The sequence below is a fragment of the Euprymna scolopes genome, chromosome 15, assembly GCF_053919585.1.
Source record: "Euprymna scolopes isolate OS-2025 chromosome 15, ASM5391958v1, whole genome shotgun sequence".
In the NCBI taxonomy this organism is placed as follows: Eukaryota; Metazoa; Mollusca; class Cephalopoda; order Sepiida; family Sepiolidae; genus Euprymna; species Euprymna scolopes.
The window spans coordinates 105,863,056-105,935,144 of NC_136496.1; the positions used below are offsets into that span (position 1 = coordinate 105,863,056).

Consider the following 72,089-nt stretch of genomic DNA (forward strand, 5'->3'; position numbering starts at 1 on the left):
TGCCAAAATGGATCACGCTCAGTGCATTAAAAGGCGACGATCGGAGAATGGCAACCAGCAACCGCGCACGTATGTAAAAATACTTTTTTGTTTTGTTAGTTTTCTTGGTCGCTCACAGGCGAAAACGCATATGTAAAAAAGTGCGTGTTTGCATAAAAGATTATGTGCTTCCTTTTTTATAACTGTTGTATAGCAAAGGTTGAACATACCCAAAAACAAAAAATTGAATAAATCGTCCTGGTTAATGAACTTGGGCGCAATGAGAGAGGTTTTGTTCTGGCGAACACACCCGAACCAACCCAACAATAATAAAGCAGAATTATATTTTCATGAATTAAAATCAATGGTCGAAAGGTCATAGCGAACTAATAAAAAATGAGAGACTGTACAAAATGGCCAGTTGTTGTTTTGTGGCTGAGAAGGGTGACCGTATTCCAAGCACCGCCAGCAGACTGCCCACCATTCTTTTTCCACCACATGCAAACTATCACAATAAAACTGATTGATATTTTATTAATCAAGGCTTTGTCATATTTATTGAGTAAAGCACGTGTCACTTGACTTCAACCCAGACAGATTGATAAGTACAAGGACAACTTCTTCCAGTTCGTCACATAATCAAAAATGATTAACTATTCAGTTTAACACATATAAGTTGTCCGAATGAATGGCTTTAGTAAGCGATCATTCATTAGTACAAAAAAAAGATAATTTGTATAATTTCGATTATTCGGATGACAACCAGCAACCGCGCACGTATGTAAAAAGACTTTCTTTTGTTGATTTTTTTTTCTTGGTCGCACACAGGCGAAAACATATATGTACAAAAGTGCGTGCTTACGTAAAAGACTATGCGCTTCACCGTTCTTATATTTAGTGCTATTATTATAGTGTTTCAACTGATGTAATCTCCGACCTTCTCCAGGTGTAGCTTGTCGAACTCGGAAATCTTTCTGTTGAACTCGTGAATAGGTATGGAATTTCGAGCTGAACTGTTTATTTAATACACCAGGGTAGCGTGCGTGGAAATCTTAAGTAATTAGCAACGTTAGCAAATTAGCAACAGAAGAGTGTCAGTTTAGAACTGAATTTTACTTAATACTTTATCCGTTATGCCACGAGTCATTGCTGATTCCTGAGTTTGACACAATACATCTGAAGAAGGGCAGAGGTTGCATCGACCGAAACTTTGTGAGAATAAGACTAAAGATGAGGACAGTAGTTCGAATAATCCCAACAATGCATATTATCATTCATGTCAAAAATTCAGAAAAAAAAGCAGATATAGTAGAGGAGTGAGAGATACCAAATCTTCAATTGAATTTAAATAAATCCTTGGAAAATATTCACATAAAGAACTCTTTTTCTACCACAACGAAAAATGGCTTTCCTCGTTTATTTCTACGTCTACGTCATATTAGTTGAAATTTCAACGAACAGTGTTTCTTCGCAAAGGATGTCCTCCCGTTATAAATTTCATTTTTAAAAAAATCTGCAGTGCTTTTTCCATAAGCTTATTAATTTTCAGTAAGAGAGTGTCTGTTGTTTTTAGTCTTAGCAGTAGCAGTGGTGATATCATTAAAATAGATAGCAGTAGTTGATCACTTTATGTCATATTTGACAACTCAAGGAAGTTCTAAGTAAAAATTGTAGTAGTAGTAGTAGTAGTATCCTCAATATATCACACACATATTAACTCAAGGAAGCTTATTGCTAAATTTGGTTTAATTCTGCTGCGTAGTTTTTAATCCTATAACGTTTGTTATTTTATCGTCTTAGGTGTAATATTAGTGTTAGTAGCAAAATAGGTAGTAGTAGTAGTAGTAGTAGTAGTATTCCCTTCTCTGAGAATCTGGCAACTCAGAATCTTCACGCTAAATTTTGTGCCAATATGTCGAATATTCTGGAACGAAAATAAATAACAACCGTTCATTAGTTGCGATAAATGGGTGCACGAATAGGAAAGAATCTGATTGGCATACCAGCAAACTCAAGAACACGTGAATATACAAAAACGTGCGGTAATATAAAATCCATGCAACAGCCTTACGAATTATCACCAGAGTGTAACGCGGAAAATTATGTGCAGCTTAATTGCCATATACTATATTTAAATAGCTACAGACACTAGTTTTTCATCCTTTCAGGAATCATCAGTGCAGGGTGTCACGATTAACGCTGGTCGATAGATTCGAACCCGGCAACGAATTTATCTCTGACTCCATTAGCAAGGACCAAATCCATTCAGCCACCGTTAACCGCGAGAAATGCAGTTGAAATTTAAACATTTAACCGGGGTGCTTTAATCATTATATGATGATCGGCGCATATATATATGTGTGTGTGTGTGTGTGTGTGTGTGTGTGTGTGTGTGTGTGTGTGTGTGTGTGTGTGTGTGTGTGTGTGTGTGTGTAGTTAAATGAGATGCGATTGAAGGATGTTAGAGGTTGCATCAGCTGAAGCGTTATGAGAATAACATTCAAGATGCAAACAGTAGTCCGAATAATCCGAATAATCCGAACCATACAAGAGACGAAATCATTCTAATAAAACGTGAGGGGGGGAGCAAAGAAAACAAACGATATGATAGCAAGAAACTCTCGAGATTTAAAGTATTCACGTCAAAATTAGTACTTTTTTTAATACACGCATTAGCGCATATCACCAGGGCATTATTTTTATTATCTCAATAAGTGTAATTAGTTACAGCCATAGAGTTTTCGAATTTCCTTGATGTCGATTGTGCTGAGGCCGTAGCGTTGTCCGATTTTGACGTGACGATTACGCGGGATGATTGTTGGCTTGTGACGATCCTTTGCAAAACTGAAGGCTCCGTAGTGCATCACAGAGCCGTAGTCATAGGGAAATTTTTGGTTGTCGATTTTCGGCGGCAAAACCTTCCTGAAGTTCATTTCCTTCCCTGTAGAAAACAAATTATCGAAACGCATTTTAAATGCCTTTGCCAAGATTAGTCGTACCTGTGGAAATTCCACGGAGTTAAGTCAACATAAATTGCGAAGGTAAGTCATAAAATGCATTAAGACTAAAACATTATACTGGTGGTTTTCCAAAATGCTAAATATATAAAAAAATCATATTAATACACAGGACAAAATTAATGGTTTACGGATGTGAGTAGCCATAACGTTGATCAAGTGATAGAAATAGTTTGGACTTACCTTACAGCCGTCATAGAATGGCTTGTCTCTGCTTGGATCTTAGGAAAAACAAGTGGACGCTGGAAAGAGAGTATTTATGCGTATCGACCGCTTGTGACCGTCGTGATATGCCAGGTTTTAGGAGAGTAGAAAGTGGATCTTAGGTTTACTTTCGGTAATCTCATAACTATTGCTTCTCTGATATTGTCCTTCAGTCTTCACATTCCATGAGCGATGTTTCTGGCAAAGGGGGACGAATTGCTGTTTTCCATCTAACACTTATTGTTGGCTAGTATTTGACTGTGAAATACTATTTTTAGCTCGTTGCATTAAGTGGCTTATTGCCTTATCTAATGCGATTTCAATTTTTAAATTTCCATGAAAGACGAGATTAATTGAAGTTGTTGGAATAATAACTGAACTATAATGATCAGCTTTTAAAACTATATTATTGGCGAAAGGCATGTCTCATAACGAAGTACCAGTGGCGAACATGTTGTTTCAGGGATCAGTTTTGAAAACGGTGTTGTTGGAGAAGATAATACCTCGTAACGAATTCTAGTGGCGTGGACACTATTTTCAACATTAGTACTGAAAACGGTGTTGTTGAAGAATTGTCCACCACGTAATAAAGATCTAGTTGGAAACACGTTGTTGCATTGGATACGGTGTCACATTAGGAAAGGACATTGTTGAATAGTATTTTGGGCAACGCCGGAATTACTGCTGGTTGTGCACACACGCATATGGAGCTGGATGCACATGCGCAAATATTGTGGAAATCTTCAAACCAAGAAATGTCATCTAAAGTCATAACAATTGAAAGAAGAGTGCAGAAGCTTTGAAATCAACATTCTTCAATCGACAAGTTTTGAAAACAGTTATATTGAAATGTGGCATTGGACGAATTTAATAATGGCTAGTGGGATGCGACGTGGAAAATGAAATTCCTATCTAAAGTTTTTTGTAAAATGCCAGACATAAAAAGGAGTCAGAGAGAAGACGGGCACCGAGACGACCAGTTGTCATTTTGTGTCACCCACAAGACTCCACCACGACCCATCTCTCTCTCTCTCTCTCTCTCTCTCTCTCTCTCTCTCTCTCTCTCTCTCTCTCTCCCCATAGCACATTGAGAAAAAATTGAACAGAAAATAAATTGTTATTCCTTTTTATAAACTTGCGTCAAGTGTTTTTTTTTTTTTTTTGTGAAACAACTAATTGTCTTATATACATTCGTCAAGAACATGGAACTCTATTTAACAGATTAAATAGACGACGCGGTTAAAAACTTAAGGACTACAATATAACGTAACAATACCACGTAACAAAATTACACTGATGAGCACATTTGTCCATCAAACAGAAACCTTTCCCCTTCCTTTTTCCCTTGTTTTGTAAGCCCTTCAACTTCCGATCTTGAAATATATATCTGATTACAAATATCTATGTATTAAACACAATGTTTTGTTTGTTTGTATTTTACAAGGAAGTCATCACTTATCAAGGCCCGAATCCCATTCGAGGATAATGGTTAATGAATGTAAGGTGGTAGTGTGGTAATTGTTAATGGCGTAAGTTGGGTATAATTTGATTATTTGAGGAGACGGTTCAACAAGAACTTGTTTACATCGGATTTGAATGCTACCATACTGTAGTCGGTCGGGAAGCAAGACAGCGGAACAGTGTTCCACAGGCGGGCAGTTCTAGGAAAGAAGCTTTATTTGTGGAATCTGCATTAAGATTTAGGCACAGATAAAGAGTGGGAAAAATTGTTGATAGTGTTTGTAGTAAATTTTGTGAAAGTTTGGCAAAGGGAAACAATATAATAGGAAGCGTAGTCAGTGTTATATAATATGGATAGATAAATGTGTTGGTTCGGTACTGTTTTGTTTCTTAGAGACTCTCAGAGCAGTATTCTGTCGTTTTCGTCCATCTATGCGTAGCCGTAAATACTAGACGTTCACATTTATTAAATACAAATTTCCAAGTTTCTTTTATAGAGACACACATGCGCGAGCATGCAATAAAATCTTATCATTAGAACAACATGCCTTTTACGGTTCGCAAGTGTATAGGCGCTATACCTCTCTGGCCAGGATCTCGGCAACCCGTACTTTCTAATCAGCTGACAATAAAGAAGACTCCACTTTCCCTCCCCTCCGCTGGCTTTTAGGAGATAGGGGATGCCTTTGCTAGCCTCACATACGTTTCTGTATCAGACGTCTTCTGCTGAGAAAAGAGCCAACCATTATTTTTTCAATGCTCGTCATCACGTCATTCACGAGATCTCGCCTCTTTTCTAATTATAAAGCAATAGGTTGCAATGCAGTGAAAAATCCTATTAGTATATAGACAATATGTACATGATATATTCGACGGAGTTAAGGTATAAAAATAGGTAACGTAAGCAAATAGTAATGTGTGCAGGTAACTATTGACAATATATAAATGATCCTTTTTTTTTACAAGAGAATCACTACTTATCAATGCCCGAGGACCACTCAAGGATAAGGGTTAAATTGTGGTCACCGGGACAACAGTGTAGCACTCGTTAATGGTGGAATGGTGGGAATTGCGTAATATTTGATTATTTAAGGGGACGGTTCAACAAGAACTTATTTACATTAGACTTGAAGACGACTATGTTGTAGTACGCTGGCAAGTAGGCTAGTTGAACAGGGTTCTATAGGCGGGCAGTTCTAGGAATAAAGCTTTGTTCATGGAATTTGTATTTAGATTTAGGCACAGATAAGGAGTGGGAGAAATTGTTGATGTTGAATTTTAAATGCAATCACTTTAGGATTATAAATTATGGAGATTAGAAAGTGGATCATGAATTTACTCCTGGCAGACTCGTAATTTTCGTTTCCTTATTTTGTCTTCTATTCCTCATATTCCAGAAGTGTTATGCGGGTAGATTTCGATCCGGAAGAAAGTAATTATTCACCCGTTTGTCAGAAACATTCAATGAGATATGTTTCTGACACAGGGATGAATAATCACTGTCTTCTGGATAGAAGTTTATCCATATAAAACTTATCGTTGACTAAGTTTTGACCTTGAGGTGTCTTTAGTTTGTCATATCAAGTGGCTTCATGCCTTGTCTGGAGCGATTTTCATTTTTTAAAAAAGCACATGATCGAAACAGTTTACACTTTATTATGTATCTATTTTCCTTTGTTTATATTCGACAAATATAGCAAGCAATAAAATCATATTGCTACAATGAACTTCATCTATTGTCTCCTCTTGCAAAAAATACTCTGTCAATAAGTTTCCTAAAACAACTGTCAATAAGTTCCCTAAAACAACAACTGTTAATAAGTTCCCTAAACAAAAACTCTAATTGCAAATTTTATTTTCTATAACTGTACGTTGGTGGAGCACAAAACTGCAGGTCTGCTTCCCAGCTGACTATAACCTGGTCGTTTTCAAAACTAATGTAAATAAGTTCTTGTTGAGCTGTTCTATTAACTAAAAAACACTACCCAATTTCCACCATAACCGATTATCTGTAACGTGGCCATTACATTATAATCTTCTCGGACCCACACGTTGCCTGATGCCGTAGAAAAGGAACAAACAAATAAAACAGGGAAGAAATAAAATCATACCCGACATTTTTTAAGTACAACAAAAATGCATTTATTCATGGTTCTTCCAAAACAACGCATTTCATTATTTTTCAAAAGTCTTTCGGTAATGTCGCTAAATAGAGTTTGTGGGTGATATGAGAAAAATAAGACATTAAAAAGGTTTCTTATCTTAAGCTTTAGTTCATGAGGAGTCATTTTGTGTTAAAAGTTCATTTATTTTACCCATCGAAGCTCGAAAAATGCACGATTAAAATATGTAAACATTGCATGAGTAAAAACTCAACATGGCTGACACTTGCAATTTCGTAGACCAAGTAGCAGCCTTGACCTTGCGATCCAAAATCAAGATTGAGTCAAAACAGAACGAACCGACGGGACTTCGGCGAATCTGTTTAGTTCATATCTTTATAAATTTATGTAGAGAGAGCAAGAGGCACAAATAAATTCGGCGAAATACTTTGCTGCATCGTGTGTATTTATTCTACATAATTTTTTTTTATTTAAAATTAAAATTAAATTTTACTTAAAAATAAAAGTTATTTAAAAGTTGCTTAAATTATTTGTCATTCTAAAGTATACAAAAAATGTAGTTTTAAATAAAAATTGTTTTAAAATGGTTTAACATATTTTTCATGTTTTCTCATGCATTTATTCTATGTAAGTGAAAATAAAAGTCGTATTTAGCGACATTACCGTCTTTTCGCACGCATATGTACTTTTTTAAAGTTTCTGTCCCCACCACCTAACGCTGGCGCTAACCAGCACTTTTTCACCCCCGTATTTACAAGTCTATCTTTCCCTACACGCAACATGCTTCTCCTCTCGACCACGTGGTGTATTTTCTCTCCTTTCCTTGTGACGCAAGCTTGCGCACACTTGCAAGTTGCATACGTGCTTTAACGAATGCTGTTGCTAATATTTTCGCTAGCCAGATATCCTTCGACTGCTGCTGATTTTCTCACACGCGTCCATGCACGTTTTGTTACACATCAAGATGCTGTCTTACAGTCTACCCGACAATCATTAATCTTTATCCTTGAATAGCGTATGGGACGTTGAAAAGCGGTGACACTCTCATAATAAAAATGGCTGCGGTGTGTGCTGTTTGTGATTCGATGCGTCAGAAATGAGAACACATGGAATTAACAATTTCTCGTTAGTCGCATAGGCAGTTTTGATATGGGAGTATCTTAATATCTTACCTTTTTTAATGTTGCTGTATATAATTTGGATGTAGTTGTCTCGGTCCGGGCGGCTCTGTTCGTGAAAGAATCCGATAGTGTGAAGAATTTCGTGAATAATTGTTCCTTTGACAAAACACCCATTTCCGAGAGTGAGCTGTTGGTGGGTTCCTTTGAATCCAATCGGACTGTGGCAACTGGAAAATGGAGGCAAATAAAGATGTTGTTTGAACATATTTTTAGATGAGGGTCTGATTTTGTAAGTTTCGTTTATAGCAACGCACGTGTGTAGACCTGAAACAAAATCTTATCATTAGAACAACATACGTTTTACGGTTCGTAGGTTTATTAACGTTATATCTCTCTTACTTATAACTTATTGATTATTTAAGAGTACGGCTCAACAAGAACTAAAATACTTAAAAAAAAATACTTAAGTAGTAGTTAGAACGTAACACTACGGCTTTTATACCCAAAATAAAGTATTACAATGTCTCCCCTCTGTTCACCAACACACATATGCGATAGTTCGAGAGATGGTCGTGGGTAAATGATTAATGACACAGGCTGACAAGCTAGGTGTGCCAAGTTCGAATTCCGTTTTTTTCCACAAAACGACTTTCACTAAAGGATGTTGGCAACCTTCACCTTGTTCCTTACGAGAGCACCTGATGTCTTTCTAAAAGAATTCTCACTAAGAACATATCCTGATTCATAAGAAATCAATAAATGGTGCTCAACTACAACGAAAAAACAATCAACAGTTTTTTTTATTATTGATTAAAAATACAGCCACACATCACCATTCAACACACACACACACACACACACACACACACACACACACACACACACACATATATATATATATATATATATATATATATATGCGCGCACACATATACACATCGCGTTCAAACAAACAATATTCGCCTAATTATATATTTTTTTAATTTTAAGTCGGAAATAATAATTTTGGTTCTTTCTGGTCCTTCCTGTCAATTTAATTCTTGGAGTTATGATTGTTGGTTTTCTCAATTTTCCCAGCAAACGTTGAGACACGGAATTCCCGCATACCGTATAATATTATAAGCTTTTACAGCTCTCCTGAAAAATATCTCAGTTTAAAATGCTTAAGCAGTAGTTAAAAAGTAACACTGTGGCTTTTATATTTGGTTGATGTCAGTTTTATTGGAAAAAACAGTTTATAGAAAAAACAGCTTGTTTTAATTATGATTTTATTATGGAGATGGTGTTTATTTATGATTTTATTATAGAGATGGTGTTTATTTATGACCTTATTATAGAGATGGTGTTTATTTATGATTTTATTAAAAAGATGGTGTTTATTTATGATTTTATTATGGAGATGGTGTTTATTTATGATTTTATCATGGAGATCGTGTTTATTTAAGATTTTATTATAGAGATGGTGTTTATTTATGATTTTATTATGGAGATGGTGTTTATTTATGATTTTATTATATAGATGTTGTTTATTTATGATTATATTATGGAGATGGTGTTTATTTATTATTATAGAGATGGTGTTTATTTATGATTTTATTATGAATATGGTGTTTATTTATGATTTTATTATAGAGATGGTATTCATTTATGATTTTATTATAGAGATGCTGTTTATTTATTATTTTATTATGGAGATGGTGTTTATTTATGATTTTATTATAGAGATGGTGTTTATTTATGATTTTATTATGGAGAAGGTGTTTATTTATGATTTTATTATGAAGATCGTGATTATAACTGATTTTATTATAGAAAGGGTGTTTATTAAGTATTTTATTATAGAGATGTTGTTTATTCATGATTTTATTATAGAGATGGTGTTTAGTAATTATTTTATTCCAGAGATGGTGTTTATTTATGATCTTATTAAAGAGATAGTATTTATTTATGATTTTATTATAGAGATGGTGTTTATTTATGATTTCATTATAGAGATGGTGTTTATTTATGATTTTATTATAGAGATGTTTTTATTTATGACTTTATTATGGAGAAGGTGTTTATTTATGATTTCATTATAGAGATGGTGTTTATTTATAGTTTTATTATAGAGATGGTGTTTATTTATGATTTTATTTTGGAAATGGTGTTTATTTATGATTTTATTGTAGAGATAGTGTTTATTTATGGTTTTATTATAAAGATGGTGTTTATTTATGATTTTATTATAGAGATGGTGTTTATTTATGATATTATTATAGAGATTGTGTTTATTTATGATTTTATTATAGAGATGTGTTTATTTATGATTTTATTTTAGAGATTGTGTTTAATTGCGATTTTATTATGGAGATGGTGTTTATTTATGATTTAACTATACAAATGATGTTTATTTATGATTTTCTTATAAGGTGGTGATTATTTATGTTTTTATTATGGAGATGTTGCTTATTTATGATTTTATTATAGAGATGGTTGTTATTTATGATTTAATTATGGAGATTGTGTTTATTTATGATTTTATTGTAGAGATGGTGTTTATTTATGATTTTATTACAGAGATGCTGTTTATTTATTATTTTATTACAGACATTGTGTTTATTTGTGCTTTTATTATAGAGATAGTGTTTAATTATTATTTTATTATAGAGATGGTGTTTAGTTATGATTTTATTATGGAGATGGTTTTTATTTATGATTTTATTATAGAGATGGTGTTTATTTATGATTTTATTATACAGTTGGTGTGTATTTATGATTTTATTAAAGAGATGGTGTTCATTTATGATTTTATTATGGAGATTGTGTTCATTTATGATTTTATTATAGAGATGGTATTCATTTATGATTTTATTATAGAGATGGTGTTCATTTATGATTTTATTATAGAGATGGTGTTCATTTATGATTTTATTATAGAGATTGTGTTCATTTATGATTTTATTATGGAGATGGTGTTCATTTATGATTTTATTATAGAGATGGTGTTCATTTATGATTTTATTAAATAGATGGTGTTCATTTATGATTTTATTAAATAGATGGTATTCATTTATGATTTTATTATAGAGATGGTGTTCATTTATGATTTTATTATGGAGATGGTGTTCATTTATGATTTTATTAAAGAGATGGTGTTCATTTATGATTTTATTATAGAGATTGTGTTCATTTATGATTTTATTATGGAGATGATGTTCATTTATGATTTTATTATAGAGATGGTGTTCATTTATGATTTTATTAAATAGATGGTATTCATTTATGATTTTATTATAGAGATGGTGTTCATTTATGATTTTATTATGGAGATGGTGTTCATTTATGATTTTATTAAAGAGATGGTGTTCATTTATGATTTTATTATGGAGATGTGTTTATTTATGATTTTATTATAGATATGATATTTATTTAGTATTTTATTATGGACATGGTGTTTTTTATGATTTTATTATAGAGATGGTGTTTATGTATTATTTTATTATAGAGATTGTGTTTATTTATGATTTTATGATCGAGATGGTGTTTATTCATGATTTTATTATCGAGATGGTGTTCATTCATGATTTTATTATCGAGATGGTGTTTATTCATGATTTTATTATGGAGATGGTGTTTATTTATGATTTTATTATGAAGATGGTGTTTATTCATGATTTTATTACGGAGATGGAGTTTATTCATGATATTATTATAGAGATTGTGTTTATTCATGATTTTATTATGGAGATGGTGTTTATTCATGATTTTATTATGGAGATGGTGTTTAATCATGATTTTATTATAGAGATGGTGTTTATCGCATGTGTAGAAAAAACAGTGTTCTATCACACGCACATTGTACTCATGTTTTCAGAAGCAGAGAATTATAATTATCAGTTATCAACTCTTAATTGGATAAAAACTCATATCGGTAGTTTCCTTCGACTAACCACATTGCAAGAAATACTTCAGTGGCGAAAATCCATCCGTTCTATAAGAACCCCAAACACACAAGATTTTTTTTTTTTTTATTTCTTGTCCTTTTCTTTTTAGGATACCCTCTTAAAAGCTAAACTTTACCCCTGACAACGCAACGACGAAAGTTTTTCGCGGACTATTAAACAGAGCGCCAGCAATATACACGGTCTCGCACACAAATTAATGCATATATTTTCTTTAACTCTTCATAACATTCAATGACCAGTTGACCTCCAGAGTCATTTTCTAAATTTTAAGTTTTTTTTCCAGGGTTACGCTAATATAAAAAATACCAAACTTGTGGGGGCCTGTAGTGTATTTTTAAAGTTTTAGTTACAAACGTACAGACAATTGTCCTTTATATAATAGACTAGCCTGGGTTCCCGACGTTGCCCGAGTGTTTCGAGGTGTTTGTTGAGCAAAAAACAGTGGTAGTAGGCAGGCAGGCTCTAACCCATACCGGGAAGAGGGAAAAAAGCGTGAAAAAAGAATGTGACGTCTTTACTGTTGCGTCTATCGCCAAACCGGAAGTGACGAATAATTAAATTAAGGCTAGTCAATCGAAAAAGGGGGTGGCTTTCGAAAATATCGGCGAATAACATGACTCCCCCTGTAGAAAACTGTCCCGTTGAGGGTGAAGGAATTCAAGTTTTTAGCCAATTTTTCGATATTTGTCGTCCGAAGGGTCGAGCTTCAAAACGATATCGATCTCGGGAAAATCCGTCGCCTCTTTCGAAAGTTTTATGCAGACATACAAAGAAACAAACATACATACATACATTTAAATAAACGGGTGAGATTTATATTATAGCCTTTTGTTGTCTTTAATTGTCAATTTTGTATGAATAGAGTTTTCGAAAATGCTCCATGCTCAATATGTGTTAGACGTCTACAAGAAATAATGTTAATCGGTATTTGTTTCAAGTGTCTTGTAGCAGTTACATGAAAAGTTTTTATTTATATATACGCGTAATGTATTGTGTTATGTGGAGTTGTAATTTGGTTGGCGTATTGATACATAGGCGATTAGCATATCACTGACATGCGCACTCGAAGCCTACTGTTTCCGCCTGTTGGGGAGAAGAAATCAGTTGCTCTCTCCTCAATACGTGTTAGATGTTTTACAGTAAAGAATTTTTTAGATGGGGATTGATTAACCGTGTTATTTGGATTCTTTGAACTATTGTTCCCATCTTTGGTGTCATGTTCACAACGTTTCTGTCGATGTAACTTCCAACCTCCTTCAGGTGCATCTTGTCAAGCTCGGGAATCTTTCTGTGTCGGGGGTCTGCACAGAATTTCGGACGGAACCTTTTTTTTTATTCACGGGGGTAGCATGTTCTCGTTCCGTCAGTCATAACTGAATAGAGGTTCTAAGTAATTTGCAATTGTATTTTCGGTCCCTCGCGCTGAAGATTGAACTTTCAACCTCCAGAAAAATTATACTTTTTCAGCTGAATTTTACCAAGTATTAACTGCGCCACCAGTCCTTGCCAAGATACATATGAAGACGGTCGAAGGTTACATCGGCCGAAACTCAAAATGAAGACCGCAGTCCGAAGAATCCAAATAATACAGTAAAGAATGTTGATCAGTATTTGTTTTGATCGCGTATAACGGAAACTAAGCCTTTCCGAACTTGTATACACATCTAGAACATAGTCCAAAAATAGTAGTAGTAGTAGTAGTAGTAGTAGTAGTAGTAGTATCTCGGTTGTCCCAGGCTATGGTACAATAGACTGAGGGTGTTTCCCACTAAATTGTCTACATGACTCTAAGATTTTTCAAATATACAAACGATGATAAAGAATAGCGGTATTGTTAAAACGTAGTAGTATCATGATTATATAGTAATAGTAAAAATAGTATATTTTGATCCTTTAACACAAGTCCAGCAAAAGTCTTAATGTTAAATTTAGTGCAATTTTGTCCAATATTTTTGGATCCTATAAATGTTTATGCTTTTTAGTAGTAACAATAGTGAAAATTATTGTCTTGACAATTTATATACAGAAAGTATGACACACCCGACACCTCAAGAATAATCCGCGTCAACTGAAGATGTATTATTCTGATAGTTTTGTAGGGCCGTATTTGGTAATCAAACAACTCATTCGTAAACTCTGTTCCGCTTGCCTGCTTCCCTCCCAACTTCAACCTGGATGTCTTCAAGTCCAGCACAAACAAATTCCTGATGAACCGCCCCCCCCCTAAGTAATGACACCTTACCAATTCTCCAATACTATTGCTACACTATCCCTTTGATTAGTGTACACACAATAACCCTTATCCCTGAGTGGCCATTGGGCCTTGATAAGTGGTGAACTCCATGTAAAAAAAAATCGACTATAATTGAAAGGCGATTTATTAAATTTAAAAATATATATATAAAACATTTGATTAGTTGAAAATATCGATTTCCCAAGCATTATACTCACCCTTTTCCGCTAACGACTCTTAAAGAATATTTATGGTGCATTTGCCGCGGTACAAAATGGATGCAATTTTTTGTTTTCATCGTGATTTCCTTCATGGCTGACACGATCGCGTGTCTTGAATGCGAAGCTGTTTGTAATCAAATAAACAAAAATATTTTTTAAGATGAGTGATTTCTGATTATCTTTCAATAAGTTTCCAAACATTTTTTGTACAGGCATTTAAAATTGTTGAAGACTCTTTAAAATTCAGTATGTTATTACTATGCATCTTATAAGATGACTGACCAATTTTTATGATTTCAGGTTCAAATGAACAGCCTGAGAAGGAATTGGAATACACTCTATTAAAGCCTGATTGTCACAGCTGATGAATTTCAAAAATGCAGTCTGGACGTGATTACACAATATACAATAAAATTATGTTTGACATAGAAACATATGGAATGCTTCATACTGCGCTTGGACCATCTTGCATGAATCGAGCATCAGTTTTTAAGTAGTATAAGAAATTCAATAAAGTCAGGGAGTATGTGAAGAATGGTGAGAGGTGGTGGAGAAGTAAGGTAGTCAGAACGCCAGAGAAGTTCATGGATAAGGACGGTCTTGTGTCTATAGAGACAATAAGTATACAGTTTAATGTCAGTGTGGGAACTGTGCACATTAATTATTCACGAAAAACTGGAAATGCGAAAGATTTGCATGAAATTTGTCCCAATATTGTTCCATCCTTTTCACAGACTATTTGACAAAGATGAGCATCAACACATTATATTATCATTTTCAGTCCCCCACCCCTAATTTCTGGCTCCCATCTTATCTCGCAATTACTTATAACGTCACCAACTAACTTCGGAAGAAACCCCCCCCCCATCCGATTTTGTTTTATATCATAAGTTGCTTAAAACGTGATTAGTTAAAGTTCAGAATAAAATCACGCTTTCTCTTAACGGTTAATTTAAAAAAAAAAAAAAAAATCTTCTGAACGCTATTAAAAGTTAAATTCTTCACTAGTTTGGAGACGGAATGCGTTGTTGTGATAAGTGATTTTTTTCTCTACTAATTCGCACTTTTTATTTTAAGATTCAAATATTAATAACTACATTTTATTTCAGTATTTATGTATTTCTGTTGTATTAAATGCTAGCTTCTTTTTTTTTTTTTTTTTTCTCGTCCATAAATGTTTATCTACCAAGTTGATCTTAAATATTGTATAATCAATCCATTATATTATCATTTTCAGTCCCCCACCCCTAATTTCTGGCTCCCATCTTATCTCGCAATTACTTATAACGTCACCAACTAACTTCGGAAGAACCCCCCCCCCATCCGATTTTGTTTTATATCATAAGTTGCTTAAAACGTGATTAGTTAAAGTTCAGAATAAAATCACGCTTTCTCTTAACGGTTAATTTAAAAAAAAAAAAATCTTCTGAACGCTATTAAAAGTTAAATTCTTCACTAGTTTGGAGACGGAATGCGTTGTTGTGATAAGTGATTTTTTTCTCTACTAATTCGCACTTTTTATTTTAAGATTCAAATATTAATAACTACATTTTATTTCAGTATTTATGTATTTCTGTTGTATTAAATGCTAGCTTCTTTTTTTTTTTTTTTTTTCTCTCGTCCATAAATGTTTATCTACCAAGTTGATCTTAAATATTGTATAATCAATCCATTATATTATCATTTTCAGTCCCCCACCCTTAATTTCTGGCTCCCATCTTATCTCGCAATTACTTATAACGTCACCAACTAACTTCGGAAGAACCCCCCCCATCCGATTTTGTTTTATATCATAAGTTGCTTAAAACGTGATTAGTTAAAGTTCAGAATAAAATCACGCTTTCTCTTAACGGTTAATTTAAAAAAAAAAAAAAAAAATCTTCTGAACGCTATTAAAAGTTAAATTCTTCACTAGTTTGGAGACGGAATGCGTTGTTGTGATAAGTGATTTTTTTCTCTACTAATTCGCACTTTTTATTTTAAGATTCAAATATTAATAACTACATTTTATTTCAGTATTTAATTTATGTATTTCTGTTGTATTAAATGCTAGCTTCTTTTTTTTTTTTTTTTTCTCTCGTCCATAAATGTTTATTTATCTACCGAGTTGATTGCAAAAATAGATTACCTAATTGTACTCATTTTTAGTTCGTGGGAGGGGAATCTATCACCATACTTTCCCTTAAACAGGTCCGTTGGACTTTTATTAAGTACAATACTTAATAGTTATTTTTTATTTTTTATTTATTTATTTATTTTTTTTTTTTTTTTTTTAATGGAGAGTAGAAAACGCATTGTGGATGCGTTATCGGCAGCTCCTGTTACTCTCGCTTCTTCTTATTTGTCCCTCAGTCCTCATTTTTTAAATGAGTGATTTTTCTGACAAAGGGAGAAGAAAAAGCTGTTTTCTAGGTTGGCAGTATTTTTGCGCGAACAGTTGGCAGAGTTTGTGGAAATTTTCTGTTTCTATGTCTATCCTTGTAGCCATGTCACTAGTAAGGGTGCTAGAGGTAAACGTTTTGTCTGGGCTGACGTTATCCGCCTGATAGTCAGGGACCCGAACCTTGGATTAACCACTAAGGAGGCTGTCCTATCAGCAGGTGCAAAGTACTGGGGCTGCTGTATTGCCATTTGGTGAATGGAATCTGGACCATGCAGTAGCTTCTGGTGGGGCCTCTCGATGCCATACTAGTGGGTAATTGTTACGGCTTTACCTTATCATGTGGTACAAAAAAAAAAAATTCTTCGTTTCTTTTTCTCTCTTTGTTTCCCCTCTCTGTCCTGCTCTAAGTAAATCTGTCGACCTAGTCCACAAATTCCAAAATTTCATCATGATAAGTTTCAAGAAAAAATACACGATTAAACCCGGTTCTCCAACTTCCAACGTAGACCCCTACTACCATGTCTCCTTCTCCAACATCAGGGGTCTACGTTCTAACCTTCCAGAGGTTGAAACCCAATTACAGGAGACTAAACCAGACCTTTTATTTTTAAGTGAAACTGGCATTGGACAGGCTATTTCCCTAGATGAGTTTGCAATTACAGGATACTCTAACTTAACTTCTAAATCTGACCCCCAAGATCGCCATGGGCATGGAATATGTGCCTATATTAAAGATAGCTTTCCATGTGGGAGGGACATCTCCAGGGAAGATCCTAACTTACCCTATATGTGCTTCCGGGTTGCTTTAGCTCACACTACTGCATTTATATTTACTCTCTATCGCCCCCACAACAGCGGAGTTACTATCTTTCAAAGCATATCTGAGAAAATTGACCAAGTCCTTTCTACTTATCCTTCAGCTAACATTCACGTATGTGGAGACTTCAATGTTCACAACGTCGAATGGTTGACCCACTCAAACAAGACCGATGATGAGGGGAGGTTCTGTCATGATTTCTCCATTGCCTATGACCTCACTCAGATTGTTCAGGAACCTACCCGTGTGCCCGATAATGACGGCCAGTATGCGAGCCTACTAGACCTTTTTCTCACAACTTGCCCTGAACTATGTTCAGTTTCTGTTCTGTCGCCTCTTGGATCTTCCGACCACTCTGTTGTATCAATTAAGATAAAAATGAAATGTAATAAGTCCCCAGACGTACCACTTCATCGTACAGTATATCGATACACTAAGGCTGACTGGGATAGCTTCCGTACATTTATATCTGATCTACCTCTGCATTCCATGTTTAAAAAGGATGTGTCCTCTATAGTATTAGACCTAACTGAATGGTTAATTGTAGGTATTGACCATTTCATACCCTCTAAAAAGTTTCAGCTAAAACCTAACAGCCAGCCATGGTTCTCTCCAGAATGTGCTGCTGCCATTGCGCACAGAAATCACTTTTTCCACTGCTTCAAACGTAATAGATGTATGGAAACTAAAGCCGTTTTCAGGACTGCCAGCAACCATTGTAAGAAAGTAATAAGGAACGCAAGAGAGTTGTATGCTCAATCTGTTAAGTCCAAAGTAGCTGAGCAGCGGCTTGGTTCCCACCAGTTTTGGCAAATAGCAAACAGAATCCTGAACAGAAGCGTGTGCTCCATCCCAACTATTATCAATGGACCTGAGGTAATCTCGTCAGCATCAGACAAAGCCAAACTCTTTGTCAAGAACTTTGCAGCTAATTCTACCCTTTGCGACCAAGACCGCCAACCCCCAATATTTCCTCCTGTATCAGAAAACACGCTATGTGATATACGTATATCTGTACGTGATGTTGCCAAGCTAATCAAAAACCTTGATTCCAGTAAAGCAACTGGCCCTGATGGTATTCCAATTATAGTACTCAAAAAACTTCAACCTGAACTAGCGCCCATACTTACAAAACTGTTTAAACGTTGTCTTAAGGAGAATAGTTTCCCATCTCCCTGGAAAATCTCATCAGTATGCCCTGTATTTAAGAATTCAGGTGATCGCTCACCCCCTCTCAGTACAGGCCAATAAGTCTCCTGTGCGTCATGAGTAAGTTGCTAGAATCTGTGTTAAATACAGAAGTAATCAACCATCTCAACAAAAATAACCTTCTTAGTGACACTCAATATGGTTTCCGTTCTGCTAGATCTACAGCAGATGTCCTTACAGTTATATCGCATAGGATTAGCAAATCTCTCGACGGTGGCAATCTTTCTAGGGCAATTGCTCTTGACATATCTAAAGCCTTAGATAGGGTATGGCATAAAGGTTTACTTCATAAGATCGCTAGCTATGGCATAGCTGGAAAAGTCTTCTCAATTATTAAATCATTTCTTTCTGATAGGTTCATAAGAGTAGTAGTTGAGGGGCAAAAATCAGAAGCTCACAGTATTAATGCCGGTGTCCCTCAGGGATCCATCCTGGGCCCAACTCTTTTCCTGATCTACATTAATGATCTTCCAAATCATATCCTTACATCATTTGTAGACATTTATGCTGACGACACTACCATTTATGGTACCACATCTAAGACAGTAAACGAGCAAGTACTCTCCAATTCTCTCTCCTCTGATCTTGAGCATGTAGTACAATGGGGAAAGGAGTGGCTGGTTACTTTTAATGCATCTAAAACCAAGCTTCTCTCTTTACATCATCAACATTTTAATCCACATTTGTCATCAATTGAAATGAATGGCTCTCGTCTTCAGGAGGCCTCAAGTTTTGACAAGCTTCTGGGCTTGACCATTACTCCTGATCTTAAATGGAACACGTATATCAAATCTGTTGCCAAGGCCACTGGAAAAATGGTGGGATCTTTCTATCGATCCAGTAGATATCTCACTGCTGATGCTATTCTCTATCTATATAAGAGCCAGGTACGTCCAAGGATGGAATACTGTTGCCACATCTGGGCAGGAGCTGCTAGAAAGGACTTGTCCTGCCTTGATAGAGTTCAAAATAGACTTCGTAGCCTCGTAGGAGATGTCCTTTTCTCCTCCTTACAACCTCTATCTCACAGAAGAGATGTTGCGAGTTTGTCTCTGATGTATCGTTATTTTCATGGAAAGTGTTCGACTGAGCTTCAATCTATGGTCCCCCCTCGCCAAACTTTCACAAGAAACACTCGTCTAGCTGTAAACACTATCAATAATTTCCCCCACTCTTTATCTGTGCCTAAACCTAAACATAGATTCCATGAACAAAGCTTCTTTCTTAGAACTGCACGCCTGTGGAATTGTCTTCCGTTTTCCTGCTTTCCGGCTGACTACAATATGGTTGTGTTCAAGTCTAAGGTAAATAAGTTCTTGATGAGCCGTTCCATATAAGTTATTAAATTTACCAAATTTTCATTACTAATGATTACTATATTGACCAACTTCTACTGTACACTCTTTAACCCTTATCCTTGAGTGGCCTCTGGGCCTTGATAATGTGGTGATGCCTTTGTAAAAAAAAAAAAAAAAAAAAAAAAACTTCCTCACCTTGCTCCCTGTGACTTTTGATTATTCCCTAAGTTCAAGCAAAACCTTAGAGGTTGTCGTTATGAGACAATTGAGGAGATGTAAACGGCTGTGATGAGGGTCATTGAAACGCTTACACAATAGGACTCCCATAAGGCCTTCCAGAAGCTTTTGGAACAGTACAAGAAGTGCATTACAACCGGGGGAGATTACTTCAAAGAGGACTAGGGTTTCATGTGTGTACTATCAATAAAAGTGCCAATACCCATAAAGTCTGGAAACTTATTGAAGGCGCCTCGTAAAATAAATTAAGAAATGGATAAACCTTAATTAAAACGACTTCTAATTTTCAGTTATTTTAAAAGTTCTAACCTCTCAATGATTCCATCTGAACAACTTTTTCTCTTTAAAAATATATTTCTTTAAAGATTGGGTCTTTCAAAAGTTTGGGGGCTGCATATTTTAATATTCTAATTGGATATTAGACTCTTTCTCCAACGTGTGTACATGAATAGACCAAAAGAAAATGTCACCCACTCATAACAAAAGGCATTATTCTAGAATATGGAAACGACTTGTTTACAAAGTTTCAATCATGTTCTATTTTTATGATACCATCTTCCCAGACATTATCTCCTCCTTTGGAGGTAGAGTAGTTTCTGATATCTTGTCATGAGACCATAAATTTGCTTTATCGCTGTTCAATACTTGAAAAAAATCTATATACTTATAAAAGTGAGAATGTCTGTGAGGTCACTTCTCAACCTATATACTCAACGAATTTTTGATCCACAGACTTGAAATTTGATACATAGGATATTCAGACATGTGAGCAAACTTTTAATTCGATTTTACTCAGGAAAAAAGGGCTACTAAGGGGTAAAAATTGACAAAATGGTACTTGGGGTTCATCGGATTATCTGTTTGTTAACTGTTTTACGACTGCGCATGCGCGATCGTGAATCATGACAGCTTCTTTATGTTAAGAAGAGGTAGGTTTGTAAACACATTTTTAAAGCAAGTTGGTCTAATGATTATCGTACTTGACTAACTGACATATATATATATATATATATATATATATATATATATATATATATATATATATATATATATAATGGGCGACTTTCTAAGAAAAACACCGGATCTCCGAGGCGAAGACGTTAACCTTAATATCGTAAAAAAAAAACAACAACAACAACAAAAACTACGTAAACAGATAAACGATAAAAAACTAAACAGCAAATTGTCTACGCCATCATAGCGTAATGGGTTAGGGCGCTGAACTGAAATACATAAGGTCTGGGGCTCGAATCCTAACAATAGTCAAGCTACACTGAAAAGGAGTAGGGCTCCGAAACACGCGTGTCCGTAGATTACTGTTTTAGAAATTATATATATATATATATATATATATATATATATATATATATATATATATATATATATATATATATATATATAATTTGAGGTTGCTATTTTCCAAAGGTAGGGAAACCAGTAAAATATAACGAGGTTCATACAAGAGTGTTCAGTACAGAAGTAGAGCATGTTACATTTGTCTTTACATAAGCAGTAGTTTGTTGCTACACAGTTGCCTGGTGAGGTCTCTAGTTAGTAAATACTAGTAGACCGAAACATGCTCATGACTGTGTAGCAACAAACTGTTGCTTATGTAAAGACAAATATATATATATATATATATATATATATATATATATATATATAAAGGGTGTTAGAACAGTAGTCTAAAGAGCAGATTATATTTTATTGTAATAGTAAAATCACTAATTTAATTAAAATACAAGAAAAAAATTGCTCGTTATAATACAGATATATAATAAGTTCGATAGGCAAATATCCTAGAGCTACTTTAATATTTAGTAATATGATTGATAATTTAAAATTAAAATTAAAATTAAAAATCTGTTTCATAAGAAGGAAAACAACAAAGTCAATAATTTGTACGATCGTTTCGGAAACGATGTTTTTATTGCGATAGACATTAAGTCATGGACAATAATTTTGACATATAGCTTTGTTTTTTTGTTTTTTTGAAACAAAGTCTCTTTATCAGATAAACCCACCCAATACTTTTGTTGATGAGGAGACTTTGTTTAAAAAAAATATATATATGTCAAAATTATTGTCCATGACTTAATGTCTATCGCAATAATAACATCGTTTCCGAAACGATCGTAAAAATTATTGACTTTGTTGTTTTCCTTCTTATGAAACAGATTTTTAATTTTTATTTTGAATTTGAATTTTAAATTATCAATCACATTACTAAATATATATATATATATATATATATATATATATATAGTCTGTTGATATTTCTATTTAATGTTTGATTAGGATTGTGTATAGCGACATTAAAGCAAAGTTGATTTATCTTAATTGAGTATGGCATATATTATTAAAAACAGATATACCAACATAATACCATCGAATCGAATCGTGTACGGAGCTTAATAGTTTCGCTTTATTATACATCGGTACGGCATAATCGCGTTGGAGCATCGGTTCTCGTTAAATCACGCGGAACCGAACCAGTACCAGCTGCATGATCATTTAAGAATGGCAGGCGCTGAATGTAATATTCCCATGACTGGGGTATACGTGCAGCTCTGAACTTTATCAGATGAAGCAGGCATTGTTTGCCCTAATAACATACAAGATGTTACCGGTTCGGTTCTTTTATTGATTAGACATTTATGTAAAAATAGACAATACAAGATATACAGAAAAGAAGAAAGAAAGAAAAAATAGACAAAATGAGGAAGGAATATTTGAAACTGTTCATCATTTATTGAGGATACTGAGAATCTAAAAAAGGCAAAGAATAAAATGTACTTACAAAAATGTCTAGAGATGCTGTAGGGGACGACACGTCTCGGCCATAAATATTGCTTGTTTCCAATTGCATTGCGGTTCTAAAAGGATACAAACATAACGTAGGGTTTCATCAAACAATGATTTCATAACAAGTGGCATGTGATCTCTGTACAAAAGCGTTGTGAATTTATTTTATTCAACCGAAGTGTAACATTTAAGAGAAAAAAAAGCCGTTATTATTATGAATAAAGCTGTTCAAAAAAGTTTTGTTTTATTTTCAAGATGAAATTTTAAACCGAGAAAAACTTTTATATTATAACCGTTTATTATATTACATTATGTATTTCTTGAAAAGGCAGGCTCGAACCCGTACAGCGAAGGAGGAAAAGAACGTGAAAAAAAACGTGATATCTTTGCCGTTGCGTCCATGATCAAACCGGGAGTGGCGAAGGTTTAAATTAAGACTAGTCAATCCAATCGAAAAGATTACTTTCGAAAATATCGGCGGAAAAAGCGACCCCTCCTTGTAGAAAAGTTTCCAGTGGAAGGTAAAAGAATTAATGTTTTTAGCCAAATTTTCGATATTTGTCGTCCGAATGGTCGAGCTTTAAAACGATACCAGTCCCGTTAAAATCTGTCGCCTCTGTCGAAAGTTTTAGGCAGACACACACATACATACATACATACATACATACATTTAAACAGACAGGTGATATTTATATAATAGATGAGATATTCTTGTATAGTGATGGAATAAAACGGCCGAAATAATCAAAACAAATAAATTCACTCTTCTTTCCTCTGTTTCCCCCTCTCGGAAATAAAGGACCTAATTACCTTTTTTAAATAAGTTGAACAACTGATTTAATTTTAACAGAATAAAGCAGATAATGATATAACATATGTTTTTTACAAATTTTAACTGGTTATCATACTTGTAACAGTTTATTATGAAACAGACGAAAATTAAGATGATTTTAAGTTCTAATTCCGTGACGTCTTTTGTGTTTCGTTATTGATTCCTCCTTGCTGTGTTCTTTTATCATGACGTGAAATTTTTAAAAAGCGGGAGGCGGATCTGTTACGATGTACACCTCCTGTTATACATTAATTTAATACGCTGTTCTTTTTGATGGTTATTGTTCACGAATATTGCTCTGGCCACGTGTAGAGTTTACAAAATAAACAACTTGAAAGAAACAATACAGCGGTATGTAATCTTTCACCTGATTATTAAGATTCCCCCATAGCGTCTATTATACACAGATTATTACATGGCGGGATGTATTTGAAAAAGATACAAAATGCCAACATCTGTTGCCAGTGTTCCAGTTGCACATCAAGTCATATGACGATATTTCGATATTCTAGGAAGAATTTAGCATCTTTTGTAAAGATTTCTGATGCGGTTTCCCTTTGAATGTTTTTTCTATGGAGCATTTTACTTAGAAAACAAATTATAAATCTATCATATAAATCTCACCTGTCTGTTTAAATGTATGTTTGAATTTATGTATGTATGTATGTATGTATGTATGTATGCATGTATGTCTCCCACTTTATGGTTTTTTGAATCAGAGATTTGCTTCTCCTAGAAAGGTTGCCTTCATCACGGCTTACATGAGCCCTCTCCACCCCAACACACACATACATACACACAAACCCACACGGTGCTAGTTGGCCGTTGACCCTGAAAAAGGGTTCATTCGCCCTTTTTTTTTTAAAACCATAAAGTGAGAGACCAGTAGCCGCATTCAGCTGGTCTGCAGTTTAACTTGTTGCTGGCTATCTTGCTCTTGCTTGTTGCTGGATCTCAACATTTTGAACCGAGAGAGAGACTTAGCTGTCGTACAAAGCTAAGACTCTGTAACATCATCTTTGTATAGATACTCCCTCAGGGATTTGTCTATAAAAATGGTCCTGTGGCGAGAGAAGTCATTTTTGGGCTCATGGAATTTAAGTGTCTGAGGGAGTGGCACTCGTCTGACAAGACGTTGCAATCACCATGCATGTATGTATGTATCGCAAAAACTTTCGACAGTGGCGACAAATTTTCACGAGATCGGTATCATGTTGGAGCTCGACCGTTCGAACGACAAATATCGAAAAATTGGCCAAAAACATTCATTCCTCCACTATCCACAGGGCACTTTTCTACAAGGAGGGGGTCGTTTTTTTCGCCGATATTTTCAAAAGTAACCCCCTCTTTTCGATTGGATTGTCTAGCCTTAATTTAAAACTGTTTCACTTCCGGTTTGGCGATGGGCACAACAGCTAACGTGTCATGTTTGGGGGGCACTTTCTTTTCTTCCTTCGCAGTACGGATTCGAGCCTACCTGCCTGCCTACTACGACTATTTTTTTTTTTTTTTGTTGCAATTTCCCTCTTTTTGTTCAACCAACACCCTTATACATACCTCAACTTTCTTTTCCGCCTTCGCGCCACTGGTTCGAGCCTGCCTGCCTACTAGAACTTTGTATTTGTATTTTTTTTGCTCAACACACACCTACAAGCACCCGGGCAACGACGGGCACCCAGTCTAGTCTAAAATAAATATTGATTAACTTTAAATTAGTGTTAATTTACAAAGAGGAAAGAAAACAATCTACACCCATCATGATTATGACGACGGCTGTTACAAATGAAAAAGGAAAGAGAGAAAGAGAAGCAGACGGACTCTACACACCGTTGTTAGTTCTACAACTGATATTTGTTTACAAAGGAGTCGTCATTTATCAAAGCCCGGAGGCCACTCGAGTATAAGGGTTAATGACGATACGGTAGTCAATGGGACAATATTGCAGTCATTGTTAGTAGTGGAAATTTGGTAAATTTGATTACTTAAAGGCATGGCTCATCAAGAACTTGTTTACATTAGACTTGAAGACGACTAGAACTAATATTACCCGGAGACGTGTTATAATAAGACATGTTTGAAGAATTCTTGTTAAAATTATTTATTTAAAAAAGTAGATGACTTAAGCGCCATCAGCTATAATTGAAACCGAAACCAAAACTTGTGAAAAATTCTTGGTAAAATTATTTATAAAAAAAATAGATGTAAACTATAATCGAAACCGAAACCAAAACTTATAAAGAATTCTTTGTAAAATTATTTATAAAAAAATAGATTACTTAAGCGTCATGAACTATAATCGAAACCGAAACCAAAACTTATGAAGAATTCAAAATTATTAAAAAAAAAAATGGATAACTTAAGCGCCATCAGCTATAACCGAAACCAAAACTTATGAAGAATTCTTGGTAAAATTACTTATTACAAGAAATAGAAGTCCATAACAATTAAACGACAGTCACTCGGATGTAAGTGTGACACACAAAATAAATAAATAACACACACGTTATCCTATTAATATATAGATAATTAAGATAGCACCACAAATAATAGGAGCATTAAGATCAATCCCAAAGACCTTTCAAAAAAGAATACGAGAGATTGGAATCAGGGGGATGACTGAGAAGATACAGTGGATAATAATGAAAACGGCTGAAATATTCTGGAAAACTCTTGAATTTAGAGACTAATGCACATGACATATAAAAATTGCTATATATGTAAAACAAGAGAAACACCACATGGAATCATGAAAACTGAAACCATATAATTGTAAGTTACCTTCTCCCAAAAAAATAACTGTAATATCGGCATAAGATGGCGCATGCCAAATAATCGACAGGGTCAACAAGAATGGAAAGAACCGAGGAGAGAAAGCACTAACTAGACCTCCACGATGAGTATGAAGGTTTTTTTGCCACCTAAATTCAAGTAAAAACCAGTGGTCGCTATCAACGAGAGATTGATGGTAAACGGCTGTTGTGATAACGCAAACAAATTTACAAAATTATCGAAAGAGGTGGTTAGTACTGGACATCTGAGGAGACTTGTTCTCACTCAGACTTCAGGGAACGTCACAGGTTTTTAAATTTTTACTGACAGCCTGTGTGAAAACTCCCAGTGAATAATAATAATAATAATAATAATAATAATAATAATAATAATAATAATAATTAGAACTATGCAAACAACTGCATCTTGAACACCCGGCAAAATGATACAAGGAAAACCCGACAGCAGTACTTGAAATCGGAAATCATAAAATCCTATGAGACATGGGCGTATAAACAGATAAACCTATCCAAAAAAGAATACCAGATGTGATAATAGTTACCAAGAGGGAAATGTCCTACCAAATTTTAGATTTCGCCATACCAGCACACCACTGGGTGTATATCAAGGAGGCGGAAAAGCGAAACAAATACACTGAACTTGCCGAAGAACTTAAAGGTCTATGGAGGATGAAGAAAGTCAAGATAACACCAATAATAGTATAAGCACTAGGAACAATCCAAAAAGAACTTTGAGAAAAGAATGAAAGATATTGTAATCAGAGAGATGGTTGAGGAGATACAATGAATAGCAATAATGAAAACAGCTGAAATATTAAGGAAAATCCTCGAATTCGGAGACTAATACATATGATCTAAAAACGCTAATTGGAAACAGCAACAGAAGTAAAAAAAGAAAAACGTCACATGGAACTAATAAAGCTGAAAATGTATACTCATACGTTAGCTTTCCCCCAAAAGAATAAATAAGTAAAAGTTTTAGTGCCAGCATCAACTTCACTGCTCCAAATAGTTGTGAAGAACAAAGGAGGATGGAAAGACCGATGAAAGAAAGCACTAACCAGACTTCTGCTGGACTAGTGCGAAGAGGACTGGGACATTGTTACCGCCCAAATTCCAGTGCCGTTGCCCGTGATCAATCAATAGTAAACAGATATTGTGATAACGCAAATTCATTTGCAAAGTTTATCGAAAGAGGTTAAGAGTACTAGATATCTGGAGGGGGGGGGATTTGTTATTACACTAACTCTTAGGAGCACAAGTGAGTAATCTGATGATCGTGTGAGAACTCCTAGTAACAAGCGAATCCGATAAAACAAAAATGCTACGAGCCAGATATGGGGAAAACAAAAGGACCACAATGGCTGAATGGCTGAAAGACATGAAAGAAGAGTCACGACAAATCGAAGAAGAAACAGAGAATGAAATCAGCAAGGAAAGCCTCAAGACAATCCTACGAAAAATGGCAAAATGGAGAACACCAGGTCACAACGGAATACATGCATATTGGTTTTAAAAATTCACACCACCACATGAAAGGCTAATTCAGTACGTGAAAACATGTATCCAGGAAGCATATGTGTCAGAATGGATGAGCAAGGGTAGAACTTAACTGGTGCAAAAAGACGCAGAAGAAGGGACCATCCCCAGCAACTACAGGCATATAACCTGTTTACTTACAACGTGGAAAATACTAATTGCACCACTGAGGGAACAAATTCATTATTCCCTTCATAATCGCGGACTATTTCCCGAGGAACAAAAACGATGCCAAAAAGAAAAAAAAAGAAAAACATGATCTACTATATATAGACCAAATGATCCTGCAGAGGTCAAAAGTAGAAAAAAGAGTTTAGTCATGGCATGGATCGACTATAAGTAAAGCGTATGACAGGATCCTGCAAGTCTGGATAATAGAATGCCTGAGAATGTACAAAACTCCAGGCATGATTATCAATCTGACTGAAAATGCAATGAAACCACGGAGACTTGAACTGGCAGCTGATGGACAATACATAATTGAGATTAAAATACAAAGAGGTATCTTCCAATGTGATTCCCTCTCACTATTACTGTTCATTATAGCCATGATATCCCTCAACAAGTGTAGTATCTGTTCTGATGCTACACTTCACCTTTTCTGTCCTCGGTCAGTGGAGAAGAAATCCTTCATGACTGAGACAATTTTATTTTTGTTTCTATCCAGAGATCCTCTTTTTGGGGAGCTGAATTTTAACCACATTAAAAATCGAATCCAGTATAGGAGACTGTGTAAATGACACAAAAAAATAAAAAAACAGAATCAGACAGAAAAATGCATAATGCAGAACACCGAAAAAATAATTATCACAAGAGACACAGGAAAAAATGAACAAGATAGAAAAAGAGAGACAATGGATAACCAAGCAAAGAAAAATAGAAAAGGAAACAGCTACACTGATAATTCATAACGATGACAAAAGACGAGACTAATGAAAACACTTGGCTACAAAAAGGAAACCTAAACAGAGAAACTGAAGACTTAATAACAGCTGCCCAAGATAATGCAATCAGAACTAACCACATTAAAGTAAGGATCGACAAGACACAAGAAAACAACAAATGCAGACTCTGTGGACAAAGAGATGAAACAATAAACTACATAATAAGCGAATGTAGCAAACTAGCAAAAAAAATATAAAAATAGGTAAAATCAAGTGGGGAGGCAAAACATTGGGAATTATGCGGACAACTGCATCTTGAACACTGACAAATGGTACAAGCACAAACCGGCAGCAGTTTTTGAAAATGAGGGTCACAAAATTCTATGGCACATGGATATACAAACGGATAAATCCATCCAAGCAAGAAGACCAAATGTCATAATAGTTAACAAGAAGGAAAAGTCCTGTCAAATAGTAGACATTGCCCTTCCAGCAGACCACAGAGTGAAGATCAAACAGACTGAGACACAGAGCAAATACACGGAACTGACATAAGAGCTCAATGGGTTCTGCAAGATGAAGAAAATCGAGATAACACCACTAATAGTAGGAGCATTAGGAACAATGCCGAAAAACTTTGAAAAAAGAATGGGAAAGATTGGAATCAGAGGAATGGCTGAGAAGATACAACGGATAACAATGATGAAAATGGCTGGAATGTTAAGGAAACCCCTTGAATGTAGAGACTAACACACATGGGCTACAGGCACGGGCTGGACATATAGAAAATGGTACAGCTGTTAAACCAAAAGAACATCACATGCAATCATGAAAACTGAAACTGTATAATTCGAAGTTAATCCCTCTACTGTCCTACCTTCCACCACCCGTTTTTAAACTTGCGTCTATCAAATAATTGAGGGTATAGGAAGATGGAAAGACCTAGGAGGACTGGGATCTTGAAGAGGTTTATTTCCACCCAAATTTCTATGAAGACCAATGGTCTCTGCCAACGAGAAAGCAATAGTAAATGGCTGTTGTGATAAAGCAAATTAATCTTTGCCAAGAACTTTGCAGCTAATTCTACCCTTTGCGACCAAGGCTGCCACCCTCCAATATTTCCTCCTGTATCAGAAAACATGCTATGTAATATACAAATATCTGTACGTGATATTGCCAAGCTAATCAAAAACCTTAATTCCAGTAAAGCAACCGGTCCTGACGGTATTCCAATTATGGTACTCAAAAGACTTCCATCACCCTGGAAAATCTCATCAGTATGCCCTGTATTTAAGAATTCAGGTGATCGCTCATCTCCCTCTCAGTACAGGCCAATAAGTCTCTTGTGCGTCATGAGTAAGTTGCTGGAATCTGTGTTAAATAGAGAAGTAATCAACTATCTCAGCAAAAACAACCTTATTATTGACACGCAATATGGTTTCCGTTCTGCTAGATCTACAGTTATATCTCATAGGATTAGCGAATCTCTCGACGGAGGCTTCCTTTCTAGGGCAATTGCTCTTGACATATCAAAGGCCTTTGATAGAGTATGGTATAAAGATTTACTTCATAAGATCTCCAGCTATGATATAGCTGGAAATGTCTTCTCAATTATTAAATCATCAAATGTAAATTACCAAAAATTAAGCCGACTCCACAAATTGATAAAAGTTAATTATTGGATTTTAATTATGAGGTGAAGCTCGAATGATTCAAAATCGAGATAGATGACGCCAAAACATCCCCACATGAATATGGGAGGGGAGATTATCATCAAACAGCGTCCTGAATTGATAATTTAGCACTGGACTTATACTAAATAGATATAAATAAGTCCCTCGTACCTATTCCCTTTTTTTTCAAATGGAGAGCAGATAATGCAGTGGATGTGTTATCGGCAGCTCCAGTAACTCTCGCTTCTCCTTTTTTGTCCCTCAGTCCTCATTACAATGAGTGATTTTTCTGACAAAGGGTGAAGAAAAAGCTGCTTCCCAGATCGGTAGTACTTCGTGAACGGTAGTCTGAGATGTCGGAAATTTTTCTGTCTCTATGTCTATCCTTGTGGCCATGTCACTAGTAAGGGTGCTTGAGGTAAACGTTTCATCTGGGCTGACGTTATCCGCCTGATAGTCAGGGACCCGAACCTTAGATTAACCGCTAAGGAGGCTGTCCTATCAGCAAGTGCAAAGTACTGGGGCTGCTGTATTGCCATTTGGTGAATGGATTCTGGATCATGCAGTAGTCTCTGGTGGGGCCTCTCAATGCCATACTAGTGGGTAATTGTTACGGCTTTACCTTATCATGTGCTACATAAAACAAATTTCCTGTCCTTTTCTCTCTTACTTTCCCTCTCTATCCTGCTCTAACCAAGTATGCCGACCTGTTCCACAAATCCCAAAACCTCAACATGAAATATCTTCAGAAAAAAAAAACTCGAATAAACATAGAACCCCATCTTCCAACGTAGACCCCTACCACCATGTCTCCTTCTCCAACATCAGGGGTCTACGTTCCAACTTTCCAGAGGTTGAAACACAATTACAGGAGACGAAACCAGAGATATTCTTTCTAAGCGAAACTGGAATAGGGCCGACCACTTCCCTAGATGAGTTCATAATTAACGGATACGCTAACTTAACATCTAAATCTGACCCCCAAGACCGTCATGGGCATGGAATATGTGCCTACATTAAAGATGGCTTCCCATGTGGCAGGGATATCTCTAAGGAAGATCCTGATTTACCTTATATGTGCTTCCGGGTTGCACTTGCTTACACCACTACACTTATATTTGCCCTGTATCAGCCCCATAAGAGCGGAGTTACTATCTTTAAGAGTATATCTGAGAAAATAGACCACATCCTGTCTGTATATCCTTCGGCTAACATTCACACCTGTGGTGACTTCAACATCCATAACGTGGAATGGCTGACCCACTCAAATAAGACAGATGATGAGGGGAGGTTCTGTCATTATTTTGACATTGCCTATAACCTCACTCAGATTGTTTGCGAGCCCACCCGTGTGCCCGATACTACAGGTCAGTATGCAAGCCTTCTAGACAGTTTTCTCTCCACTTCCCCTGAGCTATGTTCATGTTCCGTTCTTTCTCCTCTATGATCTTCCGACCACTCCATCGTATCAGTTAAGATAAAAATGAAATGTAATAAGTCCCCAAACATACCCCTCCACCGTACTGTATACCGATACTCCATGGCTGACTGGAATAGCTTCCGTACATTCATATCTGATCTACCTCTGCATTCCATGTTTAAAAAGGATGTGTCCTCTATAGTATCAGACCTGACCGAACTTTGCAGCTAATTCTAACCTATGCGACGAAGGCTATCAACTCCCCATATTTCCTCCTATAATATAGAATACGGTAGGTAACATACAAATATCTGTGCATGAGGTCGCCAAGCTAATCAAGAACCTTGTAAATCAACTGGCCCTGACGGCATCCCAATTATAATGTTAAAAAAAGCTTCAACCAGAACTTGCTTCCATACTTACGAAACTGTTGAAGCGTTGCCTTAAGGAGAAGTGCTTTCCAACACCCTGGAAAACCTCATCAGTATGCCTGGTATTTAAGAACTCAGGTGATAAGTCATCTCCCTCTCAGTACAGACCAATAAGTCTCCTGTGTGTTATGAGTAAGTTGCTGGAATCCATATTAAATAGAGAAATAGTCAACCACCTCAATAGAAATAACCTTCTTTGTGACATGCAACATGGTTTCCGTTCTGCAAGATCTACCACAATTGCTCTTGACATATCAAAGGCCTTCGATAAGGTATGGCATAAAGGCCTACTTCACAAGATTTCCAGCTATGGTATAACTGGAAATGTTTTCTCTATTATTAAATCGTTTCTCTCTGATAGGCTCATAAGAGTAGTAGTCGATGGACAAAAATCAGAAGCCTGCAGTATTAATGCTGGATTCCCTCAGGGGTCCATCCTGGGCCCAACACTTTTCCTGATCTACATCAATGATCTCCCTAAACACATACTTAAATCATTCGTTGATATTTATGCTGATGACACGACCATCTATGGCAACACATCAAAGGCTGTAAATGACAAAGTTCTCTCTGATTCTCTCTCCTTTGATCTCGAGTGCGTGGTTCAGTGGGGGAAGACGTGGCTGGTTACCTTTAATGCATCTAAAACCCAGCTCCTATCTTTACATCATCAACGCTTTGATCCCCATCTGGCATCAATTGAAATGGATGGCTCTCGTCTAAGAGAAGCCCCATGTTTTGACAAGCTTCTGGGCTTGACCTTTACTCCTGATCTGAAATGGAACACGTACATCAAGTCTGTTGCCAAGGTCGCTGGAAGGATGGTGGGATCCTTCTACCGCTCCGGAAGATATCTCACTACTGATGCAATTTTCTATCTCTATAAAAGCCAAGTACGTCCAAGGATGGAATACTGCTGCCATATCTGGGAAGGAGCTGCAAAAAAACAGCCTATCCTGCCTTGACAAAGTACAAAATAGACTTCGTGGCTTAGTGGAGGATTCCCTTTTCTCTTCCCGGCAACCTCTCTCCCACAGAAGAGACGTCGCGAGCTTATCTTTGTTTTATCGTTATTTCCATGGCAGGTGCTCGCTGAGCTCCAATCTCTAGTCCCCCTTGCCAATCTTTTACGAAAAACACCCATCTAGCTGAAACCACTTTCAAAATTTTCCTCACTCTTTATCTGTGCCTCAATCAAAACGTAGATTCCATGAACAAAGCTTCTTTCTAAGAACTGCACGCCTGTGGAACTCTGTTCCATCTGCCTGCTTCCCACCTGATTACAACCTGGATGTCTTCAAGTCCAACGTAAAAAACTTCCTGATGACCGGCCCCTTAAGTAGACACTTTTATTAAATACCCACACTAACGTCCTGTACATGCAATAACCCTTACCCATGAGTGGCTTCCGGGCCTTGATAAGTGGTGATCACCTTGTAAAAAAAAAAAGAAAAAAGATAGGTTTATAAGAGTAGTGGTTGATGGATAGAAATCAGAAGCTTTCAGTATTAATGCTGGAGTCCCTCAGGGTCCATCTTGGGCCCAACTCGCTTCCTGATCTACATTAATGATCTTCCAAATCACATCCTTACATCATTCGTAGACATTTATGCTGATGACACTACTATCTATGCACATCTAACACCGTAAACGACCAAGTTCTCCTCTGATCTTGAGCATGTGGTACAATGGGAAAAGGAGTGGCTGGTTACTTTTATTGCATCTAAAACCAAGCTTTTATCTTTACATCATCAACGCTCTGATCCCCATCTGGCATCAACTGAAATGAATGGCTCTCGTCTTGGAGAGGCCTCATGTTTTGACAAGCTACATACATTAAATCCGTTGTCAAGGCCGCTGGAAAAATGGTAGGATCCTTGTATCGATCCAATAGATATCTCACTGCTGATGCAATTCTCTATCTATATAAGAGCCAGGTACGTCCAAGGATGGAGTACTGTTGCCACATCTGAGCAGAAGCTGCTAGAAAGGACTTATCCTGCCTTGATAGAGTTCAAAATAGAATTTGTAGTCTCGTAGGGAATGTCCTTTTCTCTTCCCTGTAACCTCTTTCTCACAGAAAAAATGTTGCAAGTTTATCTCTGCTTTATCGTTATTTTCATGGTAAGTGCTCGGCTGAGCTCCAATCTATGGTTCCCTTCGCCAAACTTTCACAAGAAACACCCGTCTAGCAGAAATCACTATCAATAATTCCCCCCACTCTTTATTTGTGTCTAAACCTAAACGTAGATTTCATGAGCAAAGCTTCTTTATTAGAACTGCACGCCTATGGAATTGTCTTCCATTTTCTTGCTTTCCAGCTGATTACAATATGGTTGTCTTCAAGTCTAATGTAAACAAGTTTTTGATGAGCCGTTCCATATAAGTTATAAATTTCAATTACTAACGATTACTATATTGTCCAATTTCTACTGTACATTCTGTAACCCTTATCCTCGAGTGGCCTCAAGGCATTGATAAGTGGTGATGACTATGTAAAAAAAAAATCTGCAAAGGTTAGTACTGGAAATCTGGGGAGACTTGTCACTCAGACTCCAGAGAATACCACAAGTTATTCTCAAAAGGAAATTTTTAATGATAGACTGTGTAACTACTCCGAGTGAGTAGTAGTAGTAGTAGTAGTAGTAGTAGTAGTAGTAGTAGTAGTAGTAGTGATAAAAATTAAAAACTAAAAAACTCAGAAAGTTGAGACTGCTATGAAACAATAATACAATGCCAACACGTCGAACTGTAAGAAAGTCGAGGTGATTCCCATTGTAATTGAAACAAAAGCCACCATAAATGGCTTAATCAGATTAACAAGACAATTTCTTTTCCAATTTTGCGAAAGGCTTGCCTGTTAGGAACGGCGATAGTGTGAATACAGCTTGAATGTCTAAAGTCAAAGGAATTGACCTGGTGTTCAAGGAAAAAAATCCAACTAAAACCATCCAAAGGCTTAGACTACTATGGAATGACCAGATCTCTGCTGGACAAGCACGAAGAGAACTGGGACCTTGGGGAGGCTTAGTGCTACTCAAATTCCAGTATAGACTAATGGCTACTGCCATCGAGAAATCAATGGTAAGCGGCTGTTGTGATGACGCAAATTTATTTGCAAATGCTATTGATGGAGGTGGAGAGAGCTGGACGTCTCGGGAGCCTTGTTGTCACTCAGCTTCCAGAGAACACCACAGGTCCCCAATCAGATCTTTTGTTGCTGCTGCTGTTGCTGCTAATAATAATAATAATAATAATAATAATAATAATAATAATAATAATAACAACAACAACAACCTTGAATGTTGTCCAAGAAATTCACTTATATTTTAGAATTGGATTTTATCTTATTTAATTTTTTTTTTACATGGAAGTCACCACTTATCAAGGGTCAGAAGCCACTCGGGGATAAGGGTATTGCATGTACAGTAATCAATGGGATAGTATCGTAGTAATCGTTAGTATTGGAAATTTGATAAAGTGTCTTACTTAAGGGGGCGGTTCGTCAGAAATTTGTTTATGTTGGAGTTGAAGACATCCAAGTTGTAGTCAGGTGAGAAACAGACAGACAGAAGAGAGTTACACTGGCGTGCACTTCTAAGAAAGAAATTTTGTTCATGGAATCTACCTTTTGGGTTTGGCACAGTTAAAGAGTGGGGGAAATGTTTGACTGGTTTCAGCTAGACGGGTGTTTTCGTGAAAGATTGGCGAGGGATTGGAGCTCAGACGAGCGCTTGCCAAGGAAGTAACAATAAAACAAAGACTCGTAACGTCTCTTCTGTGGGAGAGAGGCTGCAGGGAAGAGAAAAGGGCATTCCCCACTAGGCCACGAAGTCTAGTTTGTACTCTGTCAAGGCAGGATAGGCTGTTTTTAGCAGCTCCTGCCCAGATGTGGCAACATTACTCCATCCTTGTTGTTATAACCCGTTTAATTTACTCTATCTCACTCAAATTAGTTTAATGTATTTATTTATTTATTCCCATGCACGATTAAAACTTGTCTTAATTCTTGCTCGGCTACGCGGAACAAAGAGACGGAATTAGTCAACGTGAATCTATTGTGCTTATTGAAAATTATAATAAGATACATTTCGTAAAACACAAAATGCTAAAATTGCTAATGAAAAAAATCCAGCTCGACACACACAAGAGACCGAAGTAGTTGTCATGAACCGTTCAATTACTCTATCTCACTCATACAAGGAGAACCCATCTTCTAGTTTTTCACTGGAAGGGATACGAAAAACTTTAATCTAAGCGCTCACTTAAATCCGTGTGTGCGTATGTGTGTGTATATGTCCTATTCTTTTATGCGTCCCTTTATGTGCGTGTGCATCATATCTCTCTAGATGAGAGGTAAACACTATCTCTGTGATAGAACAACAGGTACAACGATGCTGAGCTTGGTGTTGCCAGAAACACCACAATGTGAAAAATATTTCAAATAGTTACATCAAAAGAAAGATCTGTTAGTCTTGATCGATAGGTGCTCCCTCAGTGGTCAGCGTGGGGATTCGGGGGTCTATCCTATCGTTGTTGGTTCTTTTAATTTCAGGAAGAAGAATATCATAGGCACCGAACGGGTAAATATCCCCTCTAATTTCAGATACGAAAATAATAGAGATGAAGCACAGGGCAGCAAAATTAACCACATAGACCAAAAAGCCGGAGGAAGAAATCGACAGTAAAAAAGAATAAAATGGTAATCGAATGCTATTACAGAAGTCGCCTCAAAAGAACGAGGCTATCGGAAACGGAAGAAAAAGTTATGGGATATGCCTACGGACTACAATACAACGGAACAAATAATCGCAGACCAAGCGAAAGTTATTCTTAATAAAGGTTAGCTTTCAAATCTAGAACTAATGGAAATATGGAATGTGGAAACGGCAGTAACCCTATGCGTGTTTAACTGGCTTCCTCCAAAAGAGGAAGTTCCGTGAGAGTATGAAATTCACAATCGGTCCTCAGTCACATGTACATCTCCGTTAGGGAAGATGACGACTTGCAGAGAGGTGTTGACGTTCTCCTACGGACAGTGCCTGGAATTCCCAAATTTGTCAATAATCTGGTACTGACCAGGTTCAACGTTACTTAACTTCAGTGATCTAACAAAAACCGGTGTGTCAACGTGATTATTCCGTACGTATGGAAATATAACGAAAGATAAATAATGAAACAGACCAAGAAACATTCCTCAACGGATCCCCACACGTATAAATCGTACATATAGAAGACCTGCAGAACTTAAACATTGCGAACGTGGAGACTGAGAACTACGAAACAGAACTGAGAATGAAATAAAAGTAGAAAACATCATAGAAATTATGAACGAAAAAAACTCCAAATTAACCAAGAGTGGAAGAAATTAAAAGCAGAAACAGAAAATTTGAACAAAGTCCTCAGATACATTCCAACAGATACCATTAGAGACTGTATACACCTGCTAAGACGGTAGGTATAAAATTTGCAGTAGAAAAAAAAACGGACAAAAAAAAATGGACCGAAAAAACCTGGATGGGAATTCAGGCTGGAAAGCCAGCTCAACAAACTTAAAAATAATTCAAGGCGATACACAAGATAAAAGAAAACAGAAAAGGGTAGAGCAGTTAAAATATGAACAGTTTAAATATAAAAGGAGAGACTAAGCAAGAAACAGAAAGAACTAAACCAAAAGAAAACAGAAAAGAAGGAAGATTAAGACGATACATATACAAATTGGAACAGCACAAATCAAAATACCCCTTTGGAAACACTGAAAGCCAATTTTACAGTTTTAAACGGGAGAGGACAAGAACAGAACACCCGGACGGACAGAAACAAAACTCTACTGGAGCAAGATATGGGAAGAGCGACAAGACCACAACACAAATGTCGGATGGCTGAAAAACATGAAAGAAGATTTACAACGAATCGAAGAACGAAATCAGCCAAGAAACACTCAAGAAAATCCTAAATGGCAAATTGAAGAGCAATAGTCCAAGATGGAATATGCGCATACTGATTCCCAAAATTCACTACAGGAAATGCTAAATCAAAACCTTAAAAGATTTTTTTTTTACAAAGACTCACTACTTATCAAGACCCGGAGGAGGCCACTCGAGGATAATGGTTAATTAGTGTACAGTGGTCAAGGGGAACATGTCATAGTCATCGTTAGTAATGGAAATTTTGTAAATTGGATTACTTAAGGGGGGGCTCATCAAGAATTTGTTTACGTTGGGCTTGAAGACAACCATATTGTAGTCAGTTGGAAAGTAGGAAAGCGTAACAGAGTTCCACAGGCGTGCAGTTAAGAAAGGAGCTTTTTTCATGAAATCAACGTTTAGGTATATCTATATTGTATCCAAACGTGTAGTTGGTTCTGCACAAAGCCTCAGACATTATAAACATATCGTCTGTGTGGAGATCGGATTAACTTAGTTGTGGCGGACTTCATATGTCGAAATCGACGCGAGTATCAGACTAACGGAGCATATTAATGTTTCTGTCATCCATTAAATTTCACACCCAAGTTTATATGTAGATTTTTTAATATATCTTCATGCATACTGTACGTCGTTACATGTCACTGTGATTGTAGGTGTAATTCGTGGTTATAGCATAAATGTGACAATGGTGGTCATAAATAATAATGATTAAAGAAAATAAGCCGAGCTAAAAAGTAAAAGAAAACACTTTCAGATATTATTAACTTGTAGATTAGCTTTCATCTTGTATACTCTGCAAACAAGTGATTAGAAGTTGACCGTTTTATGATACGATCGAACTTATCGATAAAACAGCTGGTTTGTTTAATTTATTAACAAAGGTCTGATTTTATTTGAAAATGGATGGATTTTCGCAAAATAAAATAATATTGATTAGATTTTAGAACAAACTTTTCACCTACGGACATTTTCTTTTGGCTTTTCTTTTTTTTATTCGAAGGTATCCGTTTATCAATGTCTAAAAGCCTCTCGAGGATAACAAAGGGTGTTAAATGATCAGTAATGGCGGAAACTGGGTAGAACTTGATTATTTAAGAGGAAGACTCAACAAAAACTTGTTTACATTGCACTTGAAAACGGCCATGTTATAGTCATCTGAGAAGCTGGACGGGAAGTTCTGGAAATAATTTTGCTCATGGAAATTTCGTTTAATTTTGGGTACAAGTAGAGAGTAAGAAATGGTTGAGAGAGAGAGTAAGAGAAATTGAATACCGAGTCCAACTCGCTGAGAATAAGAATATTTTTGGCCTGTCCTTGGACCAGACTTCAAATCGAATCGAAAAGAACGTTAAAAAGTTTCAAACTTTTGCTATTAAATAAGACAGTGTTGCGTTATCGTAAAACAGGAAAAGGTAAACGGCTTCCACGAACAAAAATGTATTCTTAAAAACACTTTATAGATACATAAGTGATGGAACAGTTCCAATATTTTTCCCGATTCTGATACAATTATCGATTCTGTAATAAATTCCTGATTCCGATAAAATTACCCTTTCCGATTCCGGTTCTTTATAAATCTCTAAATATTTAACTCTAAAGTTATTTCACCCAATTACCGTAAAAACACATATATTTTCTCAAACGTAAAAGTTCACTTGTGAGCAAGATTTTAGTTTCACTGGTAATTTAAAATCAACAAATATTTATTGTCTTATTATCATTACCAGCAGTATAAGATTTTATTTTAAACAAAACCAAATAAAAAAAAATAAAGGAATCGGTTTTGGCATAGGAAAATACGAGGGGCGTGCAATAAGTAATGCCCCTGACCCACTTACCATAGCAGTAGAGCAACGAAACTTGGCACAGTTATTAGTCTTTCTCTACATAGGAACCACCCAGAGTTATGCATTTCTCCCATCGTTTGATGCAGCTCATGGAGACCGTTTTTGTAGAACACCCAGGTTGGTTCTTCAACCACGACGTAACTTCAGAAATCAAGGCTGCATCATCTGGGAAACGCTTTCCTTTCAAAAGCAACTTCATGACTGGGAAGAGATGAAACTCGGAGGGTGCAAGGTCAGGAGAGTAGGGAGGATGGGGAAGGATTTAATAACCACACGCCCGTGCTTCTGATCTGGCGACATGCGAGTTGTGGACCGGAGCGTTGTCCTGCAGGAGGAGGGTACCTTTGCTGATCTTGCCCCGCCTCTTGATTTTGATAGCTTCCCTTAATTTCCTCAAAAGTGAAGCATAATAGACTCCTGTAATTGTGGTACCCTTTGCCAGGAAATCTGTCATCACTACTTCGTCCTGGTCCCAGAAGACTGTGAGCATGACCTTGTCAGCGGAGGGCTGCACCCTTGCCTTCTTTGGAGGTGGTGAGTCCAAGTGCTTCCACTGCATTGACTGGGCTTTGGTCTCTGGATCATAGTGATGGGCCCACGTTTCATCCTGTGTAATCAGTCTTTTGAAAAACTTTGACTCATCTTCTTGGCACATCTCCAAATTCATCCTCGAGCACTCGACGTGTTCTCACTTCTGAAATGGTGTGAGCAACCTGAGAATCCATCTGGCAGACACCTTATGCACATGCAAATGGTCATGGATGATAGTTTCAACAGACCCTGTACTAATCTTGAATCTTGGGCTATTTGGCGAATAGTAATGCGCCGATCTTCCAAAATGACAGACTCAGTTTGACGGACAGATGCCTCATCAATGGCAGAAAGATGGGGGCGACCAGGTCTGGAAGCTGTTTCCACAGACTTCCGGCCATGTTTGAATTCACGATTCCAGCGTTTTACAAGGTCATATGATGGGGTATTATTATCATAAGTTTCTTTTATTTTCTCAAAAGTCTCCTGTGGTGTGCGTCTTTTCAAATACAAAAACCGGATCACTGCTCGACATTCAACAGGCTCTATTTCATACCTGACTCAGTTCAAACACCTGTAAAACAAAAACCACAATAAGTTCAGAGCTGTAATTTGTAATTTGTAGAGATATAAATCATTGCACGTGCAAAATTTCAGCTAGATAAGACAACTGGAAGTGGATAAGGGGCATTACTTATTGCACGCCCCTCGTAGACACATTTTTTTCCGATTCCGATATCTCCAAAAGTTCTGACTTTTTCCTATTCCCGAAACTACATTAACAGCAAGAATTATATGTTTGAGCGGATCTGAAACACCAACCGCGGTATTTCAGACCCCCCCCCTGTACATTTTTGGAGGCATACCTCTTTGGTGGTTATTTGAAAGCATAACATTATGCATCTATTTTGTTTCATTGGGAACAAAGTGATAGTCAAGGAAAAGTGTTATATTGTTGTTCTTTACGAAAATTTGGAGGGTACGTCTTTTTTATATACAAGTCACCATTTATCAATGCCCAAATACCACTCGAGGATAAATGTTATTTGGACAAGTAGACGGTAAGATATCAAGGGTCTTTTTAACGCTGGTTGTAACTGGTAGATTTGGAGTTGATTATTACGTTTTTGAACCCGTGGCGCAATGGTTAAAGTACTTGGAAAACTTCAATTATAAAGTGGTATTCTTCTGAAGGTTGAAGGTTCAGTCCTCAGTGTATGCGACCGAAAAATACAATCGCGAATTACTTGGGACTTCAATCTAGTTATGGCTGACATAACGAGAGCATACTACTCCTTGAAGTAAATAAATGGTTCTGTTCGAAATTCTGTGTAGATTCCCGAGTTCGGTAGTTATAATCCCGAGTTCGACCGGATACACCTGAAGACGGTCGGAGGTTACATCGATCGAAATGTTGTGAATAAATGTAATTGATTATTAAAGGGGGCAGCTTAACAAGGATTTGTTTACATTGGATTTGAAAAAAATGTTATAGATAGCCAGGAAGCAGCTTCCTAATACTGTGTTCCACAAACGAGCAGTTCTAGAAAAGAAACTGTGCTCATTTAAGTTCAGCTTAGTTCATGGTGTACAGATTGAGAAAGAGGTTTTATCGAAAGTGGTTGTACCTAGACGAGTTTTTGTTATGAATGTTTTTCAGAGAAACCATAAAATGGAGCTCAGTCGAGCACTTGCCATGAAAGTGAAGATAGAACAGATAAAGGCTAGCAATGTCTCTTCTGTGAAAAAGAATATGTTGGTGCCTGCTTTGTCATACACGACGCGAGGAGTGATACCCCGTGTTCCAGAATAGTTATTATTAGGGCTAGGACAACAGCATATTCTTTTCATTGTTTTGACTCTCGAGTGTGTATCCGTTAATATCTTATATGTTTTTATATAGAGTAATGTGGTTATCGGTTGATTAACTGTGTCGGATATATACTCGAGAGTCAACACAATGAAAAGAATATTCTGTTTTCATAGCCCTGGTTATTATATTCACCTATTGTAAACGCACTGAATATATATCTTTGAGTGTTTTGAAAGATCGTGTGTATCTAATCAGAATTATTTCTAGAAAAACATCGGGTACTTGGAGGAGTTACTACGTGAAGATTGCCAAAATCCCTAAGTGAAAGTGAGTTTTTTATAGAATGAACTGGATTCGAACTTGGAATACGTAGGTTGTCAGCTCGTGTTGTTAACGATTTCACTACTGTCACCTCCCAATTTTATAACAAGAGATACTGCAGGAACACTAGTTTTATATTATTTGGAATATTCGAACTACTGTACTCATCTTGACTGGCCCGCACGCCCTCCGGGGCCCGGGTGACAAGATAAAAGTGTAGTATCTGTTCCGGCAGATACTGCACTTAAGATAATTTGTACCAGTCAATGGAGGGGAAACCCTCTATACTGGGACAATTATTATTTTTGGTAACCAGAGTGCCCCCTTTTTGCCTACTTTTAGGGGAGCTGGTTTTTACCTCACATTAAAAACGGCCTTGTGCCTAATTTGCTCAGTGGGGGAGCAAATAAATACCATCTGTTCCGGCAGATGCTGCACTTAAGATAATTTGTACCAGTCAATGGAGGGGAAACCCTCTATACTGGGACAATTATTATTTTTGGTAACCAGAGTGCCCCCTTTTTGTCTACTTTTAGGGGAGCTGGTTTTTACCTCACATTAAAAACGGCCTTGTGCCTAATTTGCTCAGTGGGGGAGCAAATAAATACCATCTGTTCCGGCAGATGCTGCACTTAAGATAATTTGTACCAGTAAATGGAGGGGAAACCCTCTATACTGGGACAATTATTATTTTTGGTAACCAGAGTGCCCCCTTTTTGCCTACTTTTGGGGGAGCTGGTTTTTACCTCACATTAAAAACGGCCTTGTGCCTAATTTGCTCAGTGGGGGAGCAAATAAATACCATCTGTTCCGGCAGATGCTGCAAGCTATGACTAGCTAGGACTAGCTATGACTAGCAAAGACCAGATGTGGGGGCAACCCCACATGCCTGACCTTTAACCAGCTCCCATTTCCCACCTCTCGGGAGCTGGTCCCCCCTTTCCCTTCCCCCTCCCTTCACTCCTCACATTAAAAATCGGCCTTGTGCCTAATTTGCTCGGTGGGGGAGCAAATAAATACCATCTGTTCCGGCAGATACTGCAAGCAAAGACCATATGTGGGGGCGACCCCACATATAAGACCTTGGTCAATGTGGGGGCAACCCTTCATACCAGTTGTCACCGTCCAGCTCCCCTGCTCCCCGGGGAGTTGGTCCCCATTTCCCCTTCACTCCTCACATTAAAAATCGGCCTTGTGCCTAGTTTGCTCGGTGGGGGAGCAAATAAATACCATCTGTTCCGGCAGATACTGCAAGCTATGACTAGCTATGACTAGCAAAGACCAGATGTGGGGGCAACCCCACATGCTTGACCTTTAACCAGCTCCCATTTCCCACCTCTCGGGAGCTGGTCCCCTTTTCCCTTCCCCCTCCCTTCACTCCTCACTTTAAAAATCGGCCTTGTGCCTAATTTGCTCGGTGGGGGAGCAAATAAATACCATCTGTTCCGGCAGATACTGCACTTAAGATAGTTTGTACCAGTCAATGGAGGGGAAACCCTCTATACTGGGACAATTATTATTTTTGGTGACCAGAGTGCCCCCTTTTTGCCTACTTTTAGGGGAGCTGGTTTTTACCTCACATTAAAAACGGCCTTGTGCCTAATTTGCTCAGTGGGGGAGCAAATAAATACCATCTGTTCCGGCAGATACTGCAAGCTATGACTAGCTATGACTAGCAAAGACCAGATGTGGGGGCAACCCCACATGTCTGACCTTTAACCAGCTCCCATTTCCCACCTCTCGGGAGCTGGTCCCCTTTTTCCCTTCCCCCTCCCTTCACTCCTCACATTAAAAATTGGCCTTGTGCCTAATTTGCTCAGTGGGGGAGCAAATAAATACCATCTGTTCCGGCAGATGCTGCAAGCTATGACTAGCAAAGACCAGATGTGGGGACAACCCCACATGCCTGACCATTAACCAGCTCCCATTTCCCACCTTTCGGGAGCTGGTCCCCTTTTTCCCTTCCCCCTCTCTTCACTCCTCACATTAAAAATTGGCCTTGTGCCTAATTTGCTCGGTGGGGGAGCAAATAAATACCTACTGTACTCATCTCGGTGTTATTCTCACAACCTTCGGCCGAGGCCGGTTACATCGATCGAAACGTTGCGAGACTAACGCTAAAAAATGAGAACAATAGTCCGAATAATCCAAATAACACGAATTATAAATCCTCATCTAAAAAGTTCATCGAAAATCCAATTTTCTTGTTTTTCTTTTTTGTTTCATAAATTATAGACGCGTATGCAGGTCCCGTTTATTCTTATAAATGATAAATGTGATTTTTAATTTACATCGTTTATTTTTTACCAAAATCTCAAAAAGTCAGGAATAAATAAAAGCTCGATGAATTCATAACAAAATACTTACAAAGGGATTTACACCAGTTAATTCGATGTCTCCTTCGAATAAACCTATAAAATAAAAATAATATAATATAATAAAAACAAAAATGAACAACTTTTCCCAGAAAATGAAAAAACATTTTTTCATCTGAAATATGTTGTATTTGTAATTCCTATTCTCTTTCTCTCTCTCTCTCTCTCTCTCTCTCTCTCTCTCTCTCTCTCTCTCTCTCTCTCTCTCTCTCTCTCTTTCTATATATATATATATATATATATATATATATATATATATTCTCTCTCTTTCTCTTTCTCTCTCTCTCTCTCTCTCTCTCAATATATATATATATATATATATATATATATATATACATTGAGATATATATATATATATATATATATATATATATATATATATATATATATATATATATATATATATATATATTACATCCCGTGCAAGAATTATGTGCAAATCGATATTTTTGTTCTAACTCCGATAGTTTTCAATAACAATTCGTGAAACTTCGCACGTTATATGGCAACACTAATGCATGCGCAGGTATAAAATTTTAAGCTGATCTGCGCAATAGCAAGGAAACGGTAGCCATTTTGGTAACTTGCAGTTTTTTTCAACGTGCCAACTTTATATGCAAGATGGGACGTAAAGGTGCTTTAAGTCAAACTGAGAAGCCTAAATTGCTCAAAGGCTTTATAATATGATTTCCACCTTAGAAATTGCCAAAGAATTACACCGTGATCATCGTACAATAAAACAATATTGTACTAACCCTCAACTTTGCAACGGACGTTCTGACAAAGGGAAAGTTCGTAAGAAACCATATCTGTCACGGCGAACAATGAGCAAGATCAAGAGAGAAGTTCACCGTAACCCACTTGAAACTAGCAAACAAGTTTTTGAAAAAGCTGGCGTTCCTGATGTGCCCAAATCAACTTGTTGCCGTATCCTGAGGACGATTGCAAAATTTGGAAAGCCAGAGGTTCGCTCTCAATTGAAGGATATCCACAAGAAAAAGAGGATGGAGTGGGCAACAGATAACATGAAGGTGAATTGTAAAACCGTTTTGTTCACCGATGAGTGTCGAGCGACCCTTGATGGACTCGCTGGGTGGAGGGGAGGATGGTACCATAATGAGGGTCTACGTCCCCAAAAGATCAAGCGTCAACAAGGAAGTGGTGGTGTGATGTTCTGGGCTGCAATCATTGGCAATGATCTGGCAGGACCATCCAGAGTCGCAGATGGAGTGAAAATTACCGCCAAACTCTACATTGACTTCATTAAGGAACACTTTGAACCTTGGCACAAGAAGAAGAATTTTGCATTCCGGAAAAAGATGGTATTCATGCATGATAATGTACCGTCTCATTCTGCAAGGATAGCCACTGAAGATTTGGAGAGAGTTTTTGCCTGTTCTCCAGATTTAAATCCCATCGAAAATCTGTGGATCATCTTAAAACAAAATATTTACTCCGGAGGAAGGCAGTACAACACCAAGAATGACCTCTGGAATGCTATTCTGACTGCTGCCAAAGACAAATCAAAAGTTTGACATCTTCAATGGACCAAAGGCTTTTTGCTCTTGTCAATAAAAATGATAATTATATCAGATATTGATTGTACTATGAAACCATATTGAAGTTATTAGTTCTTTGTTATTGTTGTTCTCAATTTACAAATTCCTAGAATAAATGTTTCGATGATCTTTTAGCACTTCACCATATTTTAGCATTGGTTTTCATATAAAGTTGGCACGCTGAAAAAATGCAAATCACCAAAATGGCTGCCAATTGTTTATTACTGTGCAGATTAGCTTAAAATTTTAGATTTGCGCTTGTGTTAGTGTTGCCATATAACGTGCTAAATTTCACAAATTTTTATTGAAAACTATCGGAGTTAGAACAAAAATAGCGATTTGCATATGATTTTGGCACGGAGTGTATATAGTGTAATAGACAGGGTCTAAATGAGCAAAGTCTCTGTAAAATATATTTAAAGGTGCTGTGCTGTGCTCTGAGTACTGCAGTTATGATAAGCTCAATAGGTGTAATTACATAGAGCTATATATATATATATATATACATATATATATATATATATATATATATATATATATATATATATATATATAAAGTGTGTGAAATTATAAATCAAGTTTTCATAGGAAGAAACATAAAATAAATCATGTATAATCGTTACAGAAACGATATCATTATATATATTCATTCGATATTTACAAAATAAATCCATCGAGAAATAAATAAAATAGTTTGGATATTGTCTCCTCATCAGCATAAATAGAATGGGAGGGAGGAGAAGACACCAATTTTTAACCAGCTTATTAAAGTAAATATAGTTTGTGAACCTTTTCTTTTAACCGTAAGGAGGCCTCTCGGTGCGCAAACCTTTGATAGATAGAGGAATAGTATGAAACAATTAGATTTAAATTCTGTAAATTAAATTTTTCAACAGTTTACATTTAGATAAGCCTATTTTTCGATATTTTTTTATATTTTTCGATATTTTCGCTGAAAAATAAACTGTTGCAAAATTTAATTTACAGAATTTAAAAAAATTGCTTATATATATATATATATATATATATATATATATATATATATATATATATATATATATATATATATATATATAAAGTTAATATTAATACCAGACCTCGAGCTTTTAATAAAGTACATACATATATCGGCGCTACTTCAACATTAATTAAGAAAAGAATATCAAACCACATTTCTTCTTTAAACAACCATAATTCTAATAATAACCAAGGAACTTCTCTAACCACTTTAATTAAAAAACTTAACTCTAACAATACCCCCTTCTCAATCAAATGGACTATCATAAAAAAAGTTATCAATCAAATGGACTATCATAAAAAAGTTAAGTCTTATACTCCAGGCTCTAAGTGATGTCGCCTCTGCACAACCGAAGCTATAACTATAATTACTTCCCCTCAAAGTAACAATATAATAAATTCTAAAAATGAACTGATTTCTTTCTGTAAACATAAGTCCAAATTTAATTATGGCAATTTTGAAATTACATAGTTATTACTTTTAACCTTTATATAGATATAAAAAAAATTTCTTTAGCTTTATCGTTTTTCTACATACTTCTTAATACTTTATAATTTAATAATCTTTTATTTTAATTCTTTATCTCTTCTTTGCATGGCCGGTTATTTATCTGCATTTTCTGCTTTATTCTTTAAACTTTCCTATCTATCTAATATATTAATCTACCCACACTTTCATATCTTGTATGTATATTTACTTATATTTTACTATATGCATTTTTTCTTGCTTTTTCCTGAATTTGCAGATACCGGCAATCCTCTCCCCTTTTTTTATTTTATTTTTTATTTTATATTTTACATTTTATTTTTTATTTTTATTATTATTTATTTATTTATTTATTTATTTATTCTTTATTTCTTCTTTATTTTCTATTTATTTATTAATTTATTTATTAATTTATTTATTTATTTTCCATTTAGTGTCGTCTAACAACTCTTGCTGACATTTTTAAGTGATGACCTGTACATTTCAGTTGACCTATATTATTTTGCCCTATATATATTTTTTTCGCGCCTTTAACATTTCCTGTCTGGGTCATTTTGACTTTTGTTTCCCTTTATTTTATATTTTATATTTAACTTTATCATCTCTATTTTTTCTCCTCTTTCTCTTCCCTGATCTTTCTTATTTATTTTTATGTTTCGAAAGTAGAGTGAAAAGCATATCTTATTTTTCTTTTATTAATATTATCGGAATCTTTTTTGTTTTCCTTGTACACATTTTTGTGAATTATTCCATGGATTTCTGCCTTTGGATTATTATGGACCATCTTCTTCCAATTACGGGATTTCCTTGGATTTTACTAGTACAGATGGAAATTCTTTTAACTTTCTTGTAGTTTTACATTTGGATTTTGCCGTCACTGGATTTTTATCTTCCACCAGACTATCCATTCATGTGTAATCACCTTTTTCTTCACCATATTCCCTCTGCTTCACTTTTTTTGTTTTCAAGTAAGATCTTTGACTTACTTGCTGTTTCATCAAATACATCCAATGTTAACAAATTCCTAATGAACAGCCCCCTTAAGTAAACACTTCATCAAATCTCCACACTAACGTAATGTACTTGCAATAACCCTTATCCCTGAGTGGCTTCCGGGCCTTGATAAGTGGTGATCACTGTGTAAAAAAAAATACATATATATATATATATATGAGCAAACAGTTAATAAAATATGTATATATATATATATATATATATATATATATATATATATATATACACGAGTTGCCTTAAATAAGTTTCATAGACTTTTTCTTATGGGCACTTTTATTTTCTAGCTTCCTTCGAAGTAATCTCCTCCGGCTGCAATGCACTTGTTGTACCGTTCCAACAACTTTTGGAAGACCCCATAGAAGTCCTCTTGCGTGAGCATGTCAATGACCCTCGTTGCAGCCTCTTTCATATCTTTTCATAATTGTCTCATAATTACAGCCTCTAAGGTGTCCCTTGAGCTTAGTGAATAATCGAAAGTCACAGGAAGTAAGGTCTGGACTACAGGGAGGGTGAGGAACTGTGTTGATGCCTATCTTGGTCAAATAGTCTGTGACAAGGATGGAGTTGTGGACTGGTAAATTGTTCTGGTGGAAATGCCACTGACCCGATTTAAAGAGTGCTCTTCCTGAACTCCCTTAAAACCTCAACATAGTATTCCTTGTAGACTATCTGTCTAGTGGGAACCCAGTGCATGTAGACCATGCCCGTTCTGTCAAAAAAAGGGATCATCATAAATCTCTGGGTGGCTTTGCTCTGTCTGGCCTTCTTGGATCTGTGATAGCCAGCATGCATTCACTGGGAAGTCTGTCTCATGGTCACTAGGTCATATAAGTAAATTCAGCTTTCATCGCAGGTCACCAGAGCATTAAAAACTGCGGGATCTGAACTGATCAACTCGACCATCTCCCTGATATCATGACAATATTTTCCTTTTTGATCTTATCGGAGCAAACTTGGGATAAATCTTTATGCCACTCAAAAACTGATGTTTGATTCATGCAAGATGGTCTAAAAGCAGTCTTAAACATTCCATACGTTTCTGTGGCATTCTTGCAAGTTTAAAACAGAATTTTATTACGTATCGTTCTTCTAAAGTGTCCTCACGTCCAGATTGCATTTTTTAAATGCACCAGCTATGACAATCAGGCTTTTGCATACTGTATTTCAATTTCTGCCGTAGCTTTGAACCTAAAATCATAAAAATTGGTCATTTATCTCTTAAAATGTATAGCACTAATATACTGCATTTTCAAGAGTCTTCAACTATTTTAAATGACGGCACCTCGTATATATATATATATATATATATATATATATATATATATATATATATATATATATAAGTGCCCTTTTCTCTGTGTGTCTGTCTGTCTGTCTGAGGAAAGGTCTCTACCAAACTCCTCTGTCAATCTGATCTGTAGATGTAAAACGATATATAGAGGATTTTGACCTGCGGAACAAATTCGATTTGGTCTTTAACCGGTATAAATGGCTTCTATAGGTCAAACTTGAAAGAAAATGGAACTTGCCAGGCGTAAGTTGACAAAGAGCTCTTTTACGCATGCGCGAGTATACATTTATAAGTTAAAGTCGGTTCTTTTGTTAACTATTTTTATCCATCCATGGCGTGACCGACTAGGAGTACGATATTGCTCCCCGTTGGGGAGATTAAGACTCCCTAAAACCCTGAGTAGGGTCGGATAAATATGCTGAGATTGTCTGTTAAGCGTTAATTGGATCTCGGATAGCGGCGAGTAAACTATCAACAGGGATGGATTTATTGTGTTTTTGTAAAACATACACATATTTTATTGTTTTGCAAAAATGACACGGGATGTCAGATTAATGTAGAAGGAAGTCATACACTCGCTTGGCCTGACGAGCCCGTGCTCAGTCAGTCTGGCTTTCTGAGTGCGAGGGTTCAAAGTGTATACCTTTTGAGCGTGTGAATGGATTCAAGTTCTGATCCCAGATTTGCAAGCCTGGCAGTGGTGCACACATGCAAAAGATTCGGGGATTCTCCAAAGGACGTGTTAAGTTGTGATTCGTTTGGGGAACAGCTCACCCCATCTCATCACCTCCCAATATGAACCGAAATTAGCAGATCGAAGCCGAATCTGGAGAGAAACACACGCTCTCAAGAAACGCCCGCCCCCTCTCTCTCCATCACGGCCGCCATCGTGGAGAACGAATAATAAGATCTTGACTGTTTTTTCTGGTGTAATCGAACTAAACAAATGTACATATGTATACCCGTGTAATTTTCATGAATTAACTTTTTTAGTAGACTAGACCCCTCGAGTCTGTTTTCTTTTTGATTTGCATGACAAGCTAATTGATTTTCAGCAGATTGGCAATACCTCTTATGGTAACGATTAAGGCTGGAGTGTTAAATGTTTGCGTTTCGCTTCTTGCTGATGACAAATATAAGAATAGAGAATAACTTACACCGTGTGTTTATTTTAGGTTGTCATCTTTGCTATCTGGGGAAAAAGCTGTTTTATCAATTAGTTTCATATGAGTAAAACTTGTATGTTATCTTTGATTATAAGTTACATAAAACATCTTTATATCAAAGGATTATATTCAATTTTTAATTAATAACTATTATATTATTATTCCTTTTACCACATTTTCTGGAGTTGGGTTCTAATGAGTATGCATAAGGAAAATTAAAATACTTTTAAAAGCTCTTTTTTCGTCTCAAATATTCACTTTTTACGATGTGTTAGCCAGCAAATATGGAAGCCCACATTTTTCATGCAGCGGCGGCCATCTTTGTTGGCTAACACCTCGTAAAAGGTGAATATCGATGCCTCTGTTCAGTCTCGAAAGACAAAGGATACCCCCTGTAGGGGCAGCTACGAACGTAATTGTGAGGTAAGGGTTGCGCAATCTCCAACCACACCTCTCCTGAATCGGTACTGTTTTAGTTCAGTGTCAAGGAGACGTTCAGGATGATTGGAAACAATTCTGACATAAGCGGACAGCACGTAAAGCACCTGGAAGTCCTAAATGGTCACCCATTTAGTACTGCCCAGATTCAACGTTGCTTAACTTCGATGATTCAATGGGAACCGGTGTGTCAACGTGATTATGCCGTACAAAAAAAAGGTGAATATTTGCGATGAAAAGGAGTATTTAAAACGTATTAAAAAATGAGCAGATAGGAGTAACTTTTATTGGTTATGGTAACATTTATTTATTGTATATTTTGTTTATTTATTTATTTATTTATTACCCTTTTTTTCGTTCTTTTGGATTCACTATACAATCTCTGAAAAAAAAAAAATAAATATATTGAAAACAAAAAGAGACGGAAATGTTGGAACGACTGTTAAAGACAGAAAGAAAATAAAAGAAAACAATAACGGCCCAGAGATAACGAGGATAGTGAGAAATGAAGGGCGAGGTCATAAAAAGGTGGGCTGTACTATAAAAGTTTAAAATTACTAATCAAACGTCCTGTCCAGGTGGGAATTGAAAGAGAAGAATACATCCAGGATTAGCTGAACTGTTGATAGCGTTTTACAACGGAGATACAAAACAAAAACAATAAAATACAAATGTAATAAATGAGAAACTCTACACGAAGTAATAGGATTAAGATAGAATATAAAAAAGCAGGGAAGTAAGGAAATTAACAATTGCAGTAAAAAAAACAAAGAATACTAAAGATATCTATACTTCTATGAATTTGGATTTGTTTGTTTTTTTTTTGTTTTTTTTTGTGTTGATATTCATATTAAACCCCCCTTTTTTTCTATTTATTTAGATATTTATTTGCTTTCCCACGAAAAAAAATGTGACGCAAGGTCGTTTTTAATAGGGGGGACAAAAACAATTCAACCATTTCTAAATTCAATTGTGCTCGTTCGTGACTTAAGAAAACAAAAAGAAGCAGCAGCAGTATCTCCTCGTTAAATTTCAACCGACTTTCGGCAATGGCAATGTGATATTGTTAGAGCTATAATTCCTGGAATTCCTTTTTTTTTTTTTTTGGAAGTGTCATCCATGGCGTACAGCTTTGAGAGCAGTGTTAGGATCGCAATCCAGCTAACGGGACTCTTTTGAAAATTCATGGAGAAATCGGTATCAGGACCAGTCGTCTTCTGGTCATCTTCGCGTCTGCGTGACACAAACAAAAGGCAGCAATCCCAAATCAGTGAAGTAAAAGTGGTAACGTTGCTTCTGAATTATTACTTTATATCTTCTGGGCCAAACCTTCCTCGATTTCGTACGCAATCGTTGATACTTGCTGCTCTCGGTGTTAGAGGGTAACGAATAAAAACAGCAGGGTTGTGACCATTACTTAGTAGTTAACAACGCAGTCTGACAATCTGGGTTCGAATGTAGTTCATTCCGTAGAAATATTTTCACTTAGGGATGTTGGCAACATTAACGTGGTAAGCATCTGACATACTTCTTGGAATAATTCTAACTAGAGAGATATCGGGGAAAGAATGTCAACAATAACTACAACGATAGCAGCAGCAACATCGGCAGTAAGAGCAGCAGCAACAACAGCAGCAGCAGGTTAATCAATTTGAAAGTTATTGTCGGATTGAAATGAGACAGTTGTAGAGTTTCCATGAAGACATCTAAGAAAGGTATCGAATTTCCAATCTTTTCTAAAGAGATGATTTGAATATAAATAAAAGAACTTACCAGGATTTTCTTCAGGAAATCTTTCATCAAACTCTGGAAGGCAAAGAAATGATAAATGTAACTTTTTTTCCAAATTGAAAATTCCGAGTAAATTGTTATTACAGTAATTTTTACAAGTATGTCGATTTTGTATATTGGCAAGACATAAAATAAACCATTTTTTTATTACCTTAAATAAAAATATGGTTTATATAAATTGGGTGTGTATTAATGTTGAATGCATATATATTGTGGGTTTTTCTTTCGTGTATAAATGACTAAAGGTTTGTTTTTTTAATGAGTACATACCTATACATATATTGTTCATACCTTTACTTAATAAAACAAGATGGTTGCTTTTTATTTGTAGCAATTTCTAATCAGGAAGAATTGTTTATTATTATTATTATTATTATTATTATTATTATTATTATTATTATTATTATTATTATTATTATTAACTTGGAGTTTTCACACAGGCACTCACCAAATACGATCTGGCAGGACTTTTACTTCTTGTTAACTATTATCACATCGGGTCTCCTTGCTTGGATAGGTGTATCAGTTTGTACGTCCATGATCCATAGATGACATGAACGAGATGATGGAAACTTCGTTGAGGCGAATGGGTGACCAGGTGGTATTACACCATATTGATTACATTTCATCGTATTTTTAATGTGTTTGGAGGTGATAATGAACGCATAAGTAAAGACAGGCGCGTATTGTTATGCATATGAACTAATTATGCAACTGAATCTTCAGTCATCGCGTTGAAATAATTACGTAATCTTTTTAATAAGAATTAAAACATATCAGAAACGAGACATGATTCATACTTAGACTCTGATCGAGGACCTAGCCCAAAAAGTTTCAAATAAAAACTAAATCAGGCATGATTAATATTTAAGCGTACCTTTGAGGGAGTTGGTATAAGGGAATATTCATTTGTGGTACTATTTGCTAGTACCACCGGTTGTTGTGGATGTTCCCATCACCACCCCAGCATGGCCGCGAGGTGATTGGGTCGCTGCGCAACGATACACAAGAAAAAGGGAACCACAATGCGCTTCCTATTCCCTCGTCCTCTGTCCATTCTGGCAGCCATTTGGGTGAAGACGCGTGTTGTGTGTCTCTGCAAAAGGGGGGCACCCCCTCCCTCAAGCATTTTAGTTAAGGATAGTTAGCTTAGCTTTAAGGATTTAATCGTTATGATTCAAAAGTCAATTGTTTTTTTTAATATTGTAATATGTATTGTATAATTTTTGTAAAATAAAATAGTGAAGATGTTTTTATATTATAACTTGTGTCGCGTATCGTGTTATGTCTGCCTTAAATGTCGAGACGATGCCACCATCAAGACGATTTCAGCCAAAGGGAACCGCTAGAGCGAAGACGTAATCTTGAGTGACAAATGGTGGCGTATTTGCACACGACAATGTTCACACAAAGCTGTCATTTTTTATTCTGAAAAGTTTCAGGCGATGAGGGGGTGATATTAAGATCCCGAGGCTTTCTGTATCATTCAGAAATGTAGATAAACACCTACACTAGACAGAAAAGCTTGGAATTTGAGAGCTAATAACATTCTACACACTATGAAATAGAATCTATTAAAACTCCAAAAAGTGTTTACTCCTGAATCTTAAATATGCAACCTTACAACATCGAAAAGAGTAACTTTAAACGCTATAATCTCACCGCCATTTCAGGGACTGAAAACAGAAGTTAAGCTGATATTCAACATATTGATTTGATTTCCCGATAATCCCAGAAACCACTGATATAAATGATTAATTTAATATATGAGTTTATATTATTATGAATAGTGTGATTGTATCTGAGGTCTTCTGTCAGCTTTGTCTTGTGATAGCCATTGCACTGACTGGGACTAGCAAACCAAAATGTGTAGTTGGTTTTGCACAAATCGTTCACCATTATAAACAATTCATCTGCGTGGATTTCCGAACTACTTAGTTGTTGCGGTGGATCTCATATGTCGAAATATATATAGATAACTTGCATACTGCATAATAAATCAGTGTGCGAGTTACCTAATATTTATGGATTGCACCATTCTAAACTGGCATTGGAATTACGGCAAGTCATTACTAAAAAAATAATTCGATTCTCGTCTCTAACACACACAGTCTCCTTGAGTCTTTGACAGACTATGGATACCCACGAAGGGTTGCCTTGGCATGAATTTTTGTGGCAGGAGGTACGCAGTCTCCAACCACACCTTTCCTGAGTCGTTATTGTTATATACCAGGGGCAAGCTAAGTGTATGCATAGGACACCTGGAAACAAATGCCGAGATAAGCTGAGAGCACATCCAGCGACTAGAATTCCCAAATGGTCACCCATCTGGTACTAACCAGGTTTAACGTTGCTTAACTTTGGTGATCTGACGAGAACTGATGTGTATCAACGCGATTATGTATATATGCATCTCATGTAAGTTTAAAGTATTTTTAACTGGATTCGTGTTTTATGAATTTAAAGAATCTAATCTATAATATAAATCTCACCTGTCTGTTTAAATCTTTGTATGTATGTATGTATGTATGTATGTATGTATGTATGTATGTGTGTATGTATGTATGTATGTGTGTGAGTGCGTGCATGCATGCATGTATGTATGTATGTATGTATGCATGTATGTATGTATGTATGTATGCCTAAAACTTTCGACAGAGGTGACGAATTTTCACGAGATCGGTATCGTTTTGAATCTCGATCCTTCGGACGACAAATATCGAAAATTGGCTAAAAACATTGATTCCTTCACACTTAACTGGGCACTTTTCTACAAGGGGGAGTCGCTTTTATCGCCGATATTTTCGAAAGTCATCTTCTTTTTTCGATTGACTAGCCTTAGTTTAAACCTTCGCCACTTCTGGTTTGGCGATGGACACAATGACATGTATTCACGCTTTTTTTTCACGTTCTTTTCCTTCTTCACAGTACGGGTTCAAGCCTGCCTGCCTACTACCACTTGTTTTTTTTGTTTTTGTTTTCTGTTTTTTTGCTAAACACACACCTCTAAACACCCGGGTAACGCCGGGCACTCAGGCTAGTATAATATAAATAATAAATTACATAAATAATTTTTTTAACTCAGTCACGTTTTTTAAGTAAATTACAAGATGCATTTTACCTATGAAACTATACGTAAGTACATTATCGTGATCACTTACTCGCTCTCTCTCTCTCTCTCTCTCTCTCTCTCTCTCTCTCTCTCTCTCTCTCTCTCATACAAATACTATGTAGTGTATTTTTTCCGCGAAGTTTCACAAATATTTTTGTTGTACTATAAAACCATAGAAAGATGTAAATTGACATACCCAGATACTATACTAACATTAGAGGAGATATGAATTATTATAGCAAATTTGATTTCTTGGTCGGTAAATCCTAAGAAAAACAACAAATATTAATGGTAAATCTATTGAAAATGAATGCATACATACCATCTTCTGTAACCTGAAAATAAATTGAAATGAAACGCATCAATTAAAATGAAAATTAATGAATAAAAAAGGACGGGAAGCTTTATTGAAGTCTATAATATATTGGAATAAACATTGAAATTAAAAAAAAAAAGAGAAAATGCGCAGTGTTTACTAATAGAGGAATAAAGTTTTTTTCTAATCTCCCACGTGATGCCCTGGAATAGTTCTATAATAACGGGAGATAACATAGCGTATAGAATATCACATCATAAGGGAGATTACATATAAGTAAATATTGCAAGGGAAACAACTTATAGCGTTACAACATCAATCTCAAATTGTGCGGCCCAAAACTCACGCATTGGTTTATTTAGATAATAAAACGCTTAAACATTTAAATTAATTTACGACTGTTTACTTATAAATAATACATTTACCTTATGATTTTTTTACATTAGTTTTCAAAAATTATATTCTTTAAATGGCCACCATTTTCGGATTCACAAAGGCGGGCTCTCGTTATGGCTTTCTCCATTAGACTTCTTAAAATAACAGATTCTATTTCCTCGGATTTCGTGTCTGATGTTGTTTTTAATTTTTTGTTTTAATTGTTCTTGGATTCTTCACGTATACCCTTTCTTTAAGATCAAAAAAATTTTTTTTTAAAAGGATTCCTTCAGTCTTGACAGACTATGGATACACACGGTAAGGGTGCCTGCGCGTGAAATTTTCGTGGCAAGTGTTGCGCAATCTCGAACCACACCTTTCCTGAGTCGACATTGTTGAATACCAGTGGCAAGCGGAGGTTCAGGACAACTGGAAACAATGCCGAGATAAGCAGAAAGCACATACAGCGCCTAGAATTCCCAAATGGACACCCATCTGGTACTAGCCAGGCTTAACGTTGCTTAACGTCGGTGATCTGACGGGAACCGGTGTGTTAACGTGAACGTAAAGGCCAGTTAAAATCAGAAAATCTTCTAATTAAACGCTCACCTTTAGGGGCGCTATACTTTGACGGGTAGTATAGGCAGTTGCTCCATCTTGTTGGAACCACATTTCCGAGTTGTCCTGAATAGTTAGCCTTAAACATTTTTAAATCATTTGTTGATAGCGCTGTGCAGTTACCGTCACCGCAACACCTTCTTCGTCTTCGAAGAAATAAGGACCTGTAACTCTTTCCAAAGTAACATTACATCATACGGTACATTTTATAGGATGCAATTCACGCTGATGAACAGTTCTTGGATTTTCAATTGCCCATATTCGGCAGTTTTGCTTATTCATGAACCCATTCAAAGGAAAATGGGATTCTTCGCTCATTATCAGCTTACGGATGAACTCATTTTGTCCTCTGGCTAATTGCTGAATTTGAACAGCATAATATAATCTGCTGGTTGTAAGGCCTATACCATTTGAATTTTGTATGGAAATATGTGCAATCCCCTCAGAATGCTTTGAAGTGACCTTCTAGATATTCCAATCTGAGTGGCCCGTCTTTGTGTTGAAGTGTCTGGGTTTTCAGAAATGCTGTCCTCTACAAGTGCTACATTTTCAGCTGTACGCATTGAAAGTGGTCTGCTAGTTTGTGGAAGATCACTGACTGAGCCCTGCTGCCGAAACCGTTTCACAAGACGATCAATTGTCCTGTGATTGGGAGCTTGTCTGATGTTATAATGCCGACGATAGGCTTTTTGAGTCAATATTATGGAACGACGATTTCCGAAATAAAGCTCAGATTGAAACTTCAACCTTCAGAAGACGGTCACTTAGAACTGATTAACACTTAGCACTTATATCCGTCATGCCACAGATCAGGATAGTAAGTCGAATGAACGCATAAATAAAGGGAATAGCTTATACAAGCTAGTAACTGTTTTTACGTTTGTGTGATAGCATGTCAATTTTTAATATGCCATCATAATATTTCAAGTTTTTGTGAGCTTTTTCTAAATATACTTTTAGTTTACGAAGCCGTTTTGGAAACTTCACTTGTTGTTCTTGCTGTTGCTTCTGTTGCTGTTGTTGCTGCAATGACGTCAGCATAGCCGGATTGAAATGGTTTCTTCTCTGTCCTGCATCACATCTCAAATCATGACGTGATCGCCAGTCTGTGCACAAGTACTTTTTATAGTTTTTTTTCTTTTTCCTTACCGTGACGTCACTTCGCACACTGTTCACCATTTGCACAACAGTCGCCAGTCCTGAGCAAGGTCGTACATGTTAATCGAATCAATTTTCTCTAAGTTTTCGGGGGTGAAGGTAAGTAATTTTTTTTTAATTTGAAATAGAATTTTTGTTGGTTTGTTAACGTTAGGTTTCAAATATAATATTCGATTGTAAGTCAGATTTATATTTCAAATAGTATTTGTGTTTTTCTATCACGTCTGAGTTTTGGAATAGCATTTGCGTATATCTCTTACAGGGTTTTACTATGTATGTACGACTAAATTAGGCACGACTTAATGTACGACTTATTGCTGTTAATGGTGATGATTTCGCTATTCAAGCAACTTCGAGCAAGCTGTCTTCTAGCGATCTTTGCGCAACATATTCTTTTTTTATTTTATGTTTTATCTTTTTTATTTTATGTTTTATCTTTTATTTCAATACCAATATTGAAACAAAAAATAAAACAAATTTAGTCATAACTTTTAGCTGAAAGCTTATTTTGGCAAATATCTTTTTATGCACATCTACGTAAAAACATATTTACAAAAAAAGTAAAGTCGATTTTTTTTTTATTTCTTCTTTAAGTCTGAAAAAAAGTATCGAAATGTTCTGACTAAATCTTACAAATGATCTTTTTGTTTAAAATTTGACAGCTTTTAACACAATAAAATAAACACTTGGTTGAAAGTTGTGATTAAATTCGTTTTATTTATTTTTTTAATTCAATAATACTGCAAGAAATGTTTTCGTTCTTTTGTTTTCGTTTGTTTGGTTGGTTGTTTTTGTTTTACGGCATATCAACCCTTTCCAAATCCGGTGATTTTTAAGAAAAATTTTTTAATAGAATATATTTGTTTTTTGCAAGTCGGTTTCTATTTAACCAATAGTTGGGATCCTAACAAGTACTACCACTCCGGGCCAGAGTGGACCTGGGAGCAATAGTAATTAAAGGGTGGCTCCACACTCCCGAAAGCCCGCAAGCTGGGGCCTCACCATCGGATATAGTTTAAGGTCATATCCAGGACCAGTTTGTTTGGCAATGGTATTTCCTGATTTAATAGGCGTCTATTAGCAATATGCCTTCTTATTTTGGTGATCCGAAGATCAATTTCCATAGTTCAGCTGAAAACGTTTAAGCGATTTTCGTCATACTTCAAAGATCTCCATGTGCCTTAAAAAGTTCAAAACGGGAAAGAAGGTAAAAAAAAAAAGTTTTCGTTTAGTCGACCTGGAGATTCGGGTTCAATTCAAAGTAGAGCCATACAAACATCTCAACAGATATCCTTAATACCTTCTTGCAAAATACTCAGCATTATAAAGTGAAGATCAAGAGTAAGTGGAGCTACTCAGCAATTCAACCGTTGAAGGTCGACTACCCTATTGATCTGAGGACTCAATCAATGTAGTAGAACACAGACGCGCATATGGCTGCTGTATTCAAATACCGAGCCGTGTGCGAAGTGACGTCACGGTAAGGAAAAAAGATGTGGGTGAAGTCATGCGTGGCGGGAGAATGAGAAAAAAAAAGGTATTTTAAAACCTGAAACAGCGAGTTGAAGTTCTGTGCTATTTTTGTCTCCTTTGCGAATGAGTCAACAACGTTTTGGGTCCCTACATATTGACAACAACGTTACACCAGGTCTTCTGTGATGGTTGTTATCCAAGTCCTTAGTGGGTATCGATACGCCAGCACTACCCACTGTAACATTGTACACCTTTTTAATGGCGTCGTTACATTTTAGCGGACCTGACATGTCACAAGGAAACAGAAGAAAGGAAAAACTCGACTTACTTTCTTTTTTAACAAAACCCTCTATATCTAGTATTTCCAACAACGCATTTTTGTTCTAAATTTTTTTTTTTTTTTTTATTATTATTACATTTACACCCTAAACAAGGCACATTGCCACTTTGGTGTAGGGAGCTACTATCAGGGGAAACATCTACTGGCGTACTATGTAGGGATTAGGGCAGCGAGATGTTGGTTCACGTTGCACTTGAACTTATGCATGTCAGTACAGTTGGGGAAGCAGTGACCTGGAATGGAATTCCAAAGTCTAGCAGTTCTGGTGAAGAAACTACTGGAGTAGAAAGATCTTTTACATCTAGGGATCTCTACAGTGTGGGGTGGGATTTTGCAGCTTGTCGGGTCTGTCGAGGGTGTTCACGTCGTGGGGGCAAAAGTGCTTGCAGTTCTTCAGAGCATTCACCATTATAATACTTGTAGAACAGGCAGAGGGATGCAACGTTTCGACGATGGGACAGAGGCTGAAGTTTAGATGCCAGTTTAGGGCCTATCGGATTTGCGACTCTCTTTTGAACCCTGTCAAGGAGCGAGAGACTAGTAGCCGATGCACCGGCCCAAATATGACAGCAATACTCCATACATGGGCGAATAGTGGCCTTATAGAGGTACAGGATACTTTCGGGTGTTAGAAGTTTTCTAGCACGGTAGAGAGAGCCCACCTTCCTTGCAGCGGCCCTGGCAATGCCCTCGATGTAATTGTTCCAACTCATGTTTCCTGTGAACGTTAGGACAAGGAGCTTGAGAGACGTACTCTCAGATAAAGAGTCGTTGGCCATTGCTATAGGTGGTAGAGAAGGTTTCTTGTAATTATTGAATGAAACCAGTTTTGTCTTGGTGGCATTGAACGTTACCATCCATTTTTGTCCCCATTCCACTACTGATTGGAGGTCTTCCTCTAGTGTTTCTGCCATTACTTTAGATATATGTTCATTTGTTTTCCTGTCGTGCCTGCCATAGAGTGTGGTGTCATCAGCATATATACCCATCTCAGAGGCAATTTTGTCGGGGAGGTCATTTATGAATATCAGGAACAGCAGAGGTCCAAGGATAGATCCCTGGGGCACTCCCGCATTTATATCATATTGTTTAGATGTACGACCGTCGAGGACAGCCTGGATTTTTCTCTTATCTAAGAAGGATTTAATTATGTTAAGTATTCTACCAGTGATACCGTAAGATCTAATCTTCCTGAGGAGACCCTCATGCTATACCCTGTCAAAAGCCTTAGATATATCTAGAGCTACCGCTCTGCCCTCTCCCGCTTTGTCCAGTGAATGGTATATGCGTTCAGAGATTACAGTGAGGATGTCTGCCATGGAACGGGCTTGTCTAAATCCATATTGATGGTCGGTCAGAAGTTTAGCATCTGTAAGGTGCTGGACTAGAGCATGGTTAATTAAGGTCTCAAATATTTTGGCAAAAAGTGGGAAGAGGCTAATAGGGCGATAATTTAATGGGTCAGTTCTTTCGCCAGAATTCTTGAATACTGGTACTACAGAAGCAGTTTTTCAACAGCTCGGAAAGCAAGATTCATTTAGGCATTTGTTGTAGAGTTTGGAGAGAACTGGAGCTACTTCGGCTGAGCACTTTTTTAATAGCACAGCTGGGATGAGGTCGGGTCCACATGCTTTGGAAGTGTCAAGGTTTTTTATGATAGCATGCACCTGAGCAGGGGTGATTATCAGATCGTCTAGCGTGGCGTCTGTCCGCATAGGAAATTGAGGTAGGGGTGGTTTAGAGGGTCCAGTGTGGAGTTTGAGGCAAACCGACTGGCAAGCATGTTAGCCTTCTCGGTTGCTGAGCAAAGAACCTCGTGATTGTTGGTTAGTGGGGGAATTGTTGATTGCCCATTATTTACTACACTGTTGTAGATTTTCCAGAAGTCACGAGTTCCTAGTTTTTGTGCTTCGATGCGTTTTTTAGTGGTTTCCGTAAATTCCCTCTTAGCTGTCGCTATTTCTTTCTTAACGTTACTTCTAGCTTCTATGTACTTCTGTCTGTTTGAACTGGTCTTATGTCGGTTAAACCTGCGGAATGCATGCTGCCTTTGAGCAATGGCAGTTGCGCAAGTCGAAGTAAACCATTGGGGAGAGTGGGGCTTGCTATAAAATTTCCGCATGGGAACATGTGCTTCGATTGCAGTTTTGAACCATTCAGTGGTCTCGGTTGCACACTGTTCAGCAGGAAGAGAAAAAATATTTCCCCATGGGGCGTCTCTGATAAGATCTCTGATAGCTTCCCAGTCAGCCTTTTTGTAATATCTCGTTGTTTTGAGCACTGACTCTTCAGTTTTGGGTCTAGAGTTTAGGGCGATTTCAACCATTATCACCGCATGATCAGCGTTCCCAAGTGGGCTGTCGGCTTTCGTTACACAATCATCAGGAACTGTGGTCAAAAACAGATCTAATAGTGATGCGTGTTGTTCTTCCTGATCAGGGAAGCGGGTTGGAAAAGTAACAATTTGCGATAGGGAGTGAGATACAGAGAAGCTATGAGTTGCGCTGCCTGCTGCATCTGTGTAAGTAGAGAATCCAAGCCAGTTTTTGTGATGGACATTAAAGTCGCTAAATACATGTACTTGGGCGCTAGTGTCGAAGGAGAGTGCTGTGTCTATGCTGTCAGATACTTTGTTTATTATGGTGCAGTCTTGGGTCGAGGGAGAGCGGTAGAGAAAGTAAAAGTAGCTAATGTTGTGTTGCATGATTAGTCTAAAGCACATAAAGGCTTGATCATCCGTTTCTAGGTTTGTTTCTCTAGTCAAGGGAAGGGTATTACGAATGTAAACTCCAAGTCCGTACATATGTCTGTCAGAGTCCTTACGGCAGAGTGGGAGATATCCAGGCATGTTAAAGTAGTTAGAGGGGATGGAGGAGTGTAGGTTAGTCTCACTTAGTGCTAAGATATCCGGGGTATTTGTTAGGAGAAATGCTTCAACATCAGCTAAGTTCTAAGCCCACGGATATTTGTGAATGCAAGCCTCAAGGGAGGAGGCAAGTTGGATTTGTTTGACACTAAGCCTGGTTTAAGCTTATTTTTAGATTGTACTGTCATCATGTTTTTTAACGAGTTTCAGTTGGGTTAGGGGAAGCCGAACAGGAGGTTATGCAGAATATCACACATGCATCACAAGTAGACCATCAGCGGACCCTCCATCAACTAGGACTGTGGCCTCAGGAAAGCCCACCGGGGATGAGTGCAGGGTCCCTTTCCATGCGCGCCATGGCACTGCAAACATCCCGATATTATTCAACTGTTGATGGAGCAGCCGCTCTAAGCGCTACCAAAGAGTTAGGGCTCCTGTACTACCAGTCGGAAACAGCAGCCAGTAACTGTCAATCCGGTACCGTCAACCCATCAGAGGAAGGTCAACCCAATCTAATTGCTCAGGCATATGTGGTACTCAAGCATTCTCAAGTGCCCAGCTTTAGGGGTGAGGTGTGTCGGGAGTGGGGAAACGGCGTTCATTGCCCTAGACAAGAAACAAGATCTACCAATGGGTGTTTCTGTCGAATCACTGTGATAGTATCTCTGCGACTGACTAATAGGCAAAGAAGGAGTATGGAAGCCAGGCGATAGGCAGGACCTATCTACTCCTTAAGCATTTTAGGTTTGCAAACCGGTAATTTGTTTGAGTCACCTGCTCTAGGAAGGTTGTCATCCAAGACTGAAGAGGCCTCCCTCCTCTTTGGTTTAGTTTCAGAGTTTTCCTTCTCCTAGACGGATGATCTGGAAAGATCTACTGGGTCCGTCACCACTGAGAGGGTTTGCTCCGCGCCTGGGTTCTAATCCAGGTATTTCTGCGACCCCGCGTGGTTAGTTAATGTTATTGGGTTAGTTTGTAGAGGTTATATCTGCTAAATAGTTACACTCCTCAAAGTGGATTAGGGACATTGTTATTTCATTGTTACTGGATAAAGGGGTTGAGTAGAGCTCATGCAGTGTAAGCAACTATGATTGTAAGGAGGCTTGTTAGGAGGAGATAGTGTGGTTTGAGGCTTTCTCTTTTGTATATATATATTTTTTATTTTTTCCTTTTATTTTTTTATTTTATTTAAACAGTTAATTTCTCCTTGTGTGACTTTTTGTCTCTGCTGTGGCGTCACTCACACGTCTTGAACACGTGCTTCTCTCGTCACATCTCGAACACCAGTCTTTGAACTACTCTTTCTCCAAACATCACTCCTTCTCTGGTCACACGTACTTTTATCTCTTCTGTAACATCACTTTGCGCACCTGGGTTGGTCGTTTGTATATCTTTATGCAGCTGCTGTTGTTCTTAGCGTCAGCGGCTTTGATACACAACTCTGAGATGTAGGAAGGATTACGTTGCATGCAAATTAATTTTCCCTAAGTTGGCCGCCGCAACATCCCCCGCCCCTACACCGCCCCTCCACCGCCCACTCCCGCAAATGTAAACAGAATTTTTGTAAAATATTAAACAGCTCTTCTGTACGGTTAATGTCAGCGCGTTAGTTAGGGGAAAACGGTTACTTAAACTGCAGAAGCACCTGTAAAAGCTATACAAGTTCTATAATCGAATACCGCTCCCCTCAAAAGAAGAACGAAAAACATAGAAATATGTTTTTGTAAACCGCTCGTGAAAACTTAATCTTTTAAATCAATTAAAAAGCATTAAAAACTACATAACAACACAAAAATGAACCACAACTATTTTTTTAAACGTTAATTTTATTTCAAATGTCAGCTAAAGATTCCCCCCCCCATGTGACAAGTCACTTTAGTACACGCATGCGCATCATGTAAGAAAACACTACCGCGCGTAGTGTTAACGAAGGCGGTGAAATGGCGCAAAATATTCCCAGGCCCAGGGGTTAATACCATGCAAACGGTAAATTTGCGACGGGTTTGATTATCAGATTCGTTGTCAGCGACCTGGAATACCCCTAAAAACAAATTTTATTGGTCGGTTTTCTGTTGTCGTTAAAGTAAACATTTACCAATGTCGCATTCAGTAATTTAAACATTTCAAATGTAATCATTTACAAAAACAGAAAAAATATAATCTATACATGCAAAATAGAACAGAATACGCATTAGGTTTCTTTAAAACGTAAAATACTTTTTTTTTCACAATAACAAATTTCCATACGATAAAATAAAAAAAAAACGTCGTTAGTAAGGATTGAGTAATGGTGAAGTTGACACAGACGTGTGTACTCACAACTCGGGGGTATCAGGTTCGAATTCTGTCGATGCCATAACAAAATATAGATGTTTGTAATATTTGTTTTTGTAACTTTTATTCAACAAAAACAAGGCATATTGCCGCTGAGATATAAAGGGCTGCTGTGAATTAGGGACCACATTTATAGAGAGCATTTAAGTGGGGAGTTGTGCAGCAAGATATTTGTTGGCATTACATTTACATTTCTGTGTGTTTTATACTGTCAAGAAAAATAATTCCAAAAATGATTGAATTGAATTACTAACCACGAGGTCAGACAGCGCACTAACAGTCTGTGTCACCGATAATCTGGGTGGCTCTAAGGTGCCTTTAAGCTTGTCTCTAGAAAGAACTGCGACCCAAGTACTTCAATGAATACTTAGTGGGAAAAAGAAAAAGAGGAAGTTCAAACAATCGAGAGAGATTTGCCAGCAACGGGCAAAACATTGAAGGGATGCTGTGGATCTGCCAGCAGACCGAAAGCGGTGGCTCATTTTGAGTTCTTCATGCGTAACAAGAGCGAAAATCTATAACCTAAGCCATCATTACAGCGACCAGCTAAAAGAAGGGAAATAGATAGATAAGCTATTTTTTAGTAAATATTGTTAAGACGAAGTAATTGTCTGTATTTTTTAGATGAGGTGTTTTCATTTATTGAGATCGTCAGACTGACTTCCTCATCTTGGTCACAACGTTTTGGCCGTTTTGCCCTCCGGCCTTCATCAGGTGCTTTGTATCGAACTGGGGAACCGTTTGTTAGGAGTCTCGAATCCAACCCTTTATTATTATTACGGGGGTACCGTGTTCGGACTCCAGCTAGGCTCTGGGACATAGTTGCTGATTCTCTGTTTTGAAGGCACTGAAAAGTAACATTCAAAACAGAGAATCAGCAACTATGTCCCAGAGCCTAGCTGGAATCCGAACACAGTACCTCCGTAATAATAAAGGGTTGGATTCGAGACTCCTAACAAACGGTTCCCCAGTTCGATACAAAGCACCTGATGAAGGCCGGAAGGCAAAACGGCAGAAACGTTGTGACTATAACAACCAAGATGAGGAAGTCAGTCCGACAATCTCAATAAACTTAAGACGAAGACTAGTGGAATAGTTAGCCGAAACGTCGTGAAGCAACTAAGAAAATGGAAGATCAGATAATAAATAAACATGAATTTAAAAGACCAAAAAATTCAACCTTGATCGCCCTTCGGGACTCGTGGCGCAGTTGATAGAGACGTTGAATCTGTACTGTTCCAAGTGAAAATTGTCTGAAGCGGTTTCAATCCTACCCAAAGCCGGCTAGAGGCTTACGTGGTGAGACGACAACAATTACGGAAGGCAGTGATTGCAATGGATGCAGCTAGGAGATTCGGAGTTCCTATCCCGTCGCGGTTACCACCTGACGAAGGCCAGAGGAATAGTTGGCCGAAACGTCGTGAAACAATTAAGAAAGATGAGGATAATAGCCCGCAATAAAATAAATTAATAAATAACACTCATCTTAATAATGAATTCCAATTAAATAATATAATAACTTAAGACGTGTCCAGAAAACAAGATTTCAGTTGTTTAATACAAAACACCGACCGGAGATACTAAACAACCAAATTTTTTAATTAATAATTTGAGATGATTCATTGCTTCTATCGTCCACCGTTGAAGGAGACGGTACTCTAGTTGTTAACAACACGGACTGACGACTTGGATGTCCCAGGTTCGAATTCAGTTCGTTCCACGAAATCACTTTCATTTAGGATGTTGGCATTACGTGGTGCCTCCCGTAATTCACGATGTCTTTCTAGAAAGATATCTGATTAGAAAAATATCGGGAAAACCAATGCCAACAACAGTATCTTCGGGTTCATACGATATAATGATGATGATCGCTCACCGAAAAGAAAGGCCGGATGAATTCCAATTTGATCTATTTTTACCACTAAAGATTAAAATTTGGCGATAAATTTTATAATAGATTCATAATTAGGGCTAGGACAACAGCATATTCTTTTCATTGTTTTGACTCTCGAATGTGTATCCGTTGGTATCTGATATGCTTTTATATAGAATTATGTGATTCTCGGTTGATTAACTCTGTCTAATTGTGTCGGATATATACTCGAGAGTCAAAACAAAAAAAAGAATATCCTGTTGTCATAGCCTTATTCATAATTCATGTTTTGCTACTAATTGAAATTCCATATACATTACAGGTCTTGCAATCTATGACCAAAGATTAAAAGGCGTCCTCCCCTACATCTCGTTGTAACCAACAAAAAGGGATTTTTTGAGATGAAGGTTGTTAATATGCACAATTTGGATTATTCGAACTACTGTTCTCATCTTGGATATTATTCTCACAAACAATGATCACTTCTTAGTGATAGTATTCGGAAGTTTGAAGATTCAGTACAAGCGACATAAAGAATTGCTTAAGGCTTCTACCTAGTTATGACTAGCGGAAAGAGTGCAAGATTTCTTTGTGAATTAAATAAAGGGTTTCGCTTGAAATTCCGTACAGATTCCCGACATAAACATTCTCGAGTTCGAAAACATACGCTTGAAGAAGGTTTTCAATTACATAGGTCAAAACGTTGTGAGAATAAGTACAGTAATTCCAATCATCCAAATGGTACAAAAAAGGGGGGGGGTTCAAGTCGCTCTCGATTAGTGTCGATCCATTTATATAAGATATATTGCATACAAAAAAGTAGACTAATTACTGAACTGGTAGAAGTTAGGAAGTCAACCACACACAGGAAATACCGCTAATTTAACTAGCTTTTCGTGAACATTAGGTCAAGAAGCTTCTTCAACAATGTCGAACCCCTAACGACATCATAGAAAGAGGCTGGACTACCTCTGTGGACAAGACGGATAGAGAATTTCCCCTCCTACTAACACCGGAATCTCCCATTCTTATGCCTCCCTTTTGGTTCAGAAGCAGAAAGACTACAGTGGAAAACATTCAACTGCCCGATAACACGAATGGGGCGATAAAAAGTTGTCATGACGAAATGGAGGGGCTACAAAACTGTTACAGCCATCTGTGTCCAACCGATGCAGCTTATAATATCTTGCAGAGTACAATTATGCAAAGGATTGCGTAAAAACGCAGGAAACTGACATATGACTTCAGTGCCACCCATGGTGGTCGTGATTTTCACAAAACGGTGTTATGATACATAGCTCTGGTTGAAAATCCAGTTGGTGTTCACATCGTACTCTGGTCGTCTCTGCCTCTGTGTGTGCTAGGCAACGATGTGACAGGCGTGGAACGACAAATCCATGAGTGAGGATAAAATGCTCTTTCAAAATTTCTGATTCAAACCTTCCCCGACTTCGTGTGAGACCACTGGGTTTTGTTGTTCTCAGTGTTGGGAGAAGAACTTACATTTTTGCATGTCTACCGAATTGCTAAGACCAATAACGCGAACTTCATGGGGACTAGATAATCCTGGGTACGATTTTTGTGAGTTCTGTATAAAAGTGCGATTATGTAAGCAAACAAAAAAAAACTGCACTAAGAATTGTTCTGCCTGTCCAGCCATAGACACACACATAGAGAGACATGCATACACACACACACACACACAGATACATACACACACTTACCTTTGGCTGCCCAAAAGTCGGGGTGAGCAAAGAAACTAAGACCAAGCTGATAAAAATCATTTTGTATATGTCCTTTGATGAGCCTTCCTTGTTTTATATTTAAAAAAAAAAACAGCTTGAGAAAACAGTAGATAATGAACAGGTGAGAACAGGTGATAACAGTAAAGAAAGAAATAGTTACACATTTTTGGACATTTATTGTTTTTCTATCTGATAAACAAAATAAAATATCGAAAAATAAACAGGTATCAAATTAAAAAAATTAAAATATTTATTGTTCCATGTTTTCGATGCTATTCTCACCTAAAACGCACAAAACATTTTTGCTATTGTTTTTTTTTCTTTGCCTTTGCAAAACTCAATCATGTTATTCAAAGTCCAAAACAGAATCTTCCTCTAAACCAAACCATGAATAAATATTTGAATATATAAAGAACTTGAAGCATCAAATCATTTTTTTTAAATGATTAGATCGAACATTAAATAACCTGAAAGAGACGTTTCTGAATTTTTGAGATGAGGATTGGTTATTTGTATCATTATTCATCGGACTACTGTTCTCATCTTGAGTGTGATTTTTCACAACGTTTTTGGTCGATATAACCTCCGTCCAAATTCCCGAATTCGATAGAAACATTCCCGAGTTCGACAAGATACACCTGAAAAAGGTCGGAGGTTATATCAACCGAAACGTTGTGAAAATCACACTCAAGATGAGAACAGTAGTCCGATGAATAATAATACAAATAACCTGAAAAAGGTTGATTATGCCGCAAAACAAAACAACCAAACTAAACACCATGAATAAATATTAGAGGATATAAAGAACTTAAAACGTAAAAACCTTTTTCTAAAATTATTGGATCCGCTATCAAATAAACCGAAAAGGATTGATATGCCATAAACCATAAAACATAACAACCAACTAAGCTGGATTAATCTTACTGGTATTACAACCAAACTTGAATAACACATAATATAACAATATACTTGACGTGCCCGTGACCGTTGGGTGACAACCTTTACCATTTTAATTTCAATTGAAAATTCATAAACGATGATATACCTCTTTCTGAATTTTGGAGACGAGGATTGATAACTTGTATTATTTGGTTGGTTGGTTGGTTGGTTGGTTGGTTGGTTGTTTTTGTTTTACGGCATATCAACCCTTTTCGGGTTATTTAATGCCGAATCCTAAGATTTTGAAGAAACAATTTTTAATAGAATATATTTGTTGTTTTCAAGTCGGTTTCTATTCAACCCATAGTTGGAACCCTAACAGGTACTACCACTCCGGGTCAGAGTGGACCTGGGAGCAATGGTAATTAAAGGGTGGCTCCACACTCCCCAAAGCCCGCAAGCTGGGGCCTCACCACTGGATATGGTTTAAGGTCATATCCAGGACCTGTATTATTTGGATTGTTCGAACTAGTGTTCTCATTCTGGGTGTGATTCTTACGACGTTTTAACTGATATAAACTCCGACCTTCTTCGGATGTACCTTGACGATGACTCTTATTTTAATTAGTGGGTGAAAGAATCTAAAAAAAGTCATAAATATATCAAATCAATACAAATTATTACAAAAATGGAAACAATTCGATGCTGTTTCAATTTTTTAAACGCATCACACATTTTAATTGTAACAACAATGGTTCGTCACTAAAAAGGATAAAAACATTTTTCTATTATTCGCA

At 36.8% G+C, this 72,089-nt stretch overlaps 1 protein-coding gene across 1 annotated transcript; it reads right to left on the reverse strand.

Annotated features, from left to right (window-relative positions):
- Window positions 1-2,661: 2,661 nt before the first annotated feature.
- LOC145294210 (hatching enzyme 1.2-like) lies at window positions 2,662-59,665 on the reverse strand. The gene is made up of 7 exons (XM_080141320.1): window positions 59,503-59,665; window positions 54,186-54,218; window positions 45,433-45,476; window positions 23,051-23,126; window positions 14,304-14,430; window positions 7,957-8,132; window positions 2,662-2,920 (listed from the first exon to the last, which is right to left on the reverse strand). The coding sequence occupies exons 1-7, from the start codon at window positions 59,663-59,665 to the stop codon at window positions 2,700-2,702; spliced, it is 840 nt and encodes a 279-aa protein (XP_079997446.1). The 3' UTR covers window positions 2,662-2,699.
- Between the last annotated feature and the right edge of the window lie 12,424 nt (window positions 59,666-72,089).

What these genes read in the sequence shown, in the direction of transcription:
- LOC145294210 (XM_080141320.1), bottom strand. Translation starts at nt 59,665, where the DNA reads ATGCTGACGTCATTGCAGCAACAACAGCAACAGAAGCAACAGCAAGAA. An exon ending in TGACATGCTATCACACAAAC is followed by an intron (nt 54,219 to 59,502) that starts GTAAAAACAGTT and finishes TTTGCCTTCCAG; the next exon opens with AGTTTGATGAAAGATTTCCT. An exon ending in CAGCATCTCTAGACATTTTT is followed by an intron (nt 14,431 to 23,050) that starts GTAAGTACATTT and finishes GATTACAAACAG; the next exon opens with CTTCGCATTCAAGACACGCG.